The sequence below is a fragment of the Pecten maximus genome, chromosome 7, assembly GCF_902652985.1.
Source record: "Pecten maximus chromosome 7, xPecMax1.1, whole genome shotgun sequence".
Classification (NCBI taxonomy): domain Eukaryota; kingdom Metazoa; phylum Mollusca; class Bivalvia; order Pectinida; family Pectinidae; genus Pecten; species Pecten maximus.
The window spans coordinates 7,040,714-7,112,802 of record NC_047021.1 but is presented as its reverse complement, the minus strand read 5'-3'; the positions used below and the strand labels follow the sequence as shown (position 1 = coordinate 7,112,802).

General features: G+C 35.9%; 6 protein-coding genes across 11 annotated transcripts in view; 2 read left to right on the top strand and 4 right to left on the bottom strand.

Moving 5' to 3' along the window:
* Nucleotides 1-298, bottom strand: part of LOC117331464 (nuclear-interacting partner of ALK-like) — an 11,900-nt gene extending 11,602 nt beyond the window's left edge. The window contains exon 1 of the mRNA XM_033890192.1: nt 168-298. Within this exon, the coding sequence (XP_033746083.1) occupies nt 168-259 (92 nt within the window). The 5' untranslated portion in view covers nt 260-298. The remainder of the gene's footprint in view (nt 1-167) is intronic.
* A 109-nt stretch (nt 299-407) lies between these two features.
* On the top strand, nt 408-12,496 carry LOC117331463 (kelch domain-containing protein 10-like). The gene is made up of 10 exons (XM_033890191.1): nt 408-509; nt 3,432-3,568; nt 3,749-3,833; nt 4,908-5,062; nt 8,766-8,911; nt 9,308-9,392; nt 9,720-9,786; nt 10,594-10,641; nt 10,881-11,020; nt 11,496-12,496. The coding sequence occupies exons 1-10, from the start codon at nt 422-424 to the stop codon at nt 11,703-11,705; spliced, it is 1,161 nt and encodes a 386-aa protein (XP_033746082.1). The 5' UTR covers nt 408-421; the 3' UTR covers nt 11,706-12,496.
* Nucleotides 12,497-25,276: 12,780 nt separating this feature from the next.
* On the bottom strand, nt 25,277-32,614 carry LOC117331462 (ubiquitin-like protein 4A). 3 transcript variants are annotated; one of them, XM_033890187.1, is made up of 4 exons: nt 32,485-32,614; nt 30,123-30,228; nt 27,018-27,262; nt 25,277-26,384 (listed from the first exon to the last, which is right to left on the bottom strand). In XM_033890187.1, exons 1-4 carry the CDS (start codon nt 32,530-32,532, stop codon nt 26,271-26,273), a joined length of 513 nt encoding a protein of 170 aa, XP_033746078.1. In that variant the 5' UTR covers nt 32,533-32,614; the 3' UTR covers nt 25,277-26,270. The 3 variants fall into 3 exon arrangements, with proteins under 3 accessions (XP_033746078.1, XP_033746079.1, XP_033746080.1); XM_033890188.1 differs by having other exon boundaries at nt 32,344-32,508; XM_033890189.1 differs by having other exon boundaries at nt 32,173-32,490.
* Nucleotides 32,615-32,876: 262 nt separating this feature from the next.
* On the top strand, nt 32,877-40,016 carry LOC117331461 (nuclear transcription factor Y subunit beta-like). 3 transcript variants are annotated; one of them, XM_033890184.1, is made up of 9 exons: nt 32,877-33,133; nt 34,033-34,124; nt 34,434-34,504; nt 35,194-35,259; nt 35,583-35,650; nt 36,081-36,210; nt 37,151-37,223; nt 37,441-37,517; nt 37,765-40,016. In XM_033890184.1, exons 2-9 carry the CDS (start codon nt 34,046-34,048, stop codon nt 37,789-37,791), a joined length of 591 nt encoding a protein of 196 aa, XP_033746075.1. In that variant the 5' UTR covers nt 32,877-33,133; nt 34,033-34,045; the 3' UTR covers nt 37,792-40,016. The 3 variants fall into 3 exon arrangements, with proteins under 3 accessions (XP_033746075.1, XP_033746076.1, XP_033746077.1); XM_033890185.1 differs by lacking the exon at nt 32,877-33,133 and adding an exon at nt 33,160-33,383; XM_033890186.1 differs by lacking the exon at nt 32,877-33,133 and adding an exon at nt 33,166-33,251.
* A 994-nt stretch (nt 40,017-41,010) lies between these two features.
* On the bottom strand, nt 41,011-49,852 carry LOC117331460. Of its 2 annotated transcripts, none has more exons than XM_033890183.1 (2): nt 49,717-49,852; nt 41,011-41,945 (listed from the first exon to the last, which is right to left on the bottom strand). In XM_033890183.1, the coding sequence occupies exons 1-2, from the start codon at nt 49,727-49,729 to the stop codon at nt 41,560-41,562; spliced, it is 399 nt and encodes a 132-aa protein (XP_033746074.1). In that variant the 5' UTR covers nt 49,730-49,852; the 3' UTR covers nt 41,011-41,559. The 2 variants fall into 2 exon arrangements, with proteins under 2 accessions (XP_033746074.1, XP_033746073.1); XM_033890182.1 differs by lacking the exon at nt 49,717-49,852 and adding an exon at nt 46,935-47,308.
* A 19,829-nt stretch (nt 49,853-69,681) lies between these two features.
* The window catches only part of LOC117331458 (splicing regulatory glutamine/lysine-rich protein 1-like), a 12,763-nt gene continuing 10,355 nt past the window's right edge, over nt 69,682-72,089 (bottom strand). Inside the window, exons 9-10 of the mRNA XM_033890179.1 lie at nt 71,721-71,807; nt 69,682-71,377 (exon numbers count right to left, since the gene is read on the bottom strand). Coding sequence (XP_033746070.1) covers nt 71,324-71,377; nt 71,721-71,807 — 141 coding nt within the window. The 3' untranslated portion in view covers nt 69,682-71,323. The remainder of the gene's footprint in view (nt 71,378-71,720; nt 71,808-72,089) is intronic.

Below are 72,089 nucleotides of genomic sequence, written 5' to 3'. Positions count from 1 at the left end.
CATATCCGATAGAAAAAGAGCCGACCCGCGGCCTCTTATGTTAACTTATAGGAGTAATACAAAACACAGAAATCAAAAAAAAAAAAAGAGAGAACAGAAAATATATATATACATAGGTCACATTTCAATGAACATTTCAATTTCAATGAATAAAATAATGAAAACACCTTTCACCGTCGTATTCGGTAGACACTGTGACTAGAAATGACGATAAAAGTCTCTTAACACGTTCAGGTGTTACTTTTTCGGTAGAAGCCATTTTGTAAATATACCCGAAGACAGTTTCTTTCGCCTTCGTTCATTGGCTCAAATTTTCAACATTTACCAATCGTGGTGAGTTTAGTATGTGACCAGAAAATCCAAGTCTCTGATGCGTTTAGGTGTTGCTGTCAGTGTAGACGCTTGGAATGAAACCAAAATAATGGCAGGAAACTTGTTGGCTTTCGAAAGATTTGGACCAACGCAATATGACGACGAATCAACAGAAAATTTGGTCGAAGACAATGTCGGTAAGAATACTTTTTTTGTGTTTCATGTTTTTCACAGGATGCATTTTCATGCGACAATTATTAGCTTAATTTTGTGGCAGAAAATTTGCCCTTGCCTGGAGGATCGAGAACGACCCAGCTGATCCGAGATGTCAATATTACCATAAATAGCCTGGCGTCACCCCAGTTATTGACACCCGTATGCTTTTACCCACATTTGATCAAACTCATGCTGGAAAGTCATTCACCATTAATTACATTGTTAGATAGTTATAACTGGTATTATATTTAGAAATAGTAAATAATAACCAATGAATAATAGGATATTGTCGAGTGCTATGAGGTGAAAACAGTTTATTCGGAAAACATGCATAGAAACGTTTTCACGCACAATTAGGTATTCACTGACGTTAGTAGAGTTTAAAATAACGAGGAAATGTTGGCAAAAGTGAAATTTGTCATTTTCAATAGAAGTTATCAAATTCTTTGTCAGTGTTCAGGAGGCAGCAATTTGTTCTTGTTTTATGCGTGATAAATTATTTTCTTAACTTCATTTGTGTTATTCTTAACTTATGTATTATGCCAAACTATCATTTTTTTGGATAATACTAGCGAGACATCACAAAACCTCATTCATTTCAATGTCCGCAATATATATATATTAATTAATATCCAAAACAGTATAGCTGATCAGTGACGAGGCTTTCAGTGTAATATGAATGAAATACTTGTAGCATGCGCGCACATGCAAAAGCACACCTGCATATAATTCAGAGAAGCCATATATTGACAGGTAGGAATGACTCTCAGTGCATACAAAGCTTATATCTCATAAATCTGTGTCATATATGTTACTGGTGGCCAAGAAGGACAGCTAGTGAAGTGATTGTTGTTAATGGACAATGAATGAATATAAAGTAAATCGTAAATCTCAAAGATAATAGCATTCTACTCTACTGCTCAATTACCCTTCATGCATACCTCTGGGTATCCAGCGGAAGAGACAGGGCACTAGGATCCACCCAAGTACACACCGTACACACAAATGGCGTTTTACTCTACTCCTCACATCAAATATAATATGATATGTAAATATTAGTAGATGTTCATCATTTGGTAAATCTTTGAAATCCAAGAGTTACATTAGTTACCTGTCTTGAATAGTAAAAAATGATGTCTCGATATAGCCAGATGTTTCAGTGTATCGATGCATAAGCTTCGGCTATATCGATACACTCCAAAAATAGCTTCCACTTACATTTTGTTGATAGAGTGCAAAAATGTTTGAAACCCAAGCGCTGTGTGCTCTTGTTCAAGCGTTCGTATAAGTCTGATTTAAAAACATCCAGGTCATTTGTAATATAGTGAACAACATACGGGTAATTTGTCATATACAATGTAGTAAACATGCAGCCAGCATGGTCCAAGGTTTGGCTGCTGTACATTTTGTACATGTATTTGAAAGAGGCCAGTAATGATGTTGCTAATTTCAAAGAGAAACAACTAATCTAAACACACACTTAGTGTGACAATATTAAACCACAGTATTAAATAGCACTCCTAGCACTGTAACGTTAATGATGTTCGTTCAATTGCCGTTGAGCCCTCATTAGATGCACTTGTGTTTCAAAGTTCAGCAAGAATTAACTAAAAGTTAAACTGGGATTAACATTTTGGCGTTTATGGTCAAAGCATAGTTTTCCCCATGAAACTTCAAAAACTTACCAGAGTTAGTAAAGTATCTAGTCATTTTTGTTGGCTTTGCATTAACCGTTAAAATATCAGTTATACTGTGAAATAAATGTTTTTAAAAAATTCAAACTATGATAAAATGAATAAATAAACAATATACAAACATCAGCAAATAATTTATATAAAGTGTTATTAACCTAACATGTTGAGCTACTCTTAAAGTATCAATTTTATGCAAGAACCAATATATATTGTGTATTACTATTGAAACCATATTGACCAATATGCATTGTATCGAAAAAGTATTACCTTAAATAGATCGTATTTCCATATAACCCATAGAATTTTGAGCATATACACAAGCCAAAGTCGGAATTTTCTGTAACTCGTACTCGGCTATTGGCTAAAAATCTGATCCTGTACCCCAGAAGTGGCCATTGTGTGTAATGTTTTTATAGACTTTTAACATCCTGTACCCCAAAAGTGGCCATTATGTGTATTGTTTTTACAGACTATAACATCCTGTACCCCAGAAGTGACCATTATGTGTATTATTTTTACAGACTATGACATCCTGTACCCCAGAAGTGACCATTATGTGTATTATTTTTACAGACTATGACATCCTGTACCCCAGAAGTGACCATTATGTGTATTGTTTTTACAGACTTTTAACATCCTGTACCCCAGAAGTGACCATAATGTGTATTGTTTTTACAGAGTATGACTTAGCTCAGTACCCCAGAAGTGACCATTATGTGTATTGTTTTTACAGACTATGACTTAGCTCAGTACCCCAGAAGTGACCATTAATGTATTGTTTTTACAGACTAAGATTTCTTGTACCCCAGAAGTGACCATTATGTGTATTGTTTTTTCAGACTATGACTTAGCTGTACCCCAGAAGTGACCATTATGTGTATTGTTTTTACAGACTATGACTTAGCTGTACCCCAGAAGTGACCATTATGTGTATTGTTTTTTCAGACTATGACATCCTGTACCCCAGAAGTGACCATTATGTGTATTGTTTTTACAGACTATGACTTAGCTCAGTACCCCAGAAGTGACCATTAATGTATTGTTTTTACAGACTAAGATTTCTTGTACCCCAGAAGTGACCATTATGTGTATTGTTTTTATAGACTATGACTTAGCTGTACCCCAGAAGTGACCATTATGTGTATTGTTTTTACAGACTATGACTTAGCTGTACCCCAGAAGTGACCATTATGTGTATTGTTTTTTCAGACTATGACTTCCTGTACCCTAGAAGTGGCCATCGTGTGGCTGTTGATGAAAAGAATATGTACGTGTTAGGAGGGTACAATCCTCGATTCTGGGATGTAGAGAATACAGAAGATACCTACTACCCTCTGTTTAAGGAGGTAACTACCGACATTTATAATCGTAATTCATATAATGATATTTATTTATAAATTTTACTTGAATTGTGAGTCGATGAAAAAGTAGTGTTTCGTAGATGTTTGTTGATTTTCTTCATAGGATGTAAATATACTAGTTGTTTCATTGTGTACATGGTATTTAAGATTTTCTTATGTGTTAAGCTATGGCAGTTCAACATTTCTCTGAAGAAATGGACATTATTACAGACGGAGGGAAACATGCCTATTGAGCTGGCATCTCACACTGGTGAGTAAGACTGACCTATTTGTAGCATACTTAGATCCGGGAAAATTTAATCAGTTTTGTGTATCACAGTAAATTCCTATAAAAACCCAAAAAATTCTTTTATTAGTATCCAGAATGTCATTTCACACTGATAAATCACAGGAAGTTAATCTGAATGGCATAATGATAATCAATTGTGTAACAAGTATTTGATTGCAAATGTTAAAAAACAAAAAATCAGTATAATTGATATTTTCAGTGATCAAATGTCAGTTTAATTTTAGGAGCCTAAATTTCACTGTTAGCTATCAGAGCTACTGATAATGAATACCACCTGGTATAAACATGTAAATATGTATTTGTCCATTACACTCCATGTGATTGTTCTAGTGACTTTTTTTTCTAGACATTTTTTCATGAATCCTCACTGATTTGTTCACACTTGACAAACTGAATATCAGAAAGTCATATCTATGGTTCAATCTGCCTAAGGTCACTTTATCACATAAGGTAGAATTTCATTGTCACTCTTTATCATCAATAGTTCCATGTCTTTTTGGAAATATTTAATAAATCAAATTTCATTGAAATTAAGGCTTTTTATATCTTCAATTATTTATCTGGGATAATATGAATGTAGGGGTGACTTCCAAAGGTCATAGTCAGTTGCTTAAAGTAGAACTTTATCACGGATCAGCTTGAACATATTTCATAGAAGCTATTCATAATTTCCTGTTGTGTTTCAATGGGACAGGTGAGAGAGTTAACTGATATAATTTCTGTACAATGTTGTATTTAGCTGTGAGGTGTGGTCGGAACCTGCTGTGTTTTGGCGGGACTGGTGTACCCTTCCGTTAGAGAGTTAACTGATATAATTTCTGTACAATGTTGTATTTAGCTGTGAGGTGTGGTCGGAACCTGCTGTGTTTTGGCGGGACTGGTGTACCCTTCCGTTAGAGAGTTAACTGATATAATTTCTGTACAATGTTGTATTTAGCTGTGAGGTGTGGTCGGAACCTGCTGTGTTTTGCGGGACTGGTGTACCCTTCCGTTAGAGAGTTAACTGATATAATTTCTGTACAATGTTGTATTTAGCTGTGAGGTGTGGTCGGAACCTGCTGTGTTTTGGCGGGACTGGTGTACCCTTCGGTGAGAGTAGCAGTAACCAACTACATATCTGTAACCTTGACACACTTAAATGGCGTCAGTTCAACTGTACAGGGGAACATCCACAGAAAAAATACGGCCATGTAAGTTGATGAATTTTTTATTACACTGAATGCTTTGATCAATTCTTTTGATTTTGCATTTGAAAACTACTTAATGAGTCATAATTTATCATGATTGATGGTATTTTGACTAATGTATGATTTTTCAACTCTTTGTTTATCTAGGATGTTTTCAGTCAATCATCAAGTTCTTGCTACCTATTGCAGAAAGTCTGAAAAAAAAATATTTAAAAAAACATGTATGCATAATTTGGGAATTCTTCTTCCCTAAAGCTGCCTATGAAGAATATTATACCTGTTGTACTAAACTCAATTTAACATTAATTTTCCTGTAGATAGGAGAAACCTCGTATTAAATAAATAGCTGTCTATAGGTATGAAATATTCTGTGTGCTGTAATTATACAATTGTTGGTCACTTGACCGGAAGCAATGAATTAATGTTCTATGTTATAAGTATATCCTTATCTCAATATGTACAAATCAATAGGTGCTGATAGAACATGTGTGTCTTGCAATTGCATTATTATTTAATTGACGAAAATATTTTTGAAAATTATGTGAAAGAAGAAAATTTAGCTAGTGTCATATATGGAATGTTGATATGTAGAATTGGAAGAAAAGCACTAAAATACCAGTGCCATCATTGCTATACAAGGCCTCAATGTTATGTGGGCCATCATTGCTATACAAGGCCTCAATGTTATGTGGGCCATCATTGCTATACAAGGCCTCAATGTTATGTGGGCCATCATTAATATTGCTATACAAGGCCTCAATGTTATGTGGGCCATCATTGCTATACAAGGCCTCAATGTTATGTGGCCTTTTCTAGTGGATATTACCACTGCTTATGTTGAGCTGTAAATGGTTTTAATTTTATGTCCCCCATTAGAAGTTTCTTTATCCCTGATACCAACGGTAATTGATCCATACATGGGTCTGGTACCAACGGTAATTGATCCATACATGGGTCTGATACCGACGGTAATTGATCCATACATGGGTCTGATACCATCGGTAATTGATCCATACATGGGTCTGGTACCAACGGTAATTGATCCATACATGGGTCTGGTACCAATGGTAATTGATCCATACATGGGTCTGGTACCAACGGTAATTGATCCATACATGGGTCTGGTACCAACGGTAATTGATCCATACATGGGTCTGATACCAACGGTAATTGATCCATACATGGGTCTGGTACCAACGGTAATTGATCCATACATGGGTCTGGGTGTATTTCTGAAGAAACTGGGGTAACATTGTCCTGTGGTGTCTTCATTGTATACATAGGCAATTTCTCTAGCTAGTAGAATGTGCCCAGCATCCTGGATGTTGTTCAGTGAGGTATCCACCAACTACTACAAAGACACACTGCCTCAAAATAACCTTGGCCGTTTACAGTATGAAACCAGCAAACAAACATTGGTTGTTATGTAGATGGTGTATAATAATAAATCTGTAGATATGTGGCTTACTGATTTCTTCAAAGGACCATTCAGTTATGATGTGTTTATAACATACACCATGAGTAAGATGAAGTTTATATAATACATTTTAGGTTACGGTAACATTAATATCGATATCATTATAGGAGTCAGTTTTACAGAAGTATCATTTGTAGCTATGTGATTAATGTTTTAATTGTATTTATGGTGTCCCTGTTAGAAAGTCTCTCTAAAAACTGTATGCTTTCATAGTGAGATGAAAAAGAAAAATGAGAGTTTTGGTTTATTTCACCTAAACCTACGTGCTGATTTAAATACCCTGGTAGAAATATTTTAGATAAATCCAAACAAAATGAAGTACATTGAAGTTATTGAAGCGTGACCACAGTGACCTGAAGACCTGGTCACACAGCCTGAAGGGGACATATGTGTTTTGACCAGTGTTACATCATAATGTGTTTTTACCAGTGTTACATATTATGATGTACACTATCTTAAGATTAGTACAGCTGTAATTACACGTGGGTTTTACCTGCAGGCTTGGATCTGGCCTGTCAGACAGGTGTATCAGGGAGGAAGTACTAGTGAGGTGGTTATCACCTTGTCCAGACAACTACATACAATGTACAGTAGTCCTTAGAAACAAATAAAATAAAGTCTAACTTATCAATAAAACGCGTTGGACAGGTATCTATAGCTCAGGATTACTTCGTAACCACATGATACAATCAGGTGTATACATCTTTAGCTAGTTAATTAAGAATTTTACTGACTTCATGAGATTTCTTTTTCATCTTGATTAGATAACATCAGCTCAACAAATATTTTTTTATACCACAAACATTAAAGCCAAAATATAGAAATCAGACTAAAACAAATTAATATTAATGTATCAGAGAAATGCTATGACTGAATAGTTAATGTAAAATATAGCAATTAGGCTGAGGCATTGTAATATTTGTATCAGTTAATGTTTTGACTGACTGAAAATTATAACAATTACATGGAACAAGATGAACGCCACTCATATCAAGGTCATAAGAATCTTTTATGTTAATTTGATGAATTAACCAAATCAGTTGGCTAGATAAAAATGATAATGCAGTGATAACAAAGCATTACAAACTTTTTCATTGCATGCTTTTTCAACAATTCATATATATTTTTCAAGAAATGATGGTTTTGAATTAATAAAATATAAAAGATGGCCACCTTATTTTTTGATCGGATGAAAGGTAATGATTATGAAATGGGTCATCACCTGTAAATGTTTGTACTTGTAGTCTATGAATGTGGTCAGTCATCACCTGTATATGTTTGTACTTGTAGTCTATGAATGTGGTCGGTCATCACCTGTATGTGGTCGGTCATCACCTGTATATGGTCGGTCATCACCTGTATATGTTTGTACCTGTAGTCTATGAATGTGGTCGGTCATCACCTGTATGTGGTCGGTCATCACCTGTATATGGTCAGTCATCACCTGTATGTGGTCAGTCATCACCTGTATGTAGTCGGTCATCACCTGTATATGTTTGTACTTGTAGTCTATGAATGTGGTCAGTCATCACCTGTATGTGGTCGGTCATCACCTGTATGTGGTCAGTCATCACCTGTATGTGGTCAGTCATCACCTGTATGTGGTCAGTCATCACCTGTATATGTTTGTACCTGTAGTCTATGAATGTGGTCGGTCATCACCTGTATGTGGTCGGTCATCACCTGTATATGTTTGTACTTGTAGTCTATGAATGTGGTCGGTCATCACCTGTATATGTTTGTACCTGTAGTCTATGAATGTGGTCGGTCATCACCTGTATGTAGTCGGTCATCACCTGTATGTATTTGTACTTGTAGTCTATTAATGTGGTCAGTCATCACCTGTATATATTTGTACCTGTAGTCTATGAATGTGGTCGGTCATCACCTGTATGTGGTCGGTCATCACCTGTATATGGTCGGTCATCACCTGTATATGTTTGTACTTGTAGTCTATGAATGTGGTCAATCATCACCTGTATGTGGTCAGTCATCACCTGTATGTGGTCGGTCATCACCTGTATATGGTCGGTCATCACCTGTATGTGGTCAGTCATCACCTGTATGTGGTCAGTCATCACCTGTATGTGGTCAGTCATCACCTGTATGTGGTCGGTCATCACCTGTATATGGTCGGTCATCACCTGTATGTAGTCAGTCATCACCTGTATGTGGTCAGTCATCACCTGTATGTAGTCGGTCATCACCTGTATATATTTGTACTTGTAGTCTATGAATGTGGTCGGTCATCACCTGTACATTGTTGGTGGGACATCAGGATTCGTTTACAACATGGACATCCACCGACTTGACCTACGGACGGCCACATGGACACATATTGAAGCCACCAACCAAAAGTACATGCCTGAAAGCAGGTGTGTAACATGTATAACAACAATAGAATCCTGTATGTGATTATGAAATTTCATTAAACATTGAAATTAATAAAAGCTTGAAATCAATCAATGAGAAGCTGAAGAGAGCATAGATTCTCAAAGATATGTAGGTATCAAATAAGTAAATTGATTAAATCTGTTGATGTCTGAGCTATGAGTGGAACCCTCTGTGTATGTTTATAGGTTTAGGATTATACTTTCATTAAAACATATGTTATTGTTTACTAGTTCCAAAGAAGAGTATGTCAGCATCAGATGGGGTTATCAATAATACCAGTGATGACATTCTACAAACTATTTCAGAAGACAGATTATGTTTTTGTTTGCATTATAGAAAATTCAATGTTTTTAGTCTGTTGTGTATTGATGGTGTAGGTACAGACATGAGGTAGCCAGTGACGGAACCAGGCTGTACCTGTTTGGGGGTGGAACTGCCGTCAATTCATTTGGATTTGATAAGGTACATTGGGGATTTCTCTTTAATTAGCATTGTCTCACAAAAACGGAATTGCATTGCATTGCATTTGACCATAGTCCATGTAAGTTTCTAGTTCAAAGGTCATGAACAAAGGTTATAGATATTAGTGTTATCAACTATATTTTCCTAGTTATAAATAATTGCATGATGCCATTTAAAGATCTACTTATAAAATGATATAACATATTGGATGAACATTTCTTCATGTAATTTCTTACAAAAAATTCCTACTGTGCTAAAGTGTCTTGCACATGATACTGTTATGTTAATAAATTTTAATTAAATTAATTGTTTGAATGCATGATACAGGTGCCAGCATTCCATTTTGAGAGATGTATGTGGGATGAAATAAAGACGAAGCCAGATCCAAAAAGTGGTAAGTTCAATCATATTGGCAAAAACATGATATAAAGGTAGATAACTCACATTGTCAGTTGTTGTCCAGGAAAGATTTGGTCTGTTGCTGAAAGTAGAACTGTGCTGCAATACCAGTTGTCTGCTTGTCATGTAGTGTTACCATTTTAACTAAATTGGTGGAAATAATCAAAATCTAGTGGTAATGACGATAAACCTGTGGAAATGATGAAAAACCGGTGGAAATAACAGAAAACCGGTGGAAATTATAAAAAAACCTGTGGTAGGTTAAGCACAAACTTCCACGTTGGCGAGTGAATTTCCACTTTTCTAATCCCTAGTGTCAGCCAGCAGTTTCTTCAAATGACTACAATACCAAGTTCCAACTTTTAGGGATAGAAGTTTTTGTGGAATGAGTTTTAGGTAATTACATGTATTATTGATAGTGGTTTGTAACAGTTGTTTTCAACATTATGTTCCAGCCTTGGTATATTAGATATAGGTTATGATCTGCTTGGAGACAAGTACTGTCGTACATAAAAAGCATGACCATTCGCGCAAACACAGGCTTTTCATAGGGTCAGATTCATGTACTCATTCTAAGCAGAACACAAACTGAAATGTCAGTATTTCCTTAGTAACAATGACTGGGTAGGCATCGAAGAGGGATATCTCAGAAATAATTTCTGAAAATAGAAACTGATTTTTTTAAAATCTCAATTGGAAGCTTTTTAACTTGCACCAAAATCGTATACACTACATCAAAGACTGCCAGAATTTGGTGGAATTTGTTGTTCTTCTGAGTTGAAGTTTTAATTTGCGTTTGCAGGCTACCCTACACCCAGGAAGTGTCATAGCTGTGTTTATTATGAACAAGGTGAGTGGAAATATCAATAAAATTGCTTTAAAAAGCATAACAATATAAGTATAATCAACTGTAGCTATCATATATGCTGATCCTCACTAATTCACTTGAGAAACACAGATATATGATATAATGACATTAAACTTGTGTGTATTTAATATGGAAAATGAAACAAAGGTTTAGATTGTACTAAAAGGAAATTTTGAAAAATTAAAGAACTCCTAACTTCATCAAATTGCCCTTATTTTCAGGAGCATACATATGTGGAGGGTTTGATTCCCATGAGATTTTCAGTGATATATGGAAGTTATGTTTGGTGACGTATACATGGACAAAGCTCTCCGCTAGCCTTAACATACCTGTTTACTTCCACGCAGCCGATGTCACAAAGGTATCACTACATGTATATCAACTTTTCAATTAATTAACAGGCTCGCAGGATTATGAAACTATTTTTCAGTTTTTCAATATAATAACAAATCAAGGTCGGAATGTTATCTGTTCATGAAAGGGCAGCCATCAAGAGAAGGAGGAGGTCATAGTGAGTGTTAGAAAGCATTCAAATGTCACTCAGTAAGTTAGTAATATGTATAGACCAAACCTCCATTCTCCTTGTCACATAAATCGAGACACTTGTCCCACTGAACTTTTAGTCATATATAAGGATGGATCGTATTGAGTTAAATCATGAACATTTCTCACAAGTTTCAACTTTAGATTTTGAATTAAGCTCCATACTTTCATTGGTAGTATGACTGTTTGTAGGACTGTGAATTTTACTTCTAAATTAGGAAAAAATCTTCAACATCTTAAAAAAAACCTTTAGGTTTATTATGAAATAAAATTGCCTGTATTTACACTTTCAGGAAGGTTGTATGTACGTGTTTGGGGGCGTGACACAGATTGACAACATCAGGACCAATGTCATACAGAGGATTTGGCTTCAAGTTCCGGCACTCAGTGAACTCTGTTGGGATTATATGTGTACCAAGATGGATGTAGGAAAAGTCCATCAGGACAAGAAACACCTACTAAGTGTGGGTGTACCTATGCACTTTGTTGATCGGTTATCATAACAATAATCTGGCGTTGATAACACACATACAAGTCTTTCATAACACATTATATACAAGTGATACCATAGTTTGTTGATGCTACTGGCCTACCTCATAAGTTTTAAGTAAGTTTTATCTTCAGGTTTTAATTCCAACTCAATTTACAATGGTAATATTACATCCAGCTTATACCACATGTAAAAACTACCCTGAAAGTCAGACAGTTATATAGACTGACTCATGTAGGGGATATACAACAGTCAGACAATCATATAGACTGACTCATGTAGGGGACATACAACAGTCAGACAATCATATAGACTGACTCACGTAGGGGACATACAACAGTCAGACAGTCATATAGACTGACTCACGTAGGGGACATACAACAGTCAGATAGTCATATAGACTGACTCATGTATATACAACAGTCAGACAATCATATAGACTGACTCATGTAGGGGACATACAACAGTCAGACAATCATATAGACTGACTCACGTAGGGGACATACAACAGTCAGACAGTCATATAGACTGACTCATGTAGGGGACATACAACAGTCAGACAGTCATATAGACTGACTCACGTAGGGGACATACAACAGTCAGACAGTCATATAGACTGACTCATGTAGGGGACATACAACAGTCAGACAGTCATATAGACTGACTCACGTAGGGGACATACAACAGTCAGACAGTCATATAGACTGACTCACGTAGGGGACATACAACAGTCAGATAGTCATATAGACTGACTCACGTAGGGGACATACAACAGTCAGACAGTCATATAGACTGACTCACGTAGGGGACAGTCATATAAGACTGACTCACGTAGGGGACATACATGTACAACAGGTCAGACAGTCATATAGACTGGGACTCATGTAGGGGGATCATACAACAGTCAGATCAGGCATATAGACGGACTCATGTAGGGGACATACAAAACAGTCAGACAGTCATATAGACTGACGTCATGTAGGGGACATATGTCAAACATTCAGAAACAGTCAATTAGACTGACTCATGTAGTGGGACATTACAACAGTCAGACGTCATATAGACTGACTTCGACTGTAGGGGGGACATAACAACAGATTCAGACAGTCATATAGACTGACTCATGTAGGGGACATACATGTCAGACAAGTCATATAGACTGAGCTCAATGGAGCGGGACATAAATGTGTGGAGACAGTCATATAGACTATAAGTACATTAGGAGGCACAAATCACATTTGGGTGGGATGTTGGCACATACACACTGGGGCTACATCAACATTTGGGTGGGTGTGTCCACATACACACTGGGGCTACATCAACATTTGGGTGGGTGTGTCACATACACACTGGGCTACATCAACATTTGGGTGGGTGTGTCACATACACACTGGGGCTACATCAACATTTGGGTGGGTATGTCACATACACACTGGGGCTACATCAACATTTGGGTGGGTGTGTCACATACACACTGGGGCTACATCAACATTTGGGTGTGTGTGTCACATACACACTGGGGCTACATCAACATTTAGGTGGGTGTGTCACATACACATGCGGACTACATCAACATTTGGGTGTGTGTGTCACATACACACTTGGGCTACATCAACATTTGGGTGGGTGTGTCACATACACACTGGGGCTACATCAACATTTGGGTGGGTGTGTCACATACACACTGGGGCTACATCAACATTTAGGTGGGTGTGTCACATACACATGCGGACTACATCAACATTTGGGTGTGTGTGTCACATACACACTTGGGCTACATCAACATTTGGGTGGGTATGTCACATACACACTTGGGCTACATCAACATTTGGGTGGGTGTGTCACATACACACGCGGACTACATCAACATTTGGGTGGGTGTGTCACATACACACTGGGGCTACATCAACATTTGGGTGGGTGTGTCACATACACATGCGGACTACATCAACATTTGGGTGGGTGTGTCACATACACACTGGGGCTACATCAACATTTAGGTTGGTGTGTCACATACACATGCGGGCTACATCAACATTTGGGTGGGTGTGTCACATGCAAACTGGGGCTACATCAACATTTGGGTGGGTGTCACATACACACTGGGGCTACAATATTATACAAATACAGATGATTGGATATGGATGCAATGTTACCAATGTAAATGCAATATCATGTGTTGTGAACTAAAATTGTCTTTGATAAGTCATCTTGTTTTGGCCAGTTATATCAAATTTTGTGAACTTATTGACATTATGAGACTGATGTTGACAAGGATCTGAAATACCAGTCTTGTTTGATAATATGGTATAGTTTACATTATTATTACAATTTTAATCGAGAGGAATATGTAGAAGAAATCCACTGTGTGGATAGTCCAATTTAATTTCTGGATACTACTTTTTGCAGGAGAACCTTTGCTGAACGATTGCACATTTTTTTCATAATTTAAGCTTCGTTTGTTCCTAGGCAAAATTTTATGTTAATGCAAAAGGCATGTTTTTTAGCCCATCATCACCATTATCAGAGGGTGGGCTATTCAAAACGCCCTGCGTCTGGTCCATGGTCCTTCCGTTCGTCCATCCCTCCATAAACAGTTCTTGTTTCAGAAAGTACTGAAGGGATCTTTCTCAAATTTCAAGTTCCCCTTGGTCCCTAGTTGTGCATAAATCCTTTTGGGACTGATCCAAAAACAACATGGCCGACAGGTGGCCATCTTGGATTTTGACAGTGGAAATTTGTTATCGCTATTTCTCAGAAAGTCAAAAGGGATCTTTCTAATATTTCATATGTAAGTTCCCCTTGGTCCCTAGTTGTGCATAAATCCTTTTGGGACTGATCTTTAAACAACATGGCTGATAGGTGGCCATCTTGGGTTTTGATAATTGCAGGTTGCTCCTGCTATATTGTGTTATAAAAAGTTATTAAATGTTTTGAAGGCAGAGTGGAAGTCAATTTTGATTGAAAGGAAAACTTATGAATGACAACACTCAGAAATGGAATGGAATATAATCAAACACAAGTCTTTCATTAACACAGATAAGAAGCTACAACTTTTAAAGTAATTTAGAATCTTATAATGATATGATGATTCTGTTTGGTGCAACACATAACCAGTATGAAATTATAATAAATTTACTGTAGACTTAGTGTCCTGATATAGGACTTTAAATACCAGTAGTAACATTGATCCATCATCATCTCATTTTGTGTTGTGAGATTCTAGTCACCATAGGATCAACACTACATTGTGAGATTCTAGTCACCATAGGATCAACACTTCCTCATTAGATTCTAGTTACTATAGGATCAGCACTACATCATTAGATTCTAGTTACCATAGGATCAGCACTACATCATTAGATTCTAGTTACTATAGGATCAACACTACATCATTAGATTCTAGTTACCATAGGATCAACACTACATCATTAGATTCTAGTTACCATAGGGTCAGCACTACATCATTAGATTCTAGTTACTATAGGATCAACACTACATCATTAGATTCTAGTTACCATAGGATCAACACTACATCATTATATTCTAGTTACCATAGGATCAACACTACATCATTAGATTCTAGTTACTATAGGATCAACACTTCCTCATTAGATTCTAGTTACTATAGGATCAACACTACATCATTAGATTCTAGTTACCATAGGATCAACACTACATCATTATATTCTAGTTACCATAGGATCAACACTACATCATTACATTCTAGTTACCATAGGATCAACACTACATCATTATATTCTAGTTACCATAGGATCAGCACTACATCATTAGATTCTAGTTACCATAGGATCAACACTACATCATTATATTCTAGTTACTATAGGATCAACACTACATCATTATATTCTAGTTACCATAGGATCAACACTTCCTCATTAGATTCTAGTTACTATAGGATCAACACTACATCATTAGATTCTAGTTACCATAGGATCAACACTTCCTCATTATATTCTAGTTACTATAGGATCAACAATACATCATTATATTCTAGTTACCATAGGATCAACACTTCCTCATTAGATTCTAGTTACCATAGGATCAACACTACATTGTGAGATTCTAGTCACCATAGGATCAACACTTCCTCATTAGATTCTAGTTACCATAGGATCAACACTACATCATTATATTCTAGTCACCATAGGATCAACACTACATCATTACATTCTAGTTACCATAGGATCATCACTACATCATTATATTCTAGTTACCATAGGATCAACACTTCCTCATTATATTCTAGTTACCATAGGATCAACACTTCCTCATTAGATTCTAGTTACCATAGGATCAACACTTCCTCATTAGATTCTAGTTACCATAGGATCAACACTACATCATTAGATTCTAGTTACTATAGGATCAACACTACATCATTAGATTCTAGTTACCATAGGATCAACACTACATCATTAGATTCTAGTTACCATAGGATCAACACTACATCATTAGATTCTAGTTACCATAGGATCAACACTACATCATTAGATTCTAGTTACCATAGGATCAACACTTCCTCATTAGATTCTAGTTACCATAGGATCAACACTACATCATTACATTCTAGTTACCATAGGATCAACACTACATCATTAGATTCTAGTTACCATAGGATCAACACTACATCATTAGATTCTAGTTACCATAGGATCAACACTACATCATTATATTCTAGTTACCATAGGATCAACACTACATCATTAGATTCTAGTTACCATAGGATCAACACTACATCATTAGATTCTAGTTACTATAGGATCAACACTACATCATTAGATTCTAGTTACTATAGGATCAACACTACATCATTAAATTCTAGTTACCATAGGATCAACACTACATCATTATGGTGGGAAATCACTAGCCATAACTATTTATAGTAATATGCAGAATGGACACATTGGAACTTGGTCTGGTACAGTCCTTTTAACCTCTATCTCCGCTCTGTTTTTTTCTATAATTGAAAAATACAAATGTACATTTTTTCAAACATTATCAGTTATCTATTTGGGCCCAGAAAAAACATGAATACGAAGTGTAGAATTGATTTATTTATACAAAGTGTAGAATTGATTTATTCCGCATTTTTGTAATCAAAGGCCTATTTTAATTTGTCATCACATATTATCAACATCTCCTATTTCAACCTGCTTTGACCTGGTGTTTATGGTATCTTAGATAAGACAGTTCTTGAGCTTCCTGACATACTAGCCTGTTACAAGGTTTATAATTGTTAACTGTTAATATTTTATACCTTGTTAATAGCTGTAGAGAACCTAGGTTTGACAGATTCATTTTTATCAACCTTATAGTCTTAGCATTTTTCATTTGGCCATACAAATTCAAATGTTTACACATGAGTGTGAATGAAGTGTCATGCACAATTTTGTATTTCTTTCTCCAGTTGTTAACTTTTCCCTGGTTAAAATCTTAGCCGATATTTGTTTGCACAAAATTAGGATGTTTCCTTACTCGATCTTTTGCTTTTGTAATAAGGTAGAAATATTTTCTTTATTTGTATGGACCATTTAGGGTAAGGCAGTAGGCTAAATTATTGGTCAATTTGGACCAAACCATAATATTTGTTGGAAAAAATTGTTGTTATTTCAATTTATGCATTAATTAATTTCAGTTTAGAATGAGTAAAATTGTAGTTTTCAATGAATATAATATCACTTACCATTATTGGTGATTTAGAGAAATCCTGTTACTAAGGTAAACAAACTTAATTGATTTTGTTTTAATAGGAATGTTATCATGTGACTTTCCAGTGTTTTTGGTTTTGTTTTGTGTGTAATGAAATAATATACTCTTCCTTGTAGGACAATTATTGTCTGATATGCTATGCATGTATTTATATTTTATATGTATATTTGCTCATTGATTCATTTATGTATTTAATTGTTCTAGTCTGTTCTAGACGTTTACAGCACTGTTTGTATGACATTATGTAGTCGTGTAATCCTGTATACTGTTCAGCTGTACGACACTGGACATATCAGGGAAACAGAAACCAAGTCACATGTAAACCTCTTAGATTAAAACACACCCAGAAACTACACCAAAAACTCATTTTATGGACCAGGGTGTTGGAAAGATAATTTCTACTTTTCAACTGTGTAATTGAAATATTTGTGGACAGTGATTTCCACACACCACTGGTACTCAAAAACCTGTCAACCCATGAAGCATCAAGACAGGTGTTAACTAATCAAGGGAGCTTACTGGTACTTGTTTCCTTTGACTTTGCTTCATTCAAATTATTATGACTAAGAAAGGATAGCAAACTATGCATGCATCACAATAATACATGCAGTTTTACAAACCTACCACATATAATTATACAAATACACTACAGGTATAGTCTCGGCTGGTCACCCTGTATAGACGGCTGGATATAGGTGTTGGTGTCATTGTTTTCATTGAATGTTAATAACATTTCTTTGTGTATTTTTTTTCCCATTACATATGTATATTACTTTCTTTCTATTGATATTTGATTGGTTACACATTCCTCCAGCAATGCCGTTGTCTCAATTTCCAAAATTTGCACAGGAATTACACAGCCTCATATTGATACAGGTCCCACACAGGAATTACACAGCCTCATATTGATACAGGTCCCACACAGGAATTACACAGCCTCATGTTGATACAGGTCCCACACAGGAATTACACAGCCTCATGTTGATACAGGTCCCACACAGGAATTACACAGCCTCATATTGATACAGGTCCCACACAGGAATTACACAGCCTCATATTGATACAGGTCCCACACAGGAATTACACAGCCTCATATTGATACAGGTCCCACACAGGAATTACACAGCCTCATATTGATACAGGTCCCACACAGGAATTACACAGCCTCATATTGATACAGGTCCCACACAGGAATTACACAGCCTCATATTGATACAGGTCCCACACAGGAATTACACAGCCTCATATTGATACAGGTCCCGCTGCCTATAGGCCAAAAATGAATTTATATTTGGTTTTATTTCACAAGTTGTTAGTGGAACAAATACAAGAAACGTTGGTTGTGTAGTGTAGTAGACTACTCAAATTAAAACATGGCAAACTCACATGATGAAAATAGGTCAATGTTGTCTTCTAGTACTTCATAATACAGCCACAGGGAATTTGCTGAATAATGACACAACAATATGTCTTATTTTCATAACTGAAATAGATATAAACATATCAATTTTCTGACAGAAGTTGGTCTAAAGAAAAGGTTTGATTTCACCTTGCCTGAACACATGGCTTTTTCCTCCATATACTCAGAGGGTTTCCGCCTGAAATCATCATATATGAGGAACTTTTTCTTGTGCAATATTTTGTTTCCATAACTGTTAGATTGTGTGAGTTTGATGCACTGTTGTATGTACCATACAGTCTATCTATGCATGCCTCACCTCTATTTACTCATGCCATGTGCCATGTTAGCCATATTGATATGTTACACAAGTATTAAGCTTTGATTTGTTTGTAGATATATCCTACATCCACTTTAGCACTTGTATTGATTTTGGAAGCATGTTTTATATGATATTGTTTTAAATCATAAATGACAGATTTTATAGCCAAATGATTTTATTGAAGATGGGCTGTTTTATTAAAGACCAGATGTTGGTGTATCAGAATTAAAGTAAATGAAACACATGAAAATGTGTTAAAAACACACTGATTTGGCTATTTACTGTTAATGTGTTACATAACTGTTGAAGGTCATGACCTTCACCCAAGATCATTTTAATATTTGGTTCAAAAATTAAAAAAAAAAAAAAAAAAAAAAGGTGATTTCCATAGTCTTCCTTATCATAATAATTTTTATATTATATTTACTAGTTTTTGTTTTAAAAGAATTCGTCCTAAAAATTCTAAAGGTGGAAACCAGAATCGCCCTCCAATACTAAAAATGAATAAAAACCTGTTATGATGTACAGTATTAGTACATTAAGCTGTTTTAGTGAAAGTCATAAGGTGTCAAATTGTATATGGTGTAACTTAAACATCAGTGCAGTTATAGAATTGCAATCTATTAAATTGCACATATTTATACAATTAATCACATTAATCTATTAATTGTTTTATATATTATATGTTGAATCACTATAAGGGTGTGATCAATTCTCTCATTGGGACCTTTTTAATGGGATAAATAGTTTATTAATGATTTTGTATCTATGTTGATAAGCTTGTTTTTGGTTTTATGGACAATGGTACTTGCTTCTGTCCACGCTGTTGTGCCAACAGTTCTGCTATTACCAGTACATGTCAAATATTTGTTGTCAACTCTCAAACAGTCTACATCGTCTTTGATGAATCCCAGTGTTTAGGTATGGACTAGATGTATTTTATCTGGTACCACTTTGATGTAAAACTTCATAAGGATGTTAATTAACATAATATAGAATATAGTATTTTTTTCAATATGATTTGACAAGGTGAAAAATATAGATAAAAGAGAATGGCAATACCTTTTCTTTCTTTTAGATATATTCAAATTAAAAAGTAAATATAACCCATGAGGAAGTGACTGCCTTCAATGTTGTGAAATTTACATATTTATATTTTGTATTGTTTACATCCAATCTGATTACAATACATATATGTATACATTTGTAGGGGATGTAGGATGCTTATCACAATTTATATACAAGGGAGGTAACTTGTCAGGTTTTTACACAACTACTCCTAAATCAAGTGAACCAGTCACCTATATCAGAAAAAGGAAGGTGTGGTCCTATATAATGTATACTGAATATAGTGTGTACCATGCTCTGGACATACATTGTATGTAAGTGATTACCTTACACTGGACATACAGTGTATGTAAATGATTACCGTGCACTGGACATACAGTGTATGTAAATGATTACCATGCCCTGGACATACATTGTATGTACAATGTAAATTATTACCATGCACTGGACATACATTGTATGGAAATGGTTACTGTGCACTGGACATACAATGTATGTAAATGATTACCGTACACTGGACATACATTGTATGTAAATGATTACCGTGCACTGGACATACAATACTTTGCAAGGAAATGGTTCACATACAATATTGTATGTTCACTGTCCTTGAACAAGTAATATATAGATATACAGTGTATGCTCCTTGTAACTAAAATGTGCAAACTTAGAGGACAGGATATTTTCCTTTTATGTGGAATGTGATAGTATAATATGTATTTGATATTAATGTTTTATACATATTAATCATGCTCATGTAGCTGATTACTATACAGGTGTGTATCCAATATAGTTATAAGGGGAGAGTGTGTGGTGTACAGACTTGCTAATCTTATCAGGTTTACTGTAGTAACACTCTGTAAGTCTGTGTACGTTCTGAGACCGAGGTAAATACATTGTACCATTATTCTGAGTATGTGTGTGAATTTGATCAGTGTGTATAAACTATTCCAGGAGGTGGAAATGGCTTGTTTGTTGTATCAGTATGCTAGTGTTAATCCTTTAACCGTTAGATAATTGGCTTTGGTTATATGGAAGCATTGGTGTAAATAACATTGGTAACTCATTATTAGTATCATAGCTTCTCGTCAGAATGCTATGTCTGATATGGCAGCTTATTATAGATCACTAGTGTATTAATGTAAGCCACTTACAATTCATCAGTCATAGATAACATTTTATTAGCAGCCAGCATTTTTTTGTTTTTTCATAAATTTGTGTCCATCAAAACCATCCCATAGACTGGCTTTACATCAAACCAATCCCGTAGACTGACTTTACATCAAAACCTTCCTGTAGAATGACCTTACATCAAAACCTTCCTGTAGAATGACCTTACATCAAAACCTTCCCGTAGAATGACCTTACATCAAAACCTTCCTGTAGAGTGCCCCCGACATCAAAACCATCCTGATGGAAATATGCATTAAGGTTCATCAACTTACATACTCTTTGCCATATCATATTCAGTATTTACTTATTAATTTTCAATGATCAAGACGTGAATCTTGAATGAGAACCATAGAAAATTAAGGTACCTTAAAGATAAGTGATGCTGGAGAATGGAAGAGTAACAGATTACCTGGTAGAATGTTTGTGATCAGGAGACAAAGCGTGTGAGGATGTAACCAAATAAAAGCTGTTCTTTAACATTACAATGTGAGACTTTGTATACAAGTTGTTTTTTTTCTGATGCAATAATTGTTATCTTGTATATGTTAATATACAATGACTATATGTATATGTACACCATCAGTTATTATCTACTATATCTAACATTCTACCACAATACACTTTCCACTTATTGACACCATTAGTCCCCCACCAGGAACTGCAGAGGGACTATAGTTTTACATTGTATCCACCTGTCATTCAGTCCTTTAAACTTTACACTGGAACTTCATAATTGGGTCATGGGTTCATCCAGGTAAGAAGTTTTCCATGTATCAAGAGGTTACTCTGACCTACATATTGACATTTGACCCATATCAAAGAAAAGTTTGTTCATGTTCCTGCACTTCTAGTCACTGAAACTTCATACTTTGGTGGCATGGGTTCACCTACGTAAAGCATGTGTCATGTATCAAAAGTAGGTCACTGACCTACATTTTGACTAACATCAAAGAAGTTTGTCTGGACTCTATCTCCTACACTACTACTCGGTGAACTTCAGGCTTGGGGCATGCATTCACTTGGGTGGGTGGGTGTTGTGTTCATAAATTAGTCAATCTAAACTTCATTTTGACCTTTGACCTAAGAAAAAGGTTGTCTAGGTCTTTCTCCTGCATGACTAGTCACTGGAACTTCATACTTGGGTCAAATGTTCATCTTGGTGAGGCTGTGCATTCTGTATCCTAAAAACGTCATTCTGACCTGATATTTTTACATTTGACCTACATCAAAGAAAAACATTGTTACTGCCTGATCTCCTGCACTACTTTGGAACATCATACTTGGGTCATGGGTTTACTTGCATTAAACTTCTGATATCATCTACTAGGTGGTATTCCTGAATTCAGTTTGTAGTATTAGTTCTAACACAAATTCATCATCTGAGCATTGTTGGAACACAATGCATATTTTCACATCTGGTGGGGGACTGTTAATTCTCTGGAATGTCTTGTTTAATTGTGCTGTCTGTTGGATATTGATATACCACACCAGTGATATATGTCCTTCCAGTATTTTGATTGTTTGACAAGAGAAACTTACTCTTATGTATATTGTCTTCAATGCCTTGACAATTTACATAATTTCAAATTTGATGTTCAACTTTAACTTCTATGTGGTTCTTTGATGAATGAGTAGAAAATTTTAAAATAAAAAAAAAATTAAAAAAAATCATGATGTCATGCAATATCCAGCTGGATACAGGTATTGTGGTAGAAACAGGTCACACGTCCTATGGATATCAGCTATGGTATTTTTTCAGTCAGTAGTTTTAAAATTTTCAAAAGTTAAAAATAGACTCCTGTGGATTTATATTGATAAATTACCACCAGTGGTTATGTAGCCTCTACAATAAGAATCATACATATACATTGTGTTGTTTGGTTTCGAATAATACCCTGTGGTACATATTGACAATATTACAGTAATTTCAAATAGGATTTAGCTAATAAGTTCTTACTTACAAAATTTTGGATGAAGTCGACATTATTTTGCCAAGCAGATGCATATGTTACTGCAGCTTCTTGACTTTAGTATTCAGCAATATAATTCAGCTGTTGTATTGTGTTGTTGAAATTACTAATGCTACTTATAATGCACTTTCTAATATCATGTAAACAAATGTTGGTGCAGGACATTGTAACCATTGACCGATTGCCTACACTGATTTCCATAAAATAAAAGGAATTCTTGTTTTTTTTTCCCAGTCTTTGTTTACTTTTTTTCAATTTTACCTTTTCATTTAATACAAAATATAGAGATCAAGTTAAAAGATTTGGTTTGTTTTTGTTTAACGTCCTATTAACAGCCAGGGTCATTTAAGGATGTGCCAGGTTTTGGAGGTGGAGGAAAGCCGGAGTACCTGGGGAAAAACCACTGGGCTACGGTCAGTACCTGGCAACTGCCCCATGTAAGTTTCGAACTCGCAACCCAGAGGTGGAGGGCTAGTGTTAAAGTGTCGGGACACCTTAACCACTCAACCACCACCACCCCCTAAGTTAAAAGACAAGATGAAACACTGCTGAAGAAACCAAGAGATCCCACAGGGATGGGATCTTGGCTGACCCACCATTGAATGATCTTTATTGGTTCTATGTAAGGCCTGTCTTTTCTCTACTCTTTCCTTCTTTCCCTTCTTCCTCTTAATTATGTGATAACCAGATGAAAGCTAAGAAAGACTGTAGGACTTTCTGAGAAATTGTATAACAAATTTCAAAAGTCTAAATCCAAAATACCTGAATGTTAGTCAAATTTTGCTTTCCTGATCAGTCTCAAATTGAGCACCTACATAAGAAATCTGAGAAAAGTTCATCTAAAACCTTTATTTTTGAGAAATACTGATAGCAAACTTCAGCTGTAACAAGACCAAAGGAACCGAAATAGAATTCCAGGATTTCACTGGAAATAGCGATAATAAATTTTGAGTGTTAAAATCCGAGATGTAGTGTGGTACCTGTTGGTTATATATCATACTTTTCTTCTAGTAATTCTTGAGAAGTGGAAATAAAAAAAACTTCAATTGTTACTAGAGACCAAAGGGAACTGATCGTGACATACAAACTTTGAGAAAGACCCATGAAGAACTTTCTGAGAAATAGTAATAACAAACTTCAACTGTTGGCCATTTTGTTCTGTGATCATGCTTAATATAGAACTAGAGACCAAGGGAAACATACATGCAAAAAAAGAATGGAGAAATGCTGGAAACAAGAATTGTTTATGGAAAGACAGAATGAGTGTGAGAATGATTGTATTCATGGTTGACAATATTTTTGGTAATATGGTGTAAAGATTTCCCTTTCGGCATTCTGTGTTGTCATTCCAGGAGATTCAAGTAGATGGAGACATGGTCCCCATTATACCTCTTTGTCCTTACCAATACAAAGTTTTCATGTTCACAACTTGTATTGTGATTCAGGGTAAGTGACAGTGTCTACCTCAGACAGTCAGGGTTACAGTGACCAGCAGTGTCAGTGGAAAGTTGCATTGGCCAATGCAGGACTGACACCATCTTGTTTGGGAATTTATCTCTGCATTATCTGGGTTAGACATCAGTTCCTTCGGCAGAAGAGGGATCTCCATTTCTCATGATATTGTGCCATGAAGTCAAGAGGTAATTTGATAGTTCAGCTGCTGTTGTACATTCCAGTATAAACACAGGAAGGAGTATTATATTGCGTTATAAATTCAGCCATCTTTTCCAACCATATACCTTTGAACATGCGACATCACTTATGATAATATTAACATGACTTTTGGCATAGTTGTAGGCCTTCTTGAACATGTTACCCTCTCTGTACTTTTAAAATTACCTCCAGAAATACTTTTGCACATGATACTTCATTGACTGATTTTAAGTTCGAAATAAAAAAAAATTCACACAGTAAAAGAATGAAATTAAGCAATGCTTTCAATACTTTTAATGGATATCAATGTCACACACAAATGTTATTAAATAGTGATGATAAAATTAAGAATTCTAAAGAATCCTACACCTTTCATTTTTATAATCCATTTGGTCGTTTAGATTTCAGTCACCAGATAAAATAAGTTACATGCATGTATAAACGGTTATCTTTATCAGCATTGAAACACTTTATGCTGACATTGTTATCAAGGTAAAAACATATGTGCATATTAAACATAAAAATCATTGAAAGAGAAAAGTTCAACAACAGTGTACTTCAGACTTTTTCGAGATATTGATCATCTGAAGTAAGCCATCTATCAGGAATTCAAATATCATAAGAAATCTAAAATTTATTTACAATGAAATATAAGTTATCTAACTGATTCACTGAAACCTGAATTCATTATTCACACAATGAATCTATCCATAAACTTTACACAAAACAATATCATTTAGGAATTATGTTGGATAAGATACCTGGAAATGCCTATATAGCCATATAAAGTTAAACATGGCCCAATGGGCCTATCCTCTTTACCTTCTTATCATAAAAAATATTTTCTAATTGTATTCTTACCATATTCATTACAAAACATGCTGGATGTCGGGGCAAAGAATTTTATAACAGTGACTAACCTTTTGATAAACGTTTGATCACAAACACATCCTGTGCTGTATCGGATTATTTGTTTATTAAACATGTATGTTTCGTTCAGTCTACAACATTTACGATACTATGTTTGATTACAATAACTGGCACAAACCCTGGAGTACAATTCGATTACAAATGTAGCAAGACTTTAAAGTGTTAAGTGAGGAAACTGTTAGGAAATTCACATTTATATAAAATCACTGGACAGTGAAGTTTCAAAATTGACCTTTGTTGTGTATACATTTCATTTAAGACCATTCCAGATGATACATGATTAAAATAAAATTCAAAGAAGTATCAATATAAATTTAATGTGACTAAATATCAAGTCATTCGTTCATGCCCATTCACATTTCCATTAGCATTCACTCGAAGTTTGTTGGCAGCAAGTCTTTCTATATCATCAAGGCTTAAACATTTCAGCTGTACATAAAAGTCCTGAAAAAAATTGAAACAGATGTAGTGTGAATGAAGTAGATGTATGTACAATAACAATGTTCATCTTTATGTCAATGCCCAGCAAAACCTATGAGATACTGAGTATCGGAAGTAAAGTGGAAAGGGTTTTATTGCAAAAGAATGCCCGAAAGATTTCACCAAAAAAATCTCTTCGGCTACTTCTATCAAAATTTACTTTGATATTACATACTGTGAAAAACTTTCGGCCATTGGCCCATCAGTATAACAGAGCAAAAATACAGTAGAGATCCAATGCAGAATAATGTAAAGAGAATGAATTCCTTTTGACATACAATATACAATTATATCAGATCAAAATAAATTCAAGCAGTTCTTAACTTCTATTATTCGAAAATATATTTACCTTAAATGCACATACATGTAGTTCATTAATACTTTGCAAATTTAGAAGCTAGATAGCCTTAAAAACCAATTCACTCGTACAAAACTGGATTTCTGAAATGCCTCTTTATTCAATGAAAGATATGTCACTATTACATAATGTACGTCGGACATAAATGAATTTCAGGAAATTGATCACAAACATAAATAAGTATACCTGATCAATGTTTATCAGAGCATGCTAGTATACCCAACGTTTTTCTGTCTCACCTTTTGAAATTCTGCTAAGACTTTTTGTGCATCTGTTTTAGTAAAATGTCTCTGTAGGAAGTCATGAAGCTTGTCCCATAGAACAGTGGTGGTACTGGACCCTGTTTCACCAAGGGGGTGGGGTATTTCTACTGATGTATGTCCTGGAGTAATGGGTGTACTTGCACCAGACATATCACCCTTCTTTTGAAACAGAAACACTTTATCTCCATCAGAAATGTGATAATCTGACAGCCTCTTTCCATCTGAAAAAAAAGTAGTTCGATCGCTATTTTGACGAGTCATTTTTTAAAAACGTTAATTTAATTTATTTTACAACAATTTCATTATATCAACTTATATTAATCACCACTTGTTGGCCCGGATGGAAGCGTGTGAGGGGTCTTACTGTGGGAGGAAACTTGAGTATCCAGGGAAAACCCAGGTGGTCCGCCAGGTGACCCCATACCTTTTCATGTACGATCAGGGAATCGAATCCAGGCCATCTAGGTGAACGGCAAGTGTGTTACCACTGTGCCACCCGACCACCCCATGATGAGTTATTACATGTGTTACCACTGTGCCACCCGACCACCCCATGATGAGTTATTACACGTGTTACCACTGTGCCACCCGACCACCCCATGATGAGTTATTACACGTGTTACCACTGTGCCACCCGACCACCCCATGATGAGTTATTACGTGTGTTACCACTGTGCCACCCGACCACCCCATGATGAGTTATTACGTGTGTTACCACTGTGCCACCCGACCACCCCATGATGAGTTATTACACGTGTTACCACTGTGCCACCCGACCACCCCATGATGAGTTATTACGTGTGTTACCACTGTGCCATCCGACCACCCCATGATGAATTATTACATGTGTTACCACTGTGCCACCCGACCACCCCATGATGAGTTATTACACGTGTTACCACTGTGCCATCCGACCACCCCATGATGAATTATTGGCGTAACTTATTACACAGTTCAACCTAATGATTTAATGGGAGATCATCTTCTGAATGAAATTATCTAACAGTTACAAATTTACATCTATTTTAAATTAAAACGCCATTAGTGAGCAAACCAAATGTGATGTTTAAAACTCCAAAACCCTGTTTTACAGTCACACTTGATTGGAATACTAGATTACAGTGAGACAGAACAATATGCCAGGCTACATTCATGTATCAAAATGCATAAAAATATGGATTGTAACAAGAAGAATTAATGAAATCAAAATGCTAATAAGAACATAAATTGTACATGTATATATGTATATAGATCTGCATGTCATGATAATTGATCTCGAATAGTTTCAGGGCATCCAGTTAACCTTTGACTTTTTGCAGTTCCAGAAGTCACATAGCTGTTTCATACGGAAGCCCTGGAGGAACATTTTGAGTTACTACTTATAACTTATTAGTTATTACTTATTAGTTATTACTTATTTGTTATTACTTATTAGTTATTAATTACTAGATTATTGTATAACAGTACGTTACTTTATCATATCGTCAAGATAAATGATGTTATATATAAAGGATGTTGTTCATATCGATCCTTTTTGTGTAATTGAGTAATAAATTGTCTCATAAAAATCCTGTTTTTAAACAAAACGTACTTAGTTATAATTCATTTAATTTGTTATTTCTTATTTATTAATTCTTATTTCTTACTTGTTATTTCTTATTTGTTATTTGTTATTTCTTTCTTCTTATTTCTTATTTGTTATTTCTTATTTCTTTCTTCTTATTTCTTACTTGTGACTATTTATTGATAAGAAATAAGAATTAACAAATAAGAAATAACAAATAACAAGTAAGAAATAACAAATTTAATGAATTATAACTAAGTACGTTTTGTTTAAAAACGGGATTTTTATCAGACAATTTATTACTATACTACGGAAGCCCTGGAGGGACATTTTGAGTTACTACTTATTACTTATAACTTATTAGTTATTACTTATTTGTTATTACTTATTAGTTATTAATTACTATAAATTATTGTATAACAGTACGTTACTTTATCATATCGTCAAGATAAATGATGTTTTATATAAAGGATTTTGTTCATATCGATCCTTTTTGTGTAATTGAGTAATAAATTGTCTGATAAAAATCCCGTTTTTAAACAAAACGTACTTAGTTATAATTCATTTAATTTGTTATTTCTTATTTCTTATTTGTTATTTGTTAATTCTTATTTCTTACTTGTTATTTCTTATTTGTGACTATTTATTGATAAGAAATAAGAATTAACAAATAAGAAATAACAAATAACAAATAACAAATAACAAATTAAATGAATTATAACTAAGTACGTTTTGTTTAAAAAACGGGATTTTTATCAGATAATTTATTACTATACTTTATTAGATTAATATTGATATAAAACAGCATTTATCTTGACGATATGATAAAGTAACATACTGTTATACAATAATTTAGTAATCAATAACTAATAAGTAATAACAAATAAGTAATAACAAATAAGTTATAAGTAATAAGTAGTAACTCAAAATGTCCCTCCAGGGCTTCCGTACTATACTTAACTATATTACTATTTATATAAAACATCATTTATCTTGACGATATGATAACGTAACGTACTGTTATACAATAATTTAGTAATTAATAACAAATAAGTAATAACTACTAAGTTATAAGTAGTAACTCAAAATGTCCCTCTAGGGCTTCCGTAGTTTCACGATGACAGAAGTGTCAAAACATATGTCTCATTATAGACATGTCCATTCAATACCAAAATGTCAAATATAATTTTGGGGAGTCAAAAAATTTCTCTCAAGGGTCTACAGCATGTCCTGTGCTTCAAAGAAATTTGTCAAATCTAATAGCTAGAGACCTCTAAACAATATTTTAATTCTGAAAAAGTACCATACAACAGCAACTCTTTCAAAAACTAGAGTACCATCAAACAATATATGCCTGAAGGATGTCAAAGTGACATGGACTCTTGTAACAAAGAGCACAAAATATGAAAATGTGCAGAAATAAAACGTTCGCTACTGGTAGTTTCAAAGAGATGGTCAAAAACTAAAAGAATAGACCTGGAGACAAACAATCACCCATCCCCATGCCCTGTTTTTACCTGTAAGTGTCTTCCCCTTGTATACCAGTTTCTGTTGAGCAGCAGGCATACAAAACTGCATTTCTAAAATTCCTTTTACATCTTCTATGGTATGACTTGGAGATACCTAAAATAAAATGGAAAAACCAGTTACAAAAACTTGAAACCTCTAGATCTCTAAACCAAATGGTTACACAAGTCCATTCATGTGGTAAGTTGGTAACACATGTACACTAGCTCCAACATGTGTTAATTGTAATGTGGCCCATTACAGAATCTTCCATACTACCACCACAGTTGATAATGAAGCTTTAAGAAACCACAATAGTGTTCTTTAAGTCATAATAACTTCAAACACTGTATTTCATTGAAATTGAACATGCAAATTTCCACCAATCATACCGGGGTAATATAAGATAGCAAATGACAGCCATTTTTTTTCAAATCCAGAAATGAAGGTTACAGTTGTATTTTTAATATCTGGAAACACATACACAACAAATTTTACCATTATACCAATTTTCATGTAAAGTGGACATCTAAATTTTGACCAATTAGAAGCCTCCACTGGGCAGTCATTTTGTGGACAATGTTGATAAGTCTTGTTCATCTTAGAGCTTGTCTTATACATGTCTCTTCCACAAATTTTCATTTTGATGCTCCAAATAGAAGAAAGGTTATGGTTTAAAATGCTTTAGCCAATCAGAGGCTGTGGTAGCCATGTTGGATTTTTTTTTCAAAAGAATTAAAATCTATATAAGCATATCTTAGTGTTACGTTTGCGTGACTTAACTATTACTATTTCAACCAATTATGGTGACAATTACATTTTGAAGAAGACTTTTGAAGCAAAACTTCAAAAGTTAAGATCTTAAACCCCATATATATGGCCCTCGAAGATCTACATCCTGAACTGTAACATAAAAGTGCCATGTGCCACTTGCCACCAAAGTCCTATCATACCTGTACATGTATATATATATATATAAATATGTATGTCCTCATATCACAATTTTTAACAAAAATGTTAAAGGGACATTCCTTCGTTGAAATGAGTATATGCTATAAAAACAAAAGTAAACGGAAATCTTGTATTTTTCTCAGCTACTAAAAGTTATCAACTTTATAAATTAAATACAACACTCAAAGCCTGAAGATAATCCTAAGTTCTTTAAAACTATGAAATAATAATTTTTGAAAATGTCACTTCAACCCGAAGGGCAAAAATTAATCACCGCCAATGACTATTAACACGAGCATGTGCAGACAAGTTCACGAACAGAAACAAAAATGGTGTATACGGCTCGGCAAGAAACTGAGGACCCAACAAAATAGCTAATGTCACAAAAAATTGCATAAATATTGACAACTAGTTGGAAAGATGAAAGAGAGCGCAGGAGGCCACGTCAGTCAAGTTGAGCGAGGAATTTGCATTGCTTCTGGGAAGTTCAGGGTATATACTGATATTCGAATCAACATGCAGACTGACAGGTTCGTAATGAAGCTCTGCTCAAAGTTACACTTGTTACCGTGCTGACAAATCAGACACTATAACTAAATATTACCTTATCGAAGCACAATAAATGACTTTACAAGTATACTGTGTATTTGTCTTATCTTGGAATTCGAGTCTGTTCCTTTTCTCATAAAGTTCTAACGAATCATTTCCTTTCATAAGGAAATACTCGGGTTTTGCCGACACACACTTTTATGTCTTTTTTTTGGCAGAATCTGTCTTTTTTCGCAGTTCCATGCTTGCCGCGTTCCGCCATTTTGTATGAACTGTACAACCTGCCATTGCATTGTGGGACTCATTTTCAGAGAAACTTGGTCCGGCAGCCAGTTATTATTTTTGGGAATTCCTTGTATATATACTTTCATAAATACACATTTTCTTTCAGTTTCTGATTCACAATAATCTGTTTGTATGTATCATGTGCGAAAACTGTAAAAAGTTCAAAATGTAAACATTGATATATGTTTCTTCGTGAGTATGAGGCTTAATACGAATGTTATTTTTTGAACTTGTAAAAAAGGTTCATTTTGAATTTTTTTTAATCATAAAACTTACCAAATTTAATAAGTGAAAATTCTTACGAATAGTGTCGTTGATGAAGGAACAGTTAAACACGAACAGCACATCTTTAGTGACAGTCCCATATTAGTCATGGTTACAGTTCATTTTCTGTCATAATAATGATGACCTAGAATCTAGTATATTTTGGGTGTTTACTGAACTTACTGCCACTGGCACTGCCCTGGACTTTCTGTACAGGACAGCTTGAACGTCGTTAGAACCCAGTTCTGGTTTCCAATATGGTTTTCGACTTAATTATAAATATAACTAAGTGGATACGTTATTGTCCAATCTTAAAATACTTACTGCTACTTCTATTTCGTTTCCTTTCAGGACTTTTACGTAAATATGCATTATTATATTGGCTCACACACCACTCAGGAAAGGGATTTTCCAGAAAAACGTCACTTCCGTTTTATGTTAGACGGAACTAGCGCATTGATATTTTACCTTTAGTAGCAAAAATATATATTTTCATGAATTCGATGTTTTTTATCTTTAAGCATAATGCAGTGCTTCATTTGATGAACGAATTATGTTTTCACGATCAAAGAATAAATCTGTTCATATGAATACGATATTGAAGTTGCTTTTATAGACCTATATTTTAAGGCTACAGGTGCATGTGATAATGCAAGCAGGCTCGGCTGTTACATTAATCAAACAACCAGGTCATGATGTAATTTTTAATGTAGTTTATTTCTTTGTTATAACATGTTTGCAATAAGCGTTTTTGTACATTTACATAAAGTGACATTTTAAACAACTGCAAAATACCTTAACTTATTCACATATCTGTAATTTTGATTAATCTGTAGGGAGTTTCCTCGGGACAAGGCAATTAATTTAACAGCCATCGAATGTCACATTCTCTGCTGAGTGGCTGGCAGTCTCTGAAATCTCACTGGCTCCTGCATTGACCAACCAATTTCTCAAGTTCTTCTCAATCACAGAGGTTTGTTGATACTATCCTAATGGCCAATGGTCTACACGTGCGATTATTTTGAATAGACTCATAAGTGAATACTTCCGTGGAAATTAAATATGTAAAGCAAAGATTCGCATGTTTCAAGGTAGACTTTTTAAGAGAGTCGCCATGTTTCTTTTGTGTTGTTGTGAAAAGCAGGATTTCCGTGTGAAATTATTTTTGTCCGTTTCGGCAAGACTAGGCATACTACATCAACTAATCTGAAGTGGAACGACTGGTGTGTGTCAAAACCTTCAATTCATGTTGTAAATTAACAGTAATAACAGTTTTACCAATAAAGTATATATGACTCGATCAATACTTTCATTTTAGGCTTCCCTCCCTGCTGTCAAGAGTTTTTAGTCGATAAAAAATCTAGACAGACATGTAAAGTAATCGTTACTGTTTTATACATTATTTGATGGATATAATACTACATATTATTACCCTGATATACATATATATATGTATATCAGGGTAATAATATGTATATATATATAATGCTAAATTAAAGCACCTAGGTAAAAATTGGTAAACTGAATGGGATTTGCAAGGAATTTTAACTGGCCCTTGATCATGATCTAATGTTTATGATATGAACTGATCGAGAGGGATTTGTCTGAGATATTCCTTTTAAGTAGAATATATATAGCAGTAACAGAACAGGACTGGGTTGAACGCCAGTGGCCAAGTAGCTCAAATGGTTATATTAGAGTGTCCATCTAGAGTTTGGAGGTCCCTGGTTAGAGTCCTGTTCTGTTGTATTTTTCTTCTGTTACACTTCATTCTAGAATGATTAAATTTGCCTATTCAGTAGGAACTAGATACCAGCATTAAGTAACCAAAATGTGTTCATAATGGGACAACCAATCACTTATTTTGTCTAGGAGGTGAGCTAAAATGGATGGTAATTCAGGAGACGGTGCTGTGGACAGCCTTGGTGACTCCATGTTTTCTGGATCTGTGCAACTACAGGATGGTAGGTATCTTTGGATTAGTATTCGAAATAAACACTTGCATCTCCTAGTAATGATCATGATGGTAAACTCTCCTAGTAATGATTGCAAAAACTAGATGGTGTAGTCTTCATCTATTTCCATATGTATCATGGTTATCTCAAAGATAGTGGATGTGTACCAATTAAGTACATGGATTTTTTTTTTTACAATAATTAAATTACCCATTTTCATGTGCTAATTTGATTGTTATATTTCTTTTCCATAAATAATGTGTTTTATATTTCTTTTTCATAAATAATGTAATAAAAATGATTGTTTTTGATCAACAGATGGAGATGACACTTTACAGTCTGTTGAAAATGATGATGAACCCAGAGATAACGAACCACTAAGAGAACAGGTCTGGTAATCTGTTGTGTTTGTGGTTAGGAGGACTTATCTTATCATATTTTTTAAAACATTTTCAGTCATTCATTATTGATATTTTAAAGGTATAAATGTTTAAAAGCAGTTTATGGCAGGCCAAAAAAGGATATTTTTTGTCTGTAACTACTTGTATTATGGTATCTTAGTAATTATATATAAAGGTTTGATAATTTTTGATGACAAAGCTTATATTGGACATATCACGTTCATAAAAATAAATCTTGAGATAATCTGTAAATTATTGACTGTGGTGTGCAATTAATATTAATAATGTGCAATTAATATTATTAATATGCACCAGTTATATTCATAAACACCGGTACATTGCCGGTAAACACAGTACAATATATTTACAGCCCAGGTTACAGGATAATGTGAAGGTTTTATTTCTGCTTCTTCGATTGCACGAAAATGTTCCTTTCTGTTTGTCTGCTATTTGTAAACAACCTGAAGGGAGATAAATCCACATAATGAAGTTTCATTTCCCTCAAGAGAGGGATATAACGTTATATATCCTTACAAATGATGTATTTGAGTTAATCATGGACACTTACAAACCTTAGGTATAATTATTATATAATACCTTATAAAACATTCCTAAATAATGTGGTTATTTTCAAAGATTTGGGTTGACATGCAGTCTGTATTGTTTGTTTCTTACAGGACAGATTTCTTCCTATCGCAAATGTTGCAAGAATAATGAAAAAATCAATTCCAAAATCTGGTAAAGTGAGTATCCTGAAATCTTGATAAAGCATATCAGTCTTTATTTTCTATAGAAATGTGTTCATCTTAGACAAGTTCTACTATAAACAAATTGCACATAAGTTGCACACAAACATGAATTTTCTTTACAAATTAAACTTTTGCGATACATGAATTGTTATCATTTAGACATTATAACAATATTGAAAATTAAGGAAGAAATGTACAGTGTATAGATGTTGTCTTAGTTAAATGTTAAGTTTAATAGACAGCATTTACATGTTGAAGTTAATATGGTAATGCACATGTGGAAACACTCAGTTATATGTTATTGTTGGTTATTTCAGATTGCAAAAGATGCTAAAGAATGTGTTCAGGAATGTGTGTCCGAGTTCATCAGTTTTATCACCAGCGAGTATCCTTTGATTTACACTGAAATACAGTGTTATTTGTACTTATCTCCCTTTTGTTATATGTATATATATATAGAGAGAGAGAGTAAGACACTTTGTATTTAATCATCACTTCCATCACTTTGGTACAATTTTAGCTATTGTAGTATAAGTTCAATAAAAAGCAAACAATAACATATCATTCCACTCATGTCTGCCTACATTATATCCATGTGGTATGGATGCAACATTCTATACATCTGTTTTTCAAAATACCTATTACAATGTATGTAATATTATCTGCTATGGAAATTGAAGCATTCATGTAAAAATATGATACATTCATGTGTTTTGTAAAAAGAAGGCCTCCCTTCCAAATTCTGGCCATTCATGTATTTAATTAGTGTGAAAGATGTTTTGAATATGGTATACTGGTCCTTAACTACTGTGAAGAGCTAGTGAAAGGTGTCACCAAGAAAAGAGGAAAACAATTAATGGAGAAGACATTTTATTTGCAATGTCAACTCTTGGATTCGACAGTTATGTTGAACCACTTAAACTTTATCTTCAAAAATACAGAGAAGTGAGTTGACCTTTCTACAATCTTTTAAAACATGTTTATTTTGGTACATTCATTGTGTTTATTTATATGATCTTTATAGCTTGCCCACCATCATAATGATGGTGGCCCTGATATTCAAATTGTTTCTCATCTGGTATCCATCTTTTAACAATTCTTGTTTTTGCTATTTCTGGCGAAGCACTAATCAATCAGTCTTAAATCATGTATGTATGTTCCCTGTTTTCCTAGATGTACATATGCATGCTCAATTTTAGGACTGATTGGAATACAACATGGCTAACAGATGGCCATTTTGATTTTGTTAGTTTGTTATTTGTAGTTCTTAATGGATCCTCCTCAGGTTTCATATCATGTTTCCCCTGGTCCCTAGAGTTGTGTATGTTCCATTGTGGGATTGATTGAAATGCAAGATGGCTGACAGGTGGTCATTTTGACAATTGAGGGTTAAAGTTTGTTGTTTCTATTTCATAGGAAGTTTTTTGTAGATCTTCCCCAAATTTCATTAGTAGGTTCCTGTTGGACCTTAGTTGTAAATTATCAAATAAATGACTTATAAAAATAACCTTGATGGCTGACAGGCGAACATCTTTGATTTTTACAATTATTAAAATTGGATGTCACTATTATTCCTCCAAAACATAGACTTTCACAAATTATCACATCATTACTATTTTCATGAAAAATTACATATGGATATTATTTTCATATGCAAGCACTTAGTAAATCATCAGGTCATTTTACTATAATGTCACCATAAATACTAAGATTACTCATAAAGTATTGATTGGAATAATTCAGAAATTGTTGATACAAATGAAAATCATAAAAAAAAGTCTTGAAATTCCTTAAATACAATACTACTTTTCTTACAACTTCACATTTGTTGATATTTACAAAACATACTTTTGTCCAATAAATGCTTTTCTTGTTTCCTCCCCAGTCTGCTAAAGGTGACAAGTCTGGCCAGATAACAGAGGAACCTAGACTAGAAGATCTTTCAGAAGACAGTTTTAGTAAGTAACATCTAACTAATGGTAAGGTGTTTTACAGTGTAATAAAATCTATTGGAAAGTCTGTTTCTGTATATAAATATCTTTTACCATCAATATTTACCATTTTTAATACTGCTAACTTCAACATCAGTGACATCCTCCGAAACTTTTTGTAATGAATAATTAAAGTTATAGTAAAAGCAATTGTTTAAGATGATTTAATATTATGCTTTAACAGATGCCCACACATTACAAAGTAATATCTTGGCAACAGATCAACAGAATGTGATATACACAGCAACATATCCTAACCAGGTAAGTTACCTCAGTGTGTGTGTTAAACTAGATCAACATTTACCCGACATTTTAAAAATAAATCACTGTACTGTTACAACACATATCAGTTTATACCTTAAACGTGAAGGTCAGAGTTTACGAATTTGTAATTCAGTGAGCACCTGTATCTCCTGTAGATATTGTGACTTTTTATGAGAAATAATTACCGTTAGAAATTTTACATGTGAACTCCTTTTGCTTATTCAGTCATTGTTTATATTTTCAGATACCACAACAAATAACATTTGGATGAAGTGGATACATTGTTATAATTTTACTGTCCTACCCCTTTCTTTGAATTGTGGGAAGCAGATTTTTTATCTGGAGGGATTATTGCAATATTTGATTACAGAGAATGTTTCATTCAGTAATTACCCACATATGCCTATTTTTGTATAGTCAATAATCTGAGTGACAAATTCACTAGTCTTATTTGTTCCACTATCCAATAAGTGTTCATGGGGACATAACATTCTATTTTGATAGCCATTTAACAATTAAGTGAGACTGTGCTAACATTGACAGGGGAGACTAGTATCAGTCCTGTGTACTTGGATGTCATTGGATTAGCTGCTACTAAAGCATTTTTCAGAGCCAGGATCAAATTTGTGACATTTCTTTGTAAGTCGCAGATAATTTGTGAACTAACTATTTATGTGTATGAGTATTGATACAATGTATACTAAGTTAAAATAGTCTGTGGGTTTCAGCTGTGAAATTTTACAACCAGTTTGTGAATAGAGAAAAATAATGTGTACTGATTATAACAAATTCATTGTAATTTATATTTAAATCAAAACCCAAACTGTATACATGTAGTTGTTAAATTTTATGGGGTTAATAATTCAGTTATCCAATTCAGACCTAGTTCACAGTTATTTAATAGAAGCATGTCCTGTGTTATATTTAATGACTGCAAATAAAGCGAAATTAAAATCCCCCCCTCTCAAATATGACCAGTTAAATTACAGTGTACACAGTAAATATTTCAATCAAATTTGTAATGTACCTATTATGCAATCAGATTTATATTGGTAATTGACACCAACTGATCTATTATAGATATGGTATATGTGTTCTGAAATGTCAGATTCTTAACTCTCATAATTCTCATAATTCTATTTGTGTTTATTTTACTTGTGCTTTCATTAATCCAGTAAGTCACCCATTCTCTCCAATGTTTTTCCTTTCTGTACTCTCCCTACTACATTACTCTGATCTGATAGATAGTGAAATGCCCGTTTTGCGGTGCAACATAAAGGATCTGAATCCTCAAAATTGTTAAAATATTTTTAGCTACTGTTAGTTTAGATATACTTGATGTCAAAGTGTGTTTAAAGATTTTTAGCTGTGCATGTGTACCATTTCTTTATTTATTGACTGTATTGGGCAGTAGTGTGTTGAGAAAACCAGAAACTGAAAACCATGACAATTTGACCTGTGACAACTGTATGATCTCTCAGGTACATATATATATAAAGGCGATTCACTGGGCCACACCATATTAAAGAATTTTTTTGTACCTTGGTGTAAAAAAAATTGAATTAGGAAATATTTCCTGTCATTATAATTTTCAAATTTGAAGAATTGTAAGTCAGTAAAAAGTGAAAAATGAAGGAAATTTATTGGAAAGGAAACACATTTTCAATACATGTGTATTTGTTTTATATGAATTGTCAAAGTATTCTGAATTTAGAAAAGAAAAAATATGGCTTGTACCTTTATATGAAAATCTTAGATTTACAACTAACAGTGGCCTTACTCTACTATGAGGAGAACTTTTCACAGCGTTTGGTATTTGATGTCCATACCTTTGTAATACTTACATCACCCATTGTAACTTACACATTGTAGGTAAGACTGATATGTGTCATCATTCCTAAGAGGATAGAATATCATGTTTATTTTAACACTACATGATGATGTACACCAGATTGATATACTACATTGTGATTAGATGATTCATGATGTTACAACATCACCATGTGTGTATTAGTATTTCCTCTGGGACAAATCATGCTGTGACCAAGACTTCAGTATTTATCTTGGAACAATCTTGTTTGTATTTCTAGATGATAGACGGACAAATCCCGTATCTCCCGCTGACATTGAACACAGCTGTTTGTAATTTTGTTGTCAGTGTAGTAGAATATTGATGACTGTTTTCCCCAAAAAATCTGTAATGGTCTTATGAAGCCATTTTTAGGGCAGTACAACAATATTGGTGATACAGATGTGTCAGTTTGATGTATTACCAGTGAAACAATAGCATTTTTTTTTATTGATTTGTTTTTGTAGATTTTCTTCTTTTTTTATATACTGTATATATATATATTGCTTAAATTGAGAAGAAATAAAAGTCCAAAAATTCTGTAAAATGTGGTGCTTTTACCCAATAGAGGGAAATGTTTATACAGGTGGAGTGTGAATGTTGATGATTTCATTAAAACCATGCTAATAAAATAGCATCACAGTGTATGATATTTGTTTATTTCTATAATTAATTGAGGTGATTTATTAGAGTATATAGTATATTACCATATAAGTCATGTACTCTGTCATTTGTGTAATAAGACTTCTCATTAATTACTCCCACATTACTAACATAGACTGCCAAAGAGTTGACATGCTATAAACTGACTGTTTTACCCAAATACCCTTACAATGAGTGCACTCTTAATTTGAATTATTGTCATTCATTACAAGCTCCTGTGTTTTACCAGAGGAAAAGTTCCTTCATCAAAGTTTATAGTGAGGGTGATACTTCGCTTATTGTGTATTTCCCTTTGAACTTTGACCTTGACTCCGAGGTTCAAAGCTCCCTATGTATATCCCCATGTCGGTTTTGTGTTTATCAGGAAGCTGGTAAATGGCCAGGTGTGCCATCCTGGTTGTATTCTTTGACAGTCCACTTATACCTTAATTGCTTTGGATGTCGTACGACAGGCCTTCCATATGTTGCTCAGTGAGGTAGACACCAACTACCACAAGAAGACCTTGGCTGTTCACGAGGCGATAAACTCAGCAAACAAACAAACATAATAGACTAATTGTACAGACATTTAGGTGTATAAACACATGACGTAGTCAGGAGACATTCGACGATAATTAAGAATACTTTGAACATGGTCCTCGTATCATGACCTTTATGGCAAGGTTCTCCAATACGAGTTGTTCTAGGAACGACTTGAGAAATGATTAGCGCTGATATCTGTAACACTAATAAGTGGGCCAGTATAAATATAACTTGACCTCTGACCCAGTTTGTAACGACATGCCTTTACCCGCCGTCAGGAACTAACCTTAACCATATATATGCAATACAAAACGTACCCATAGTGTCAAATGACTTACAATGTTAATGAATTGGCCCCGAATGCAGGTAAGGCGGTACAGAATCCCAAGTTTTACCAAAGTGGGCGATTCTGGAGAGCCAGCCTTGATCTCCGTAGATTTAAAACATAAATAAAGGTACATTTTAAAAGGTTTTATTATGAAAAAATGTGTATAAATGTGATAAAATTTGCCACTCGTTTGAGTGCTGGATTAAAATTAATCCTAAAGATTGCCCGAACAAACGTAGCTCTTTTGGCAGTTTAAGTTGCATATCAATGCAATGTCATTGTTATTCCCGTTTTCTGTTCGTCATCGCGAGTTTTCTTCTGGCAAAGGCTTGAAGCAGTATCAAACGCACATTCTATTTTCCACTTGAACGTTTTGAAATTTCACACCAAAAATCTGTGACTTTTATAAATATACGTGTGATTTTGTCGCAGGGTGATCTCCCCAATTAGCCAGTCAAAGTCTGATTTCTGTAACTGAACCTTGCATCGCAAACAACTAGTTTCAAATTTATCATAAAGGAATTTCTATCTTTTACGACGAAAAGCTCTTTTATGGAGATTCATATTACAAGAAGTTGGCATATACAGTTTTATCCTTAACATGACTTCGGGCTCACGTGTCTTCGATGAAAATATAAATGGTTACCGGTCGGTGCTAGAAAATGTTCAGAAGTCTATTAACCAAGGTTTGAGAAAGCGTCGGGTGTCAGCTCTGCGTTGTTAGCGTGTCTTTCTGACACGATGTCGGCAATCTCTGCTTTCCCAAGTTCCTTCAATGCCCTATCCAGCTCCTTTACCTTTTCCCTCTCCTTTGCACCAGAGCGCATGCTCTTCCAATGTAGAAGACATTTGCGCGTGGTTTCTGATCTCAGTGACTCGTTGGCGTTGAGGAGTCCACACTCTGATGCACTGTTTGCAATATTTACAATGTCTGTGTTTGGAACGTTAAGGCACATAGTTAACACAAGTCCATTCAAGTCATCCTGGCCGATTTCCTTGGCGAGAATGGCAAGGCTGCTGTCCTTCAACACAGCGGATTCCTTCGATTTGGTTGCAGTAGCCACTGTAAATACATAAGATTTAACATGAGAATGCATCTAAATATTCAAAAATCCATATACACTTAGAAGGTACCGTATAAAAGCATTTTAATATGTATATGGCGACAAAATGAATTTAAAACGTTTTCTCGCAGGATCAGAAAGTATTCATCGTGATGGCCGTGACAGAGATTTAGGACCAGTAGTTACCTCTTATGTTGGCGTTAGATTTAGGACGAGTAGATACCTATTGTGTCGGCGTTATATTTAGGACCAGTAGATACCTATTATATCAGTGTTAGATTTAGGACCAGTAGATACCTATTATATCGACGTTAGATTTAGGAGCAGTAGATACCTTTTGTGTCGGCGATATATTTAGGACCAGTAGCTACCTATTATATCAGTGTTATATTTAGGACCAGTAGCTACCTATTATATCAGTGTTTTATTTAGGACCAGTAGCTACCTATTATATCAGAGTTATATTTAGGACGAGTAGAGACATAATATCGGTGTTATATTTAGGACCAGTAGATACCTATTATGTCGGCGTTATATTTAGGACCAGTAGATACCTATTGTGTCGGCGTTATATTTAGGACCAGTAGATACCCATTGTGTCGGTGTTATATTTAGGACGAGTAGATACCTATTATGTCGGTGTTATATTTAGGATCATTATATACCTATCGTGTCAGTGTTTGATTTAGGACGAGTGGATACCTATTATGTCGGCGTTATATTTAGGACCAGTAGATACCTATTATATCAGTGTTATATTTAGGACCAGTAGATACCTGTTGTGTCGGCGTTATATTTAGGACCAGTAGATACCTATTATGTCGGTGTTTGATTTAGGACCAGTATATACCTGTTGTGTCGGCGTTATATTTAGGACCAGTAGATACCCATTGTGTCGGTGTTTGATTTAGGACCAGTAGATACCTATTGTGTCGGTGTTTGATTTAGGACCAGTAGATACCTATTGTGTCGGTGTTTGATTTAGGACCAGTAGATACCTATTGTGTCGGTGTTTGATTTAGGACCAGTAGATACCTATTGTGTCGGTGTTTGATTTAGGTCCAGTAGATACCCATTGTGTCGGTGTTTGATTTAGGACCAGTAGATACCTATTATGTCGGCGTTATATCTAGGACGAGTAGATACCTATTGTGTCGGCGTTATATTTAGGACGAGTGGATACCTATTGTGTCGGTGTTTGATTTAGGACCAGTAGATACCTATTGTGTCGGCGTTATATTTAGGACGAGTGGATACCTATTGTGTCGGTGTTTGATTTAGGACCAGTAGATACCTATTATGTCGGCGTTATATTTAGGACGAGTGGATACCTGTTGTGTCGGTGTTTGATTTAGGACCAGTAGATACCCATTGTGTCGGTGTTTGATTTAGGACCAGTAGATACCTATTATGTCGGTGTTATATCTAGGACGAGTAGATACCTATTGTGTCGGCGTTATATTTAGGACGAGTGGATACCTATTGTGTCGGTGTTTGATTTAGGACCAGTAGATACCTATTATGTCGGCGTTATATCTAGGACGAGTAGATACCTATTGTGTCGGCGTTATATTTAGGACGAGTGGATACCTATTGTGTCGGTGTTTGATTTAGGACCAGTAGATACCTATTGTGTCGGTGTTTGATTTAGGACCAGTAGATACCCATTGTGTCGGTGTTTGATTTAGGACCAGTAGATACCTATTGTGTCGGTGTTTGATTTAGGACCAGTAGATACCCATTGTGTCGGTGTTTGATTTAGGACCAGTAGATACCTGTTGTGTCGGTGTTTGATTTAGGACCAGTAGATACCTATTATGTCGGCGTTATATCTAGGACCAGTAGATACCCATTGTGTCGGCGTTATATTTAGGACCGGTAGATACCTGTTGTGTCGGCGTTATATTTAGGACCAGTAGCTACCTGTTGTGTCGGCGTTATATTTAGGACCAGTAGATACCCATTGTGTCGGCGTTATATTTAGGACCAGTAGATACCCATTGTGTCGGCGTTATATTTAGGACGAGTAGATACCTGTTGTGTCGGCGTTATATTTAGGACGAGTGGATACCTATTGTGTCGGTGTCATATTTAGGAGCAGTAGATACCTATTATGTCGGCGTTATATCTAGGACGAGTAGATACCTGTTGTGTCGGCGTTATATTTAGGACGAGTGGATACCTATTGTGTCGGTGTCATATTTAGGAGCAGTAGATACCTATTATGTCGGCGTTATATTTAGGACGAGTATATACCTATTGTGTCGGCGTTATATTTAGGACCAGTAGATACCCATTGTGTCGGCGTTATATCTAGGACCATAAGATACCTATTGTGTCGGCGTTATAGTTAGGACGAGTATATACCTATTATGTCGGCGTTATATCTAGGACGAGTAGATACCTATTGTGTCGGCGTTATATTTAGGACATGTGGATACCTATTGTGTCGGTGTCATATTTAGGACCAGTAGATACCTATTATGTCGGCGTTATATTTAGGACGAGTAGATACCCATTGTGTCGGCGTTATATTTAGGACGAGTAGATACCCATTGTGTTGGCGTTTATTTAGGACGAGTAGATACCTATTGTGTCGGCGTTATATTAAGGACCAGTAGATACCTATTGTGTCGGTGTTATATTTAGGACCAGTAGATACCTATTGTGTCGGTATTATATTTAGGACCAGTAGATACCTATTGTGTCGGTGTTTGATTTAGGACCAGTATATACCTATCGTGTCGGTGTTTGATTTAGGACCATTATATACCTATTATGTCGGCGTTATATTTAGGACCAGTAGATACCTATTGTGTCGGTGTTATATTTAGGACCAGTAGATACTTATTGTGTCGGTGTTTGATTTAAGACCAGTATATACCTATCGTGTCGGTGTTTGATTTAGGACCAATATATACCTATCGTGTCGGTGTTTGATTTAGGACCATTAGATACCTATTGTGTCGGTGTTTGATTTAGGACGAGTATATACCTATTATGTCGGTGTTATATTAAGGACCAGTAGATACCTATTGTGTCGGTGTTATATTTAGGACCAGTAGATACCTTTTGTGTCGGCGTTATATTTAGGACCAGTATATACCTATCGTGTCGGTGTTTGATTTAGGACCATTATATACCTATTGTATTTGAGTTGACAGTTTGATGGTGTGATAAGGAAACATCCAGTCTCTGTAGAATGGTGTCGACAAATTATTCATGAATTGGCTTTGTGGAACTGTCGAAACTTGGCTTTAGTTACGTAGTATAAATTACTGACAGGAAAAGAGGTAACGTATCTGAAATGTCGACAACAAATAAGCTCTAGAGCTAAGGCGTCACGGCATCAAGAGTATACCTTACAGGTGACCGAGCACCTTCTAATGATTTGGGCTCACCCGACACAAATATATGGTCCAGTGTCTGTCGGTCAACATGCTCCTACAATGATGACCAATGTCCTGCTGTGTTGAATACCCTGACATGGAGTAGGTGATGATACACGACTTGTACATTATGTGGTATAGCTGCTGGTATTAAAGACTATTTAGTTGTTTAAATGTTATAAAGAGTACCAAGGCAATGATATTATACATGTAGTCATTGGACGTGAAGCCATCTAGTAATTGCCAATCACCTTGGTTCTCTGGGTGAAAGTGAAAATGGCCGTTATAATGAAGGATATTTACTTTATACAGACCACATGTTATAACGAGGAATATTTACTTTATACAGACCACATGTTATAACGAGGGATATTTACTTTATACAGACCACATGTTATAATGAAGGATATTTACTTTATACAGACTATATGTTATAATGAAGGATATTTACTTTATACAGACTATATGTTATAACGAGGGATATTTACTTTATACAGACCACATGTTATAACGAGGGATATTTACTTTATACAGACCACATGTTATAACGAGGGATATTTACTTTATACAGACCACATGTTATAACGAGGGATATTTACTTTATACAGACCACATGTTATAACGAGGGATATTTACTTTATACAGACCACATGTTATAACGAGGGATATTTACTTTATACAGACCACATGTTATAACGAGGGATATTTACTTTATACAGACCACATGTTATAACGAGGGATATTTACTTTATACAGACCACATGTTATAACGAGGGATATTTACTTTATACAGACCACATGTTATAATGAAGGATATTTACTTTATACAGACCACATGTTATAACGAGGGATATTTACTTTATACAGACCACATGTTATAACGAGGGATATTTACTTTATACAGACCACATGTTATAACGAGGGATATTTACTTTATACAGACCACATGTTATAACGAGGGATATTTACTTTATACAGACCACATGTTATAACGAGGGATATTTACTTTATACAGACTATATGTTATAACGAGGGATATTTACTTTATACAGACCACATGTTATAACGAGGGATATTTACTTTATACAGACCACATGTTATAACGAGGGATATTTACTTTATACAGACCACATGTTATAACGAGGGATATTTACTTTATACAGACCACATGTTATAACGAGGGATATTTACTTTATACAGACCACATGTTATAATGAAGGATATTCACTTTATACAGACCACATGTTATAACGAGGGATATTTACTTTATACAGACCACATGTTATAATGAAGGATATTTACTTTATACAGACCACATGTTATAACGAGGGATATTTACTTTATACAGTCTATATGTTATAACGAGGGATATTTACTTTATACAGACCACATGTTATAACGAGGGATATTTACTTTATACAGACCACATGTTATAACGAGGGATATTCACTTTATACAGACTATATGTGTATAACAGTAAAAAGTCTCATCAGATCAAAGCTAACTTAGTCTGTCAATATAGTTGGGAACCTTTCATTTCCACAAGCCCCGTCATGATTGACACTTGTACGACTTTAACTACACGATGTATTGACTTACTTTTCTTCTTCTTGGGTTCTCGAGCCACTGACATTTTTATCGTGTTTTAATAATGCTATCCTTCGGAGATTTTAGAAACCAACAGTAAATTAGGAATAAGTGTCGTTGGGGCTGAAAATTCACTTCACCAAAGTAATCGCCTAGCTGACTTCCAATATTAAAACTGTCAAGAATGAAAAGAACAGCTTTCGTGTATATTCCCAAGAATATGTTCTTCCTCACAAGTAGGAAATCACACACTAAGCCACTTATCAACATCCAGATCAATAATGAAAAACAATAATATCCTATCTACACGATAGTCGTATGTACGGACTAAAGACGGATACGTTCACTGTCCTTGGCGTGTAACAACAACTGTGGATGGAGTGTCACCGTCAAGGCGACCAGGGAGACGGTCGGTAGTGATTGGGCCCGTCATGTCAATACTCGTCTTCAGAATTAATTTTAACTGTACATAGGAAACCAGTCTATCAAGCATTCATCGATTTTAATGTATCGGCAAGCCTTGGCTGGGACAATAGTCTACATAATATTCTGTGACAATAGAGTCAATTCAGTAAGCTCCATCAACACGACTTGTGATGTGTAAGGATTAGAATCCATTAACTTCAATGTGGATGGATTTAAATATTACTACACGTTAGGCCACCAGTTTTAGCGCTGTGAAGTAGGCTAATTACGACGATATGTTGTAATCCGCAGCCTTTGTTGGTTGATGCGAAACCAATATATCGAAGTAGACTTAGTCACCGTAATAAGAGTGAACGTTTATTAATACTAATAAAAACTTCACGATATCAAGTCCGAATGAGTGATTTAATTAATTTCCTGTACAACCCCTTTTGCCTAGTAAATGTAATGTAATATAAGCAACAGATGTCTAGATGATAACATAGAAGGAACGGGTTACTCTGTAACATCATTCGTTTGTAAGCGTTTCAGTAGAACATAGATATATATACACGTGTCAAAAAATAAAGGTAAAAAGTCATAAGAAATCGCCCTCGTCATAAATGAAAACGTTACTACTTGAAGTAACTGTTCCCAAACCAAACGAGAAGACAATATCCTGAACACCGAAATATTAAAAGGAGAAAGCTTCAAGATGTCAGTCCCTGCCAACAGGAACTGTTGTCTATACATACACCCAATATATATCTGGTATACCAGATAAACGTACAGAACTAGAAATGTCGTGCCATACCAGATAAACGTACAGAACTAGAAATATCGTGTCATACCAAATAAACGTACAGAGTTAGAAATGTCGTGTCATACCAGATAAACGTACAGAACTAGAAATGTCGTGTCATACCAGATAAACGTACAGAACTAGAAATGTCGTGCCATACCAGATAAACGTACAGAACTAGAAATGTCGTGTCATACCAGATAAACGTACATAATTAGAAATGTCGTGTCATACCAGATAAACGTACAGAACTAGAAATGTCGTGTCGTACCAGATACGTACCAGATAAACGTACAGAGTTAGAAATGTCGTGTCATAACAGATAAACGTACAGAACTAGAAATATCGTGTCATACCAGATAAACGTACAGAGTTAGAAATGTCGTGTCATACCAAATAAATGTACAGAATTAGAAATGTCGTGTCATACCAGATAAACGTACAGAGTTAGAAATGTCGTGTCATACCAGATAAACGTACAGAGTTAGAAATGTCGTGTCATACCAGATAAACGTACAGAGTTAGAAATGTCGTGTCGTACCAGATAAACGTACAGAACTAGAAATGTCGTGTCATACCAGATAAACGTACAGAACTAGAAATGTCGTGTCATACCAGATAAACGTACAGAACTAGAAATGTCGTGTCATACCAGATAAACGTACAGAACTAGAAATGTCGTGTAATACCAGATAAACGTACAGAACTAGAAATGTCGTGTCGTACCAGATAAACGTACGGAGTTAGAAATGTCGTGTCATACCAGATAAACGTACAGGATTAGAAATGAACGCGATACAGGACGGCATACTTTGAGTGTTTAAAAGGACGCGAGGACACTTAGATTACCTAACCCGTTTTGACGTCATTTACATCTCTATTATACAAAGATTTTAATTACTGAGAAAATCTTTGGTCGCAATTCGTTAAGGGGTATCCAAACAATTTCTGAATACTTCAAACTTAAACGTCGTCGGACTGGTTACCAAAGGTTTCCCAGTAACATGCTGTCGACTGTGGTAGATACTATCGAGTAACACTTTAGAGGCTGGTTTATATTAAAATGTTTTAGGCATGTGGAACTTAAAAGTAATTTGAAATTTATGTTAAAACGTACACACAATCGATCCTATAGAAAGCCCCCGACTGTGTTACCGTAACCTCTCTTTATGTCTGATTGATGGACAAATAATCCTCCAGTGTGATCGGTAAACATCGGCGAACAGACAGCAGAGTGTTTGTGGTACAGGAAATTACGTCAAATGTGTATTGAGCCAGAGAAAATAAACATAGACCCATGTCACTTTGATGGGCCAAATTAAAAAAAAAACCTAGATTAAACAGACCTTTCTCTGGGTTCTACATGTAGCTGGAGTGTTCACATTCCAAGACACTCCGAGGGAAGTGTTAGCACTACAGAATACGTATATCGATTACAGGTATTCCGGGCCATTACGGGCTAGATGGTCCGGGCAGATAGCGACCTGGACACAATCAAGTCATTGTTTACACATACATTTTACATTACAGGTAAAATAGCGTATTGTTTGTAATAGTTGATGGCATAATAGTGTTATTCAGACCCACCTTCCTCCGTCATGGTTTCCTTTACAGTTCAAAAAGTATGGAGAAAAAATCCCGGATACCACAGCACACTTCAGTAGGATATATATATATTTAGGTTATTGAGTCGAAGCGTTTTGACAACAACAGCATAGCAACGGCGCCGCTGGGTCCTATCGGGTGTGTATATATATACAGGTATACAGTAGATATACAATCGTTTACAGGTATACGTACAGGTACATAGTCGATATAAAGTCGATACAGGTATACGTACAGGTATATATTTTATTCAAACCGGACAGTAGACATTACATTGGTACATATATAATAACACTGCAACAATATATTTTTAGTGTAATACGGTAGTATGATGTAGATATCTTTAACTGACAATATATCTACTAGTTCATATGATGTAAATATCTTTATCTGACAACAGATTAATAGTTCATATGATGTAGATATCTTTGTCTCACAATAGCTCTGATAGTTCATATGATGAAAATATCATCTGACAACAGGTCTAATAGTTCATAAATATGATGTAAATATCTTTGTCTTGAGAATAGATCTAATAGTTCATAAATATGATGTGAATATCTTTGTCTTGAGAATAGATCTAATAGTTCATAAATATGATGTAAATATCTTTATCTGACAACAGATTAATAGCTCATATGATGTAGATATCTTTGTCTGACAACAGATTAATAGTTCATATGATGTAAATATCTTTATCTGACAACAGATTAATAGTTCATATGATGTAAATATCTTTATCTGACAACATATCTAATAGAACTTTCATAAATATGATGTAAATATCTTTATCTGACAACAGATTAATAGCTCATATGATGTAGATATCTTTGTCTGACAACAGATTAATAGTTCATATGATGTAAATATCTTTATCTGACAACAGATTAATAGTTCATATGATGTAAATATCTTTATCTGACAACAGATTAATAGTTCATATGATGTAAATATCTTTATCTGACAACATATCTAATAGAACTTTCATAAATATGATGTAAATATCTTTATCTGACAACATATCTAATAGTTCATAAATATGATGTAAATATTTATCTGACAATAGATCTAATAGTTCATATGATGTAAATATCTTAATCTGACAATAGATCTAATAGTTCATGAATATGATGTAAATATCTTTATCTGACAATAGATCTAATAGTTCATATGATGTGAATAGAGGATATTGAATGGTTCCCCGTTTAATATAATATATATTTCACGAGTATGACAGAATATCGATATTTTCACAAAAAAACATCGAAAAATTAAGTGTCAAAAAGTGCGGGAATCAGTAATGACGTCATCTCTTTGTGACGTTACTTCACGTCAACTTGACGGCGCCATTTTCAAAGGACTGATCAGCGCAAATTTAAGCGTTTTCTGCTGTTATAGGAGAATCTGTGCATAAATAGCTAACGTCAAGTGAGTATATTGTCAAAAACTAGTCTGAAAATTTCAGAAATACAGCAAAATAACCAATTTCATCTATCTCCGCTTCGATTGGAAAAATCGGCAAGTTTCAACGAGGTGAATACAAAGGTCCGCTCTCATTGGTCAAAAACGGAAAACTTATATTTTCACTGCAAAATCTTATATTTTCACTGCTCATCGCAGGTTACACAACGATCGAGTGGTTGTTGGATATGGAATTTATTTCACACGAGTAAGTTATATCTTAAAAGTTACAAAAGACAAAAATAACTTACTCGTGTGAAATAAATTCCATATCCAAAAATCGCGACTCGTGTGACCTGTTTCTACCACAATAATATCGGCTTGAATCAAAGGGAAACGTGGCCAAGTCTTATTTCGCGTATGCAAATAAGGTGGTGATGACCGGGACACGGTGATGTGACGTCATTCGATTATTGATGACGTCAATAATAATTGCAGCTCGGGTCAAGGTTCGAATTCTTGACCAATCCAAAGACCGGAAGATCATATTCCACTAGGCCTAGTGGAATATAATTAAGCAATAAACTGCCTAGATGCGGCAGACCTACTGGTATAACTGCCACATGTGTCACAGACCAAACTGAATGGTGCGCGCTGCGCAACTGTTGTTTGTCTGTTGAACATGTGGCAGTTATACCAGTATGTCTAGCAGCATATAGGACAGTTTTATCGCTTATATTACGTTCTATTAATGAATATGAAATATTAATATTAAAATTCTTCATGTCAATGTGACATTTACAATGTAGTGCGGCCACTTGTTACAGGGCAACTTCAGTTATGCTCTCATAAATGAAGCTGCTTTTGGTAGGGATTTACTAGTAATATATAAGGGCATTGCCACACCAAATGTAAATATCATACATATATCCAACAGTCGGTGGTTAGAAGTTGTCTTTTCTGCCACAATGCGCTGTGTTATTCCACTCTCAAGCCATTGTATATTTGAACACAATTGACGACTGTGACCTTGAAAAACAGGTAAAAGTCACATTGTTTTAGATTTTTATTAGTCTCTACTGGTGAAATCGGATGGAAGGGGCAGGGGCTATAGGTGTTCTGTCCGTCCACCTGTGTACGTACCACTACTATAGCGGCCTCATTCCCGTAAGATAACGCTCACTGTTACTATTACCACTATACAGTAATATACAATTATATTATACATTGTTAGCACCTAGTATGATTATAATGTGAACTGTAGGATCTTTTATTAGATAAAGATATTTCTATCACAATACGCCAGGTACTGACCGTAGGCCGGTGGTTTTTCTCCGGGTACTCCGGCTTTCCTCCATGACACTGGCTGTTAATAGGACGTTAAATAAACCAAACCAAACCACAATACTCTCCAGCCATTTATACAATTAAGATAGTGTTATGAGTTTAATGATTATCACCGTACATTAAGACGGTGTTATATATCTAACCGTACATTAAGATGGTGTTACATGTCATATATCTCACCGTACATTAAGATGGTGTTATATGTTATATATCTCACCGTACATTAAGATGGTGTTATATGTTATATATCTAACCGTACATTAAGATGGTGTTATATGTTATATATCTAACAGTACATTAAGATGGTGTTATATGTTATATATCTAACCGTACATTAAGATGGTGTTATATGTTATATATCTAACCGTACATTAAGATGGTGTTATATATCTCACCATACATTAAGATGGTGTTATATGTCATATATCTAACCATACATTAAGATGGTGTTGTATGTTATATATCTCACCATACATTAAGATGGTGTTATATATCTAACCGTACATTAAGATGGTGTTATATGTTATATATCTCACCGTACATTAAGATGGTGTTATATGTTATATATCTCACCGTACATTAAGATGGTGTTATATGTTATATATCTAACCGTACATTAAGATGGTGTTATATGTTATATACCTCACCTAGATTTACCATACATTAAGATGGTGTTATATGTTATATATCTAACCGTACATTAAGATGGTGTTATATGTTATATATCTAACCGTACATTAAGATGGTGTTATATGTTATATATCTCACCGTACATTAAGATGGTGTTATATGTTATATATCTCACCGTACATTAAGATGGTGTTATATGTTATATATCTCACCGTACATTAAGATGGTGTTATATGTTATATATCTAACCGTACATTAAGATGGTGTTATATATCTCACCGTACATTAAGATGGTGTTATATGTTATATATCTCACCGTACATTAAGATGGTGTTATATATCTCACCGTACATTAAGACGGTGTTATATGTTATATATCTAACCGTACATTAAGACGGTGTTATATGTTATATATCTAATGTGAATCGTAATCCGGATTACACGTGACGGATGTCGTCGATGAAGACGTATCACCCTTCTGGAACACCCCTATTATTCATCTGGTACATGTTTTTCGAGTGTTTCCGTGCTATATTTAGTTTATGTCCCATGTTTTATCTATTTCGAGCTATTTGTAGTTCGGTATTCCATGTTGTTGTTGAACAGGTTATTTACATCTACAGACATATATTCAGACTTATCTAACATTCTAGTATACGTTACTTTATTCAAAGGCGTTTGCATCTGGTTAGTATTGAGATATTACCCCTACTGTTGATATATTAGAGTAGGGGATAAGTACCATATGCAGGCGCATGTATTCTACCCAATAAACCTGGAAACGATGGACAGTGTCTTTGGAAATGTGCAACAGGTGGATATGCTACTTGCCCAATTCTACAGTTCTAAGCAACATGCTGATCAGGATGTTGCTTCCTGGAGTTGCCGTATTCAAGATCCGCTAGCAAAGGCTGTTAAGAGCGGACAGGTTACCAACACAAGGCTAACTCCATGTTGTGTACGATGCTTTGGTGTGGATTGAAGCCGGCATTGAAGGATGCTTCCGGATACATGCATGAGAATATCCACGACTTTGACGAGTTAAGGATAGCTTCGAGACGACTAGAAGACGACTGGAATAGTCGGCAACCTGAAAAGGTGGCGAAGAAAGAGGCCACCATTACCAAAGTTGCCACCACAGTGATGGAGCCCGGCAAGTCCGAGATGAGTTGAAGGGGATGATCCAGTAGTTGGCTGCAGAGGTGAAGGATCTGAGGGTAGAGCGCCAAGGAAGCCAGTCTCAGCATAAGCAAACTCGGGTCAACGGAAGCCAAGGCAGAGAACAACGTTATAGAGGAGACAGAGAAAACCAGTTCAACCAGCAGCCTCACCAGTTCTCAGACGATGGGAATGAATAGCAGGGTACTTCATCTTTTGAGGAACCAACCTGCTACAGAGGGGCCATATTAGGCTTGGTTGTAGAGCCAAGCTACAGAGATCAAGTGCTTTAAACGACCAGAGGCCAGCGTCACGGGGAAGACGTTAGCCTGTCAGCCAGTTAGCCCCGAGAAACCTACCGAACTGGTTGGATCAGCAAATGAGGTATCTGTGAAGATTGATGGTAAACTTACGAGGGCAGTAGTGGATACCGAATCTACAATTTCTACGATCTCCCAGCAAGTCTATGAGAGACATCTTACCCATATACATATACAGGAACTGGAAAAAGTTTTGAAGATTGAATGTGCGGATGGTCAGCTCCTCCCGTATATTGGATTAGTAGAAGTGCCCATTGATATTATCCGGTACCGGGATGAAGTCAGCCTCCAACACCATTAAAAGAAGGGGTTCTTCGTTATTGTGCCACCCAGTCCGTACAACTCTACAGTACCAGCCCTTATAGGGGCAAACTTACTTGGAGTTTTGATGGACTGAAGACTGTTACGGACAGATATTTTTACAGGACGATAAGTTGGCAACGCCAATGTACCTGTCATTTCGCTGCATGCTGCCTCGTGAACGGGAATTGGCACGACATCACAGCCACTTAATATAGTGAAGTCAGCGGAGTCTACACCGATCACCATTTCTCCGAACTCAGAAGTAGTTATCCACGGACAGCTGGAGAAGAAACTAAGCTTTCCTAAAGTCTGCGCACTGATACATCCTACACACGGATCTGCTATACCTGACGATATGGATATTACACCATCAGTCGTCTCTCATAGTCACAAAGTAGAGACAGGATTAAAATTCATGTAAGTAACATCTCTACCCGAACAGCAACCATCCAGCCCAGAGCGTTACTATGTGAACTACAAATAGTTGGAATAGAGGATGTGTCCGAAGTGGAAGACAAAGAAGAGTCTGGAGAAGCCCTAGACCAGATACAAATCAACACAGAGAGATTGTCAAACGAGGAGAATTCTTGTGGAAGGACTATCCTAGAGAAATATCGCTCGATATTCGCAACCAGCGACGTCAACTTGGGTCATACAGATGTAGTCAGGCACAGAATAGATTTCCATGATGACACTCCTTTTCGACAAAGACATCGCCAAATTCCACCGTCGACGTTGGATGAGTGAAGAACCACTTGCACCAGCTCCTGACTGCAGGTTTCATCCAGCGTTCACATTCCCCGTGGACGCAGAATGCTGTACCTGTTAGGAAAAAGAACGGTGCCCTCCGACTATGTGTGGACTACCGTCAGCTAAAGCAGTGAACCGTTAAGGGCGCGTATGCCCTACCCAGAATAGACGAGAAATTGGACTCACTTGCACGGAACAAGCTCTTTTCTGTGCTAGACATCAAGTCCGGCTACCATAAAGCAGAAATCCACGAGGGTCACAAGGAAAGGACAGCTTTCACGGTCGGACCTCTTGGATTCTACGAGTACACCAGAATGCCATTTGGACTTGCCAATGCGCCGGCCACCTACCAGCTACTGATAGAGGAGTGTTTGCATGGCCTACATACGAGGATATGCTTTGTCTATATTGACGATATAATTGTCTTTGCGCCGTCTTTTGATGAACATATATCTCGCCTGGAACAGGTTTTTGAGCGTCTGAAGAGTCATGGTCTAAAGCTTTCTCCAGACAAGTGCTCCTTGTTTAAGCCAAAAGTCACTTATGTTGGACACGTCGTATCGGAAGAAGGTACTGAACAAGACCCGGCGAAAATAGAGCGCGTTGTTCAGTGGCCTGGCCCAGGACACGCCAGAAGACGTGAGGAAGTTCTTGGGATGTGTAGGCTACTATCTGAGATTTATCAGAAAATTTTCGAGGATAGCGAGACCTCTTACTATTTTGATGCCTACTCCCAAGGGCCCAAGAAGACAAACAAGAAGTCTGTCAGGAAGAGTGAGACACGGGAAGGTCGTAAGTGGGGCTGGGACGAGGAACAGGAGCAAGGCTTTAACAAGCTGAAGCTGAGTCTGACTCAGCCGCCCATCCACGGATACCCAGATTTTAAGAAACCCCCTCCCTTTCCTTTATACCGACGCGTCGGGATTCGGTGCTGTACTATACAAAGAACAAGATGGCCGGAAGAGGGTTATTGCATATGCTAGCCGTGGATTGTCGAGGTCAGAACAGCGATACCCAGCCCACAAGCTGAAATTGTCTGCTTTAAAGTGGGCAATAACCGAGAAGTTCAGCGACTATCTCTTCGGCAACTAGTTTACCGCTGTTACTGACAATAACCCGTTAACCTACTTGTTGACATCTGCCAAGCTGGACGCAACATCGCAGCGATGGGTCGCCGCCTTAGCCGCATACGATTTTGAAATAGTGTACCGACCGAGAATAAACAACACTGATGCTGACTCGATGTCCAGACTCCCCAATCTTGCGAGTGAAACGGAGAGCATCCAAACCATTCCCCGTAAAGTAATGAGCTCTTGGCTATTCACTGCAGAGAGGACACACTGCATGTAGCCGAAGAATAGAGGAAAGACGCAGATATGTTGATCTGGTTTCCCTTCGTCAGATCAAGAACCAAGCCACGGAAGGAAGATTTGCCCATGTCGCGTATACTAACAAATCTTCGAACCAACTTTGGTAAGTTGTCCTTGGAAAGTGGGACGTTGTACCGACGGCCGACAGTAGACGGAAGGGCAAATAAACAACTTGTCCTACACAAGGCGCTCTGACACGATGGGGCACCTTGGACGTAATCGAGTTATCTCTTTACTCCAAGATCGGTTCTACAGGCAAGGCATGGCGAAGACCACAGAGGAATGGATCAAGATGTGTGGACCTTGCACCCCCAGAAAATCATCTACTAAGTGTTGTGCTCCACTTGTCAACATTCCATCAAGTCAACCCTTCGAACTTATCTGTATTGATTTTCTCTGTCTTTATCAAAACGTAGTTTTAATAACGTCCTTATTATCACGGGCCATTTCACCTAGTATGCCATCGCCGTACCCACAAAGACCTCCACTGCAAAGACAACGGCAGATGCTTTCTTCTGTAATTCCGTGGTAAATTACGGACTCCCCATCCGATCCATACAGATCAAGGTCCAAACTACAAGAGCCAGATTCTTAAGGAATTATGCAGAGTAACCGGAATCGCCAAATCCCATACAACACCTTATCATCCTATGGGAAACGGACTCTGCGAACGGTTTAACTGAACTCTCATGAGCATGCTCGGTACGCTTGAGAACGAACTGAAGACCTGGAAGGCACACTCGTCAGACCTCGTTCACACGTACACTGTGTACGACAGGACTCTACCGGACAGTCACCATACTACCTCATGTTTGGCAGGAATCCGCGACTTCCGGTTGATCTGGCATTCGGAATTGACGTAGGAGAGCAGTACGAGGACCTGACGTCATACGTGGAGGACTTGAGGAAACGTCTACAAAGATCATACGAGATAGCGTCAGCCAACGTTTCCAAGTCTCAATCACGACGGAAAGGGCAATATGACAAGAAAGTGAGGGGAGCCAACAGTTAAAGTCGGCGACCGAGTTTTGGTAAAGATAGTCTCCTTCGATGGCAGACATAAAGCAAGTTATCAAACAAGTGGGAGGCAGAGCCATGCACGGTCGTCGATCAACCTGATCCAGCACTACCAATATTTGTCGTCAGGAAGGAGAACGGCGAAGGAAGAAACAGAACTCTTCACAGGAAGCTTCTCCTCCATATCAATATCTACAGCGGTTTAGAGGAAAAGCCAGTACCAGTACCTCGACCAAGGAGAATGCGTCTGAGATATATCAAGACAACGTATGATTCTTCTGGATCTTCTTCAAGCGAAGACGAGGATGACGTTCTGGTGGATAGTGGTGTTATCTCCAACACCACAGCCGGTGCCACCAGACAATCTTATTACGAAGCATCTTCGGATGTGGATGCTGCAGATGCTAGTGAAGAAGCAGTACTGAACGAGTATGAAAGTAATAACGTCGACAACGCCAAGACGGAGACAATGAGGACGCTCATTTGACCTACCACTCGAGCAATCAGGACGACGACACCATATTGGACACCACAGACGACACCACTGAGGTTCCTCATGTTTTGCCGCCACGAGCCTCCAGCGTGGATGGAGTCTGGTGATTATGTACTGTCTCAGCAATACGCACTGCTAGTATGGATGACACGTTACGCTACATTGAAGGTCTATACAACACCGATATCTTCAAGGGTAGGGATGCGGAGGTGTCGAGTATGCTGTTGAGCATAGTGTCTGGAAAGACATAGGTACACTTTTTGTCATGTACATATATCAGTCAGGAACAGGTCAGTGATTGGTTTCAGTTTTTCATGTTCTCTAGGATTTTATAAGTTATCTTCTCCTATGGTCTGAAAAGATCAATGTCGGGACGACATTTTTCAAGTCTAGTTGTAATAAGTATTGTTATGTTCAAAATGTAATGTTATATCGTTTCGTTACATTCTCGTCCGTCCGTATTCCGTAATGTTGTCAATGGTCAAGTCTTTTGTCTTGCGTCATAGAGATATGTACATTTTTATTGGTCCAATGTTTTGGCGCCAGATCGGTTTCCTGTCATTGTCAAATTTACGATTGTGACCACCAGAAGGTCGGACTGTACTTTTTCCACACTGGCCAAACATTGAATGTAAGTTTAATTATTTATATTTGCCACTCTTTCCATGTTTGTTTTGTAAGATATATATATTAGTATATTCAATGTAATCTCATTTTTTATCTTTAGCTAAACAGCGAATTTCAGATCTTTACAAATTAAGACATTTGTTTGTTTTTTTCTGAAAAGGGCAAGTTATTCCTTTATGTCAGTAAATGTCATTATTACATAATGCTCTGCCATCGGTTATCTTTATTTATTTGTGACTTTACAGATACAGTCCTGATGTAATATTTTCAAGTCTCTAGTATGATGATACCATGGGTATCGTAGACTTTATGCCACACGCACGAAACATAACAACACTTGGTCAGGACCATCTCAGGATAATTTCAGGTAAATTAGAGCTGAATCCCGCTGGTAGAACTTAAGAAGTTTGAAATAGGTCTTGTTCAGGAAAACCATGATTGCACAATCACGTTACAAAATGACCGCCATGGCTGCCATGTCAAACGATTTTACGAGGCTGAAAAATATCAACACGTTGTTGGCTCCCCTTCCATAACATCCTCAACAATTTTCAGCTAAACGGCACCAGTGGAATCTTGGATTAGATTTTCGATTTCCCGAAAAATAACAACACTTGGTCAGAATCATCTCAGGATCACTTCAGGTAGGTTAGAGCTGAATCCAACGGGAAGAAGTTTTAAAAGTGAAAAGTTTATGCACGGGGCACGGCAGATGGTAGACTAAGACGGATGTAGCACGATGACCTAAACCTAGAGAGATCTTGGCGCCCATCATTGAATGATCCATATCAGTCAACTTCCTTCAAAACATTTAATAACTTTATATATGAGGGCCGATTGATATGTTGTGAGCCTCATATTGAAATATTTTAATTTTGCCGGACATATTGTATTACTTTTCAACATAATCCCCTTCAGTATCTATACACTTTTGCCAGCAGTGCTTAAGGTCCTCAATGCAACTTTATAGAACTCCTTTTCTTGGCTGTTCAGAAAGTCTTCCACTGCATGTATGACATCACCACCAGGTTGAAAATGGATGCCTGAAATAGCTGTTTTCAGTTTTGAAAATAGACGAAAGTCTGATGGAGCGAGATCAGGTGATTAAGGCAGATGCTTAATCAATTTAAAGCCACAATAGTGAATGGCAACCATAGCAATGACAGACTTGAGAATGGGAGCATTGTCCTGATGGCATTACCCACCTTTAGTGAGCCTTCCGCGATGCTTGATTTTAATAGTTTCCCTGTAACTGTCTCATAAATGAAGCATAGTATGTGCCGTTGATTGTTTGTCCCTTTTGGATATAATCTATCAGCAGAATACCATCTGCATCCCAGATCAGGCCATAACCTCCCCAGGCGATGGAACAGTCTTTGCCTTCTTTGGCACGGGAGAGCCAGGGTGCTTCCATTGTTAGGGATTTCCATTTCGGATGGAAATCACTATTGTTATTGTTATATTTCTTCTTCTTCTTCTTCTTCTTCTTCTTCTTCTTATTTTTTGTAAACAATCTCTCGCAAAAACAAAAACAGACAGAACGTTCATGTTTAAGTACATGATAGAGAATATCAAGCTGATGATCACGCAACAATTTTATGTTCATAAGTTCAAAGGTCAAGGTCACAGATCTATAAATAGAACTTTTTAAACGTTTTTTGAACGACCATAACTTCATAACGGATCGTTCAATTGCGTTCACGTCCAGTGTGCCATATAGATAATTTACAGAGCTAAATTTTCTCCATGCCATCTTATCAGAGAATATGTCAAGGTCATGACCTCGCTATGGGATAAAGAAAATGTCGAAAAAAAATTCTCGATCTGATGCACTGAGAAGGAATTTGAAAATGTTTTGATCATCGGATAAAAAATGACGGAGATATGGCACTTTGAAAGTTTCAAAGTTTTCCCCGCCAAAATTCAAAAATCGAGCAAAAATACCTAAAAAATTTTCAGCTCCTTCATTTAAACACATACAGACTTGATATTTGGCACAACTATAGACCGTAAGAGTGGCTACAAAAGAAGTTATTTTTCATTGACCTTGACCTTCATTCAAGGTCAAATTATCAAAAAAACTAAAATTAAAAAAAAATTCTTTTGAGTCACGCTCTTTTTCTGTTAGTTTTTTTTCTTGAACAATCACTGCATCTTGAAGTTCATGGTCGGCACTAACTTTTCTCTATAACATGTTATCAAAAAATATCTCAAGGTCAAGTTCCTAGAACGAGGTCAAATGAAGGTCAAAATTTTAAAATTAATATCTCAAGGTCAAGTTCCTAGAACGAGGTCAAATGAAGGTCAAAATTTTAAAATTCAAAATTAGTTTATTTTAATGCATTGCAAAGAACATGATAAATGAAGACGAACTGTGTAAGTTTCATGGTCGTACGATGAAAAAGGACGTAGAAATGGCACTTTGAAAAATGTTGGTTTTCCCGCCAAAATTCAAATTTGTCCCCAAAATGCACTAAATTTCGTTATACTCCTATATCGTTACACATACAGATTTGATTTTTGTCGAAAATTTAAAATTCTCTTAAAAACAGTTTATCTTGATAATGTATGAAGGAAAACGTTCATTTGAACATGTTTGCAGCGTTTAAAGGTCAACTCATCAAAAAAGAAAAACAAACAAACAAACATACAAAAAAAAGAAGATAACGGTGTGGTATACATGATGCACGGTAAGGTATACACAATACACGGTACAGGATTAACGATACTTGTACGGAAACACTATATACGGTACAGTACACACGAAACATGGTACGGTATACACCATACTTGGTACGAGATACAATGTTCTTGGTACGAGATACACGGTACAGTATACACAATACACGTTACGGGATACACGATACGTTGTGCGGGATACACGATATACGGTTCAGTAAATACGCCAAACGGTATGATAAACACGATCACGATACTAGGTACGACATACATGATTCACAGTACAGTAAACACAATACAAGGTACTTGATTACTTTTCATTGACCTTGACCTTCGTTGAAGGTCACAAAGTCAAATGATCAAAAATCGAAAATTTCAAATTCTTTTAAGAAAATGTTTATTTTGATCCTCTTTAGAAGCAAATGCTCTTTTGAAGATATATGCAATGTTTCAAGGTCAAATCATAAAAAAACCCGAAGATAACGATATAGTATACACGATACACAGTAAGGTATACACGATAAACAGTTCAGGATGCACGATATTTTTACGGGATACACAATATACGATACAGTTAACACAAAACACGGTACGGTATACACGATACTTTTTTACGAAATATACGATACTTGGTACAAGCTACACGGTATAGTATGCATGATACATGGTACTAGATACACGATACACTGTACAGTATACACGATACTTGATACGTGATACTCGGTACAGTATACACAATACACGTTACGGGATACACGATACGCTGTACGGAATACAAGATATACGGTCAAGTAAACACACTACACGGTACGAGATCACGGTATGACAAACACGATCACGATACAAGGTACGAGATACACGATTCTCGGTTTAGTAAACACGATACAAGGTACAATCTACGGTTTTCACGCTATGGAATACACGATACACGGTACGGGATAGACGATACATGGAACGGGATTCACAGTACAGTAAACACGATACAAGGTACGAGATACACAATTCACAGTACAACAAACACGATACAAGGTACGAGATACACGATTCATGGTTTAGTAAACGCGATACAAGGTATGATATACAGGTACAGTTAACACGATACAAGGTGCGAGACACAGGTACAGTTAACACGATACAAGGTACGAGATACAGGTACAGTAAACACGATACAAGGTACGAGATACAGGTACAGTTAACACGATACAAGGTGCGAGATACAGGGTACAGTTAACACGATAGAAGGTACGAGATACACGATTCACGGTTTAGTAAGCACGATACAAGGTATGATATACAGGTACAGTTAACACGATACAAGGTGCGAGACACAGGTACAGTTAACACGATACAAGGTACGAGTTACAGGTACAGTTAACACAGTACAAGGTACGAGATACAGGTACAGTTAACACGATACAAGGTGCGAGACACAGGTACAGTTAACACGATACAAGATACGAGATACAGGTACAGTTAACACTATACAAGGTACGAGATACAGGTACAGTTAACATGATACAAGGTACGAGATACAGGTACAGTTAACACGATACAAGGTACGAGATACAGGTACAGTTAACACGATACAAGGTACGAGATACAGGTAAAGTTAACACGATACAAGGCACGAGATACAGGTACAGTTAACACTATACAAGGTACGAGATACACGATTTACGGAGGTCAAATGATACAAAATCTAAAAATTTAAATTCTTTTAAAACGGTTTATTTTCATCGTATGTGAAAGAAAACGTTATTTTAAAGATTGGTTAAAGAAGGGAAGCGAAGAGAAAACGAAGAGAAATCGTAGGTAAAACGTACAAAAGCGTTCGTCAGAACGAGAACATGTCTGCGATCATCTTCTTGTTGGAAATCCCGTGTTTTGATCTTGATCAAATCTAGTTTCAATTGTTGTTTGGCCGCTGGGGTAAAATGAAGAAAGTTGGCAGGATCTTCCGCAAAAAGGTTAACATAAGCACGCTGTAATGTTCACCTGGTGTGCTTCTGATCAACTGTCAGAAATCTTGGTACCGATCGGGCCGAAAGCTTTCTCAGATCCTTGGTCAGAATGGAATGTACTCTTTCCTGTGAAATGACAACTCTACTGGCTATATATCTTTCTGTGACTCATCTGTCAATCATAACATTAGACACTAACCTACCTGAGTTACCTCCCCTGACCGATTTTGAACTTTCTGATATTTATATAACTGAACAAGATATTGTTGTCCAACTACATATTCTTAATAAAAACAAACCAGCTGGACCTGATAGTATCTTACCAATTATTGTAAAACATATTTCGCCATCCTTAGTTTATCCACTGAAACTATTGTTCAATAAAACATTATCTAGTGGTGAAATTCCAGATATTTTAAAAGTTGCCAATGTTACTGCACTCTATAAAGGAAAAGGTGAAGTCAGTGATCTTAATAATTATAGACCCATTGCTGTTACATCTGTCTTTATTAAAATGTTGGAAAAGATTATTTTTAAATATACTTATAATTATATTTCTAGTCATAATATGTTAAGTGAACACCAGTCAGGTTTTCGACCCACTGACTCAACAGTAAATCAATTAACTGATATTTATAATACTATAAGTAATAATTTAGACCAAGGTAAAGACTTGCGCTTTGTTTTCTGTGATATAAGTAAAGCTTTTGATAGAGTATGGCATTCAGGTCTCTTACACAAATTAAAAACATATGGAATTAAAGGTAAATTATTTGATTGGTTCAAAGCCTATCTATCTGACAGAAAACAAAGGGTTGTTTTTGAAGGTTATAAATCAAGCACTAGACTTATATCTGCAGGAGTCCCTCAAGGATCTGTCCTTGGTCCCTTTCTATTTCTTCTGTTCATTAATGACATCACCAATAATATAACTTCTAATATAAAACTCTTTGCTGATGACACCTCCCTCTATGTTATAGTACACACTAATAATGACCTAGATACACCTACTAAAATGATTAATGATGATCTAGCTTCAATTTCTGAATGGGCTGATCAATGGCAAATTTTCTTTAATCCTAATAAAACAATAGCTATGAATTTCACTCGTAGGCTGAATATTGTTCATCCTCATCTTCTATTTAACAATAATCGTATTGTAACAACATTCTAGTATGAATGTGTGAATGAATGTGTGAGTGAATCCTTGTTGATTATTTTATTACATACAAGTCATCATTTATAGACCTGACAGAAAGATGCTGTGCTTTTACTTCACTAAAGAATAATGGTACTTTTATGAATCTTAGCGATGCCATTGGACTATTTAATTAATTATACCTTTTATTTATGTATTGGAATGACGTATGTGGTTCCTCTCACTGTCTTACTCTTGTTTAAATACATTTACCTTCAATACTTTATAATTATACTTTAGCATCAAAAGAGGGAGTGTAACATCTTTCTGTCGGGTCTAACCTGAAGTTTTTTTCTGGAAGAAGACTTATATAGGCTTAGCCTGTTGTCTGATTCTTTTAACAATGCTGTATTTGCATGCTTAAATATTTGTATGTATTATATATGTATTGTTAATAGAATATTTTGAAATGAAAAAAAAAAAATCATAACATTATCCTGAACTTTATTGGCCATTTCTTGGGTTGTAACATTGACAGACCTTCCAGGGCGGGGGTCATCCTCAAGGCTCTATCGGCCGCGCTTAAATTCCACCACCCACCTTTTCACTGTAGCATATTAAAGGACATCTTTCCCTAGTGTTGCTATCATATCATTATGGATATCCTCAGGTGTTGAACATTTTTATGCAAATATTGGATCACTGCTCTTTCACTGATTTTGTCTTTTTTGCAAAAGACGCTTGTCTTGTTTACTTTAAGAGTCCTACCTCGTCGAAATAAACTAACTAAATGAGACCAGTCCTTGGGTACACGGCCTTGGGTACACGGCCCTATGTAATCAAAGATCAGTAGGAATTAAAAAGAACATCCTTGAGTAACTCCTTCAATACGAGGCTCACAACATATCTATCATCCCTTGTAACACGATATAGCAGAAGCAACCTGCCTGTCTGCCATGTTGTTTTCCGATTGGTCAAAAATGCTTTATGCACAACTAGGGACCAAGGGGAACTTACGGATGGAATTTGAGAAAGATCATTTTAGTACTTTCTGAGAAATAGTGATTACAAAAATAGTTTACGGAGGAATGGTAAAACGGAGATACGGATGAGCCATGGACACAGGGCGATTTGGTTAGCACACCATCTGATGATAGTTGGCTAAAAATCTGTTTTTCTGTCTCTGTTGGGTGTCACACCACCCCTCCTTTAAAAAAATCCAATATGTCATCTGGGGATGTCTATCTAGTGGCTTATTGGACTGTCGTAATGCTCGTGTCTGATATAAATAAACTAGTTCTAATAAAACATCCTTAGTCTAAAAATACTGATCTTCATTTAGCAAAGAACAATGTCATGATATGTACGTCTGTATCTTCTATTACAAACACATTTATTCTTCAAATAAAAGATTTCTTACATCATTAAATGCATATTTCAGCAAAAACATTAAAAGTGAACAGTTTTCTTGAGTCAGCAAATGTTTGAAAAGAAGACATCCTTTAACAAAGCACTAAAACTACAGAACACATTTATACCAAGCTCAATAAGATAACTGGTACACACAGTACAAACAGTGTAATGGTACACAGCTATATCTATAACAGTGTAATGGTACACAGACACAGCTTTATCTATAACAGTGTAATGGTACACAGCTATATCTATAACAGTGTAATGGTACACAGCTATATCTATAACAGTGTAATGGTACACACAGCTATATCTATAACAGTGTAATGGTACACAGCTATATCTATAACAGTGTAATGGTACACAGCTATATATATAACAGTGTAATGGTACACAGCTATATCTATAACAGTGTAATGGTACACAGACACAGCTATATCTATAACAGTGTAATGGTACACAGACACAGCTATATCTATAACAGTGTAATGGTACACACAGACACAGCTATATCTATAACAGTGTAATGGTACACACAGCTATATCTATAACAGTGTAATGGTACACACAGCTATATCTATAACAGTGTAATGGTACACAGACACAGCTATATCTATAACAGTGTAATGGTACACACAGCTATATCTATAACAGTGTAATGGTACACAGACACAGCTATATCTATAACAGTGTAATGGTACACACAGCTATATCTATAACAGTGTAATGGTACACTCAGACACAGCTATATCTATAACAGTGTAATGGTACACTCAGACACAGCTATATCTATAACAGTGTAATGGTACACACAGCTATATCTATAACAGTGTAATGGTACACAGACACAGCTATATCTATAACAGTGTAATGGTACACAGCTATATATATAACAGTGTAATGGTACACAGCTATATCTATAACAGTGTAATGGTACACAGACACAGCTATATCTATAACAGTGTAATGGTACACAGACACAGCTATATCTATAACAGTGTAATGGTACACACAGACACAGCTATATCTATAACAGTGTAATGGTACACACAGCTATATCCATAACAGTGTAATGGTACACACAGCTATATCTATAACAGTGTAATGGTACACAGACACAGCTATATCTATAACAATGTAATGGTACACACAGCTATATCTATAACAGTGTAATGGTACACAGACACAGCTATATCTATAACAGTGTAATGGTACACACAGCTATATCTATAACAGTGTAATGGTACACTCAGACACAGCTATATCTATAACAGTGTAATGGTACACTCAGACACAGCTATATCTATAACAGTGTAATGGTACACACAGCTATATCTATAACAGTGTAATGGTACACAGACACAGCTATATCTATAACAGTGTAATGGTACACAGCTATATCTATAACAGTGTAATGGTACACACAGCTATATCTATAACAGTGTAATGGTACACAGACACAGCTATATCTATAACAGTGTAATGGTACACAGACACAGCTATATCTATAACAGTGTAATGGTACACACAGCTATATCTATAACAGTGTAATGGTACACAGACACAGCTATATCTATAACAGTGTAATGGTACACAGACACAGCTATATCTATAACAGTGTAATGGTACACAGACACAGCTATATCTATAACAGTGTAATGGTACACAGACACAGCTATATCTATAACAGTGTAATGGTACACACAGCTATATCTATAACAGTGTAATGGTACACAGACACAGCTATATCTATAACAGTGTAATGGTACACAGACACAGCTATATCTATAACAGTGTAATGGTACACAGACACAGCTATATCTATAACAGTGTAATGGTACACACAGCTATATCTATAACAGTGTAATGGTACACTCAGACACAGCTATATCTATAACAGTGTAATGGTACACTCAGACACAGCTATATCTATAACAGTGTAATGGTACACACAGCTATATCTATAACAGTGTAATGGTACACAGACACAGCTATATCTATAACAGTGTAATGGTACACAGCTATATCTATAACAGTGTAATGGTACACACAGCTATATCTATAACAGTGTAATGGTACACAGACACAGCTATATCTATAACAGTGTAATGGTACACAGACACAGCTATATCTATAACAGTGTAATGGTACACACAGCTATATCTATAACAGTGTAATGGTACACAGACACAGCTATATCTATAACAGTGTAATGGTACACAGACACAGCTATATCTATAACAGTGTAATGGTACACAGACACAGCTATATCTATAACAGTGTAATGGTACACAGACACAGCTATATCTATAACAGTGTAATGGTACACACAGCTATATCTATAACAGTGTAATGGTACACAGACACAGCTATATCTATAACAGTGTAATGGTACACAGACACAGCTATATCTATAACAGTGTAATGGTACACAGACACAGCTATATCTATAACAGTGTAATGGTACACAGACACAGCTATATCTATAACAGTGTAATGGTACACACAGCTATATCTATAACAGTGTAATGGTACACAGACACAGCTATATCTATAACAGTGTAATGGTACACAGACACAGCTATATCTATAACAGTGTAATGGTACACAGACACAGCTATATCTATAACAGTGTAATGGTACACAGCTATATCTATAACAGTGTAATGGTACACACAGCTATATCTATAACAGTGTAATGGTACACAGACACAGCTATATCTATAACAGTGTAATGGTACACAGACACAGCTATATCTATAACAGTGTAATGGTACACAGACACAGCTATATCTATAATAGTGTAATGGAACAAAAATGTAGCTGGCTTTTCATACATTCAGAATTGAAATACGTAATTCTGATTCCAGGACAATGAAATGAGCAGTTGTCTACTGAACTATACTAGATATGGTTGAGTTATGATCTGTTACGGATGGATTAAAATGGTACATAAATGTACAAATTAATAATTTGATATTTCCATGAGCATTATAATTACAGAATAATTGAATAACTGCTCTTTTACCCCATAACTTTGCAAAAGATGACAAACTTGACTGGATCCTTCAGAGACAGAGTTTGAGTCCCACAAACAGAAGGACTGATTAAATTTAAATCAAATAAAGAAAGATGCTGAAATATAAATTTGTCATTGTGGATGTTAAGCTGAGTGCTACAATTCCTTGTTACTGTTTGTACAGAAATATCACATGAAAAAATAGACTAATTCAGTAATACTACAAAAATAGATCATATACTTCATATCATTTACATTCAATAACATAGAGGATGTCACATTTTCAAACACCAAATATCAATTCATGATAAACATTTCTGGTGACATTCTGTATATTTCTTTGTAGATGACATTGGAAATATTAAAATAGATAATCAAATAAAAAGACCAGTAATCAGTGACTTATATAATCTCCTGTCAAGATTTTAGTTAAATGTGTTCCCCTTAACAGCATCATTTGGAAACATAAACAAGATGCAAATACAAATGCCCTTCAAATAAAAAGAGGTCCAGAGGGCTACATCACTCACCTGGAAATTTCAGAAATTATGGCAAAAATACTTTAAGTTACATTACAATACGTTTCTAACTTTTTTGCTGTATCTTCCAACTATGGTTTAAATTTTTTTTTTTTTTTTTTTTCCCTATTTTGCAACATTTCCCCTATCATGCCACCACTCTCCAGCCTCAGGTAACCCATACTTTCCATTTATACAACATTAGATCTCCTTTGCCCAATAACGCTTCAGACTAAATTTCATCAGAATTCATTTAGGCATTTAGAACTAGTAGGGATTTACCTCAATTTCCCCTAGTGGGCCCCGTCCCTCTAACCTGAGGGGGTCAGAGTCATCATTTATGCAAAAGCTGTTCCCCTTCCGCCAAGTATCTTTCTGACCATTTAAAACCAATTCAGTATTTTATGACTAGTTGTGATTTAAAGCAAATGTTGAAGGAGGGCAGAAGATGGACTGCAGCCTGACAACTGGACAAGGCCGGACAGACAGACTGACGATGCACCATGGCCTAAGCTCATTGGCCCTTTGGGCCAGGTGAACTAAAAACAACATCTCCTTGGAAACTTTGTCCACGAAAAAAAAAAAAACAGCTCCTTGGAAACTGTGTCCAGGAAATAAAGGAAATCTCCATGGAAACATTGTCCAGGAACACAACAACAAAATTTCCATGGAAGCATTGTCCATGAAACAAAAACAAGACCTTCATGGAAATGGCGAGGAACACAAGCAAGGTATCCATGGAACATTGTCCAGGAACACAAACAAGATCTTTAGGGAAACATTGTCCAGGAACACAAACATGATCTTTAGGGAAACATTGTCCAGGAACACAAACAAGATCTTTAGGGAAACATTGTCCAGGAACACAAACAAGATCTTTAGGGAAACATTGTCCAGGAACACAAACAAGATCTTTAGGGAAACATTGTCCAGGAACACAAACATGATCTTTAGGGAAACATTGTCCAGGAACACAAACAAGATCTTTAGGGAAAAATTGTCCAGGAACACAAACAAGATCTTTAGGGAAACATTGTCCAGGAACACAAACAAGATATCCATGGAAGTATGAAAAAAAAAAGATGAAAAAAAAAAAAAAAAAAACTCTATGGAAATACTGTAACAGGAATATTGAGAAGTATTTGTATGTTAAACTTTTTTGTTTTATGTTTGGACACCATACTACTGTTTAGTGTCCTGACAATGGTCTGTTAGGGTTGCCTCATAGCCACAAATAAACATGTGGTACATAAAACAAAGGTTCATTAGTCCATAAAAATATAATTTGTGAACACTGTAACCTCTTGTCAACCTAGCATCTTGGACAGAGAAACATTAAAGTCTTGTTTTATTAAATGATTTCCACCATATGCTTTCAAGAATGTTTAACATATATTTTGAAGTTTTCCATGGAGACACAGTTGTCCTTCAGAGCAGTGTCCCCATCAGGATGACTCATCGGAACACCCTTTCGCTGCCGTCCTTAAGTGAGGTGGTTTCTGAAACAGAATCATAGAAAACCTAAAGTAAACACTTAAACATGGACTGGATTTTCTCCTATTGTTTACTAAAAGAATGTATTCATATAATACAATGTTTCTCTTGTGGTATAGGGATTAAATACAGACATATAATATATATACATTTTTATAAAGACCAAGTTTACGATTTTTACATTGTAAATTTCCATGTTTTTAAGACTGTAAATGATGAACATTTGTTATTTTTAACTTACCCAGCAAACAATAACATGCCCATGAGAAAGTTGTACTGAGTGCTATTTACGATAGACTTTTATCCTCATTATTTGATATATCAGTATCTAACACTCCAATCTCTTACCATGTGATCCGGTCTGTTATCCTTCTTGATGTTCTTTTGTTTACTCCTTTTCTTTACCCTTTTCCTGATGTGTCCCTCCTTGACTCTCTGTAAATAATAACATGTAAACATAAATATACACATAATGTGTCCCTCCTTGATTCTATTAAAATATACATGACATCCTAGGTTTCTGTCCTAGATGCCATTTGCTAATTGGTTGATAAAAAGATTACTCATTAAAGGGTGGTTTTTTTTCTATTTCTTATCTCAGAAACAAGTGGCCAAGACAGCCTGCATCACTCACCTGGTTGGAATTGACCAAATTAAACATACAAATCTGAACTGCTTTAAAGATACAAGAGCCCCTATGGGCCTGTATCGCTCACC

Coding starts and splice junctions, on each gene's coding strand:
- LOC117331461 (XM_033890184.1), top strand. CDS start 34,046: ATGGATGGTAATTCAGGAGACGGTGCTGTGGACAGCCTTGGTGACTCC. Junction 34,125..34,433: donor ATCTGTGCAACTACAGGATG/GTAGGTATCTTT, acceptor TTTGATCAACAG/ATGGAGATGACACTTTACAG. Junction 37,224..37,440: donor TCTTTCAGAAGACAGTTTTA/GTAAGTAACATC, acceptor ATGCTTTAACAG/ATGCCCACACATTACAAAGT.
- LOC117331463 (XM_033890191.1), top strand. CDS start 422: ATGGCAGGAAACTTGTTGGCTTTCGAAAGATTTGGACCAACGCAATAT. Junction 10,642..10,880: donor CTGTGTTTATTATGAACAAG/GTGAGTGGAAAT, acceptor CCTTATTTTCAG/GAGCATACATATGTGGAGGG. Junction 11,021..11,495: donor ACGCAGCCGATGTCACAAAG/GTATCACTACAT, acceptor TTACACTTTCAG/GAAGGTTGTATGTACGTGTT.
- LOC117331460 (XM_033890182.1), bottom strand. CDS start 46,968: ATGTCAGTGGCTCGAGAACCCAAGAAGAAGAAAA. Junction 41,946..46,934: donor AGAACCCAAGAAGAAGAAAA/GTAAGTCAATAC, acceptor ATGTATTTACAG/TGGCTACTGCAACCAAATCG.
- LOC117331462 (XM_033890187.1), bottom strand. CDS start 32,532: ATGCATATTTACGTAAAAGTCCTGAAAGGAAACGAAATAGAAGTAGCA. Junction 30,229..32,484: donor GAAACGAAATAGAAGTAGCA/GTAAGTATTTTA, acceptor ATTTTATTTTAG/GTATCTCCAAGTCATACCAT. Junction 26,385..27,017: donor TCTTAGCAGAATTTCAAAAG/GTGAGACAGAAA, acceptor AATTTTTTTCAG/GACTTTTATGTACAGCTGAA.